Genomic DNA, 56,571 nt, shown 5'->3' with positions numbered 1-56,571 from the left:
TCTTAATTAGCGTTTGATCTTTTGGTATTCGTCCTAATGGTATTCGGTATAATAGCGTTTGATGCTCAGTTTCTAGCTTAAGTGATCAATCTTAATGTTCGTGTAAACAGTATCCGATGTAATATAAGTTCGTTGTTTTATCTTTTGATTCAGTAATGTTATGATATCTGGGTATGTATTGAGGTTGAGGGTACTGTAGTAGGATGTCTTGATCTGTGGTTGATTGTGGACATATTGAGGAGACTAAGAATGAAATCACAAGTGGGGAACCTTCCGTTGATTTGCTCATCAACGTATCATCCGGATGAGAGTTTATTGTGTATTGGGTTGATTATTAGGTACTATGGAATAAGTGTCCAACAGGAATTGTGGTACGTTGGTTTGAGGATGTCGGACTTAATTATTATATGATATTTGTATTGAAATAACTATGCATGTTTTATAAATGATGTGTTTCAGGTTAGCTCACCCTTACTTTGCTTGTTTGTGCATGTGAATGCGATGATCGTATAATGTGTGATGTTATACGGGAGCAGTTGAAGGATTGTCACGTAATCCTGTGCAAATGGAGGAAGAGATGGAAGATCGAATTAGAAGGATTCAAGGTTATCTTTGCTGTTGCGTTTGAGCTTAAGACTGATGTATAGATTTTAGTTTATGCTCGGGATGTTATGTATTATTACAACATTTAAGTTTTCAAAAATTTATTTGTTTTTAGGGTGAATTTTTTGGGATGTTACAGGTCGGCCAGACGACTGAATAGCCCTGAAGAGGGGAAAAGCAAGCTTGGACAACCTGTGGAGGTCTCTTGACAACATGGTGGAGGTTTTACTGGATAGTTTTATGGAGAACTTGGAGGAGTGTGTAGATAGCTCGACAATAAGCTCGGTGGAGAGCCCGAAAAGCCCAATAGAGCAAGTAGGAAGTTTGGTTGAGTAGGCGTTGGGAATCCAAGCGTGAGTCTAAGTCCTACATTTGATAGAAATGAGAAAATAGAGTACTATATAAAGATGAAAGACCCATTAACCCATTGTCTTAAGTTTTTGGGTAGAGAATGGTGTCAATCTCTTATACAGTTGAATAGATATATGTCAGAAAATAGATATATATTTTATGAATTTGAAATCCTATCACTACTAAAAAATTGTATATTTTCTGCCAATTTTTTTTAGTAGTGCATATCTATGAGAAATAAAGACAATTTTCAATATAAATATTATTTTACAAATTAATTTTGTAAGGTTAAGTTAGTTTTAAAGTTATTAGGTAAGAATCTAGTTTTTTCGTTGTCAAGTAGGAGTTGATTTGAGGGGTAATTGTTAAGTAATTTTCTTAACAGACAGAAAAAACTGGTTTACTTCTGTCTCAACCCAGATGATAAAATACTAAAAAGAAGAGTTGTGCCAAGACAACCACAATATTAAATAACAATACTCATACATGAAACAAACACATGTTAACTTTTGAAAAGTTGTATTCTATTTTTACTGTGTTGTAGGAAGAAAACAACTATGAGAAAGAGAGCACTATATCTAACATAGCACGTGTTAATGGATTTGGCCACACCTTTCACTGTGTTATCCATAGTATCATCATTTCACTAATTTGCTGGGCAATGAACATTGGTGATTTTCACATGCCAAACTCTCTTGATATAGTTTCAGCCACAACATAAGCATATGCATGCATGGATGCACGATGAAGTCTGTGATTTGTCCCTGTCTTGTCTGATACGAGTTTCCAATAAATCAGTCCCTTTTTGCTTTATCACCAAAAATTGGAGAGAATCTGATAAGAGTTTAATTTCTTTTCACCCTCACTATTCCACTCTTAACCAATTAAAACATAACTTTGATCATACTTACTCCAAAAGTCAACAATAAAGAGTGAATTAGACATTTTCTCATATTTTATGATAAGAAAACCATTGCTATTAAATAAGCAATAAATGGTGAAAAAGCATATAATTTCCTATAAAGAAAAACCCATTATACATGAGTCATCATAGAAAACTCATATGATATATTTTTAAATTCTAAAAGCATATAGGATGGATTGATATTTTATATTATGAAATTCAAGACTCCAATGAATGCCTAACTAGTAACCCAGATAACTTCAGGTTGGAATCTATCTCAAGCTGATGTGTATTTAAAAACCTGATTGGTTTTGGATTTGTCTCTTTCAACAAAGTGACAGATCACAGTGAATATAATAGTCCTTTTCTTGTGTATATATAAAGTACTTCATCAAACTAAAACTCATAGTTAGGCCTTTTGCTCTTTTGACATTCTCCTTCTCCCTCATGCTTGCATCATGAAGATCATTGCAGAGCTACTGTTATTTGTTGTTGTTTCTTTTCTGCTCAACAGTGGAAATGGAATTCAAGCATTCTCCACACATAGCATCAATTCTAGAGCAACTGCAAAGCAACCTTATAGAACTTCTTATCACTTTCAGCCCCAAGAAAATTGGATGAACGGTATTGTTATCCCCTCCAAGTTTTGTGGATCCAATTTTAGTATTTCAACATTAATACTTCGTAGGAATACAAGTTTATCTGTTCAATTCTGTTTCTTTTTTTGAGCCATTGATAAATCTAATCCTTTTCTTTTGTCATTCGACATGTTTCTGCGGACATAATTGGACATGGATGTCTTCATTTTGCAGATCCCAATGGTAAGCTCTTGAATTTATAGAACTATCTGTTGTTCATACATCTCCCCATATCATCATCCATATCTTTGTGAAATTGGACCAAATTGTTCTTTGACCTCTTAAGAATCTGTTTAAATAGACTTCACTATAAGAACTTACGGAACAAAATAAGTAAATTAAAATCAACTTATGCGCTTAACTTCTGTAGAAGTCTTCTTCTAGTTTCTCCCAGAACTTACTTCTTCTGTAGATATCTGGCGTTAATGTTGATTGAATCTCTCAGGGCCTATGTACTACAAAGGTGTTTACCACCTTTTCTATCAGCATAACCCTGAAGCAGCAACCTTTGGTGATAGGATTGTGTGGGGTCACTCAGTATCCTATGATCTCATCAATTGGATTCATCTGAATAATGCTATTGAACCAAGTGGACCATATGATATTAATAGCTGTTGGTCAGGCTCAGCCACTATAATCCCTGGGAAAGAAGAGCCTATGATTTTGTACACGGGAATTGATGATAAGAAACATCAAGTTCAGAACTTAGCTGTGCCGAGGAATCTATCTGACACCTTCTTAAGGGAATGGATAAAACACTCTCAGAACCCTGTGATGACTCCACCAAGAGGAGTTGAAGTTGATAATTTCAGAGACCCTTCAACTGCTTGGCAGGGAAAGGATGGGAAATGGAGGGTAGTAGTTGGTGCCCAAAATGGTGATGAAGGGAAGGCAATTCTCTACCAAAGTAAGGATTTTGTTAATTGGAAAGTGGATCCTAATCCCTTTTATGCATCACAAAATACTGGGGTTTGTGAGTGTCCAGACTTTTTTCCTGTGTACATCAATGGCAGCACAGATGGGGTGGAAACTTCTGCGCAAAATCCAAGTGTCAGACATGTCTTGAAGATAAGCTACCTACGCAAGCAGCATGATTACTATTTTCTTGGTAACTATGCATCTGATCAGGGAAACTTCATTCCTGATGTCAGGTTTACAGGGACTAGTTCAGACTTGAGGTATGACTATGGTAAATTCTATGCTTCCAAGTCATTTTTTGAAAATGCCAAAAACAGGAGAATATTATGGGGATGGGTGAACGAATCTGACTCCACACAAGATGATATTCAGAAAGGATGGGCTGGTCTACAGGTATTCTAGTCATTTCAGCTGTCATATTGTTTACCTTTGTAGATATATGATTGTATTAAATTCAATCCAAAGATATATGTTTGAAATCATTGTTGGATATAATCATAGATAGAAGAGTGTGTATGTCCATAATACAAACAATTCCTGTTATACTATAGTTTCTAATGATTTTCTTAACATGTTAACTGACTGAGTATTTTTGGCTGTGTAGACAATTCCAAGGCAAGTTTGGCTTGATAAAAGTGGGAAGCGATTGGTTCAATGGCCACTTGAAGAGGTAGAACAACTACGTGGCAAGCACATCAGAATAACGAGGGAGAACCTTGAGCATGGATCAAATCTTGAAGTCTCGGGTATCACTGCATCACAGGTAAGTAAATTGACTCTATTTTCATTGATAAATTTCAGACCAAGCACATCAATGATGAGGGCTTTCAAATTTGAACTTTTGAAGGCCGATGTAGAAGTGTTGTTTGAGCTACCTGAGCTAGAAAAGGCTGAGTTTCTTGATCCAAATGGAGTTGATCCCCAACTACTTTGTAGCCAAGAATATGCAGCAAGAAGTGGCACAATAGGGCCATTTGGGTTGTTAGCTTTGGCTTCAAAGGATCTCAAAGAGCACACCGCAGTCTTCTTCAGAATTTATAGAGCATCCAATGGATATGTATGCCTCATGTGCAGTGACCAAAGCAGGTTGCATCTGAATTCTAACATTCCACCAACATAGTTTTTTGTTCATAGATAACTCTTGTTAAACATCTCCATGTAAATTGTGATTGAGACAGAATTTTGTTTATCCAGGTCCTCATTGAGGCATGACCTTGACAAAACTACATATGGAAGTATCTTAGACATAGATCCCAATCTAAAAACGATTTCACTAAGAAGCTTGGTATGTTTATTTCTAAAAGGTGTTACTCAGTCCTCCTTGTTTTATGATATGCTTGGTGGTTTGATGAGTTCTTGTTATGCAGATTGACCACTCCATTGTTGAGAGTTTTGGAGATGGAGGGAGAGTTTGTATCACTAGCAGAGTTTATCCATCATTGGCTATAGACAAAGATGCTCATCTTTATGTATTTAACTATGGAAGCCAGAGTTTGGTGGTTTCAGAACTGAACGCTTGGAGCATGAAACAAGCAGAGATTGGGTATGAGGGAAACATAAGCTATACCTGAGAAGGGTTAGAAGATTTTTGACAGTGTCGGATGTGTCTTAACGTTGTTTTCCCTATATGATTGTCATATTTAGGATATAACTCTGTTGTCTATTGTAATATGTATAATGAATTGAACCAATAAACAAACGACAAAACATTCATAAAGGACATACGTATGGAACTTCTTTGTTCTAAAACTTGTCCCACACAAGGAAGTTATTGGTTCTAAAATGCACTTCCTTACTATAATCAATTACTTGCACTTCATTTTAACAACTAAAAGACCAAAATACTCTCACTTGCCATCGTTGCTCCTATAGCCATTGTTGCCATTGTGTCTTCTTTTTTATGCACAGACAGAAAGAGAGGGAGAGCATGAAAATGTAGGTTGTTAAGTTTAGTGGAGATTATATAATTTTGTAGTTTTTTTCTCTTTACAGATTGTCTGATCTGAAATTTACTAGATTGCTCAATTTGAAAAGGAAAGATGAATTCTCGAAAGCTTGTTTTACAAAGCTTATTCTGAAAAGCATCTCATATGTTCTGGAAATTGAAAATTTTATTCTAAGAAAATTTTCAGGTCTGAAAATCTTGTTCTACAAATCCTATTCTAGAAAACTTGTTCCGGAAAGGTTGTTTCCAAAAATTTCCAAAATAGACAATTCAAAAATCACCATCGAAATATGTTATGAATGGTAGATGGGTCATTTTAAAAATTATGGTGGTGCGGTGATGAGTATCAGGTGCATAAAGCAAAAGCCTTATATTATTAATTTACAACGGTTTCTTCTTGCACCTCCTCACTTTTCTTCTTACACCTCCACATTCCAAAAATACACTTCTTCAAAAGATTTCGAAATCCATTTAAGATTTCAAAAAATCCTTTAACGGATTTTGAAATCCATTGAAGAAAAAAAAAATTTCAATGAATTTTGAAATCCGTTGAAGAAAAAATCATTCAACAAATTTTGAAATTTGTTGAAGAATTTTTTGAAAACTTCAACATATCCAAAATTTGTTGAAGGTTTGAAAAATCCTTCAACGAATTTTAAAATCCATTGAATGATTTTTTTCTTCAACAGACTTTGAAATCCATTGAAGAAAAAAAGTTGGGTGTAGGGTTTTTTGAAATACAGGAGTAGTTTTGGAATTTTTAGAAAATGTTGGGGTGTAGGAAGAAATATGGGGTAGTGCAGGAAGTAACCCTCTTAATTTACATTTAGTTCAGCTTAAAATAATTGATCTATTACGTGTAGGGATGGCATAAAAACCCGTACCCGCGGGTATCTGTGGATAAAATCCGCTATGGGTATTTAGTACCCGCGGGTAGCGGGTAGCGGATATTTTAATACCCGCTTGTTAACGGGTCGGGTTTGAATATTACACTATCCGTACTCGCCGATACCCACAACCCGTCTGGAAAATGAAATTTCAATTTTACCCTTCGTCTTTGATAAGTACAAAAATGTAGTAAATTTTCATATAAAATTTTGGCACTTATGTATTAAATTGTGTACATTTGTATCAATTTTCCCCAATCTAAGAAAGATGAAATGTAATCACATGTTTCTGAGTTGTTGATTAAAAGGAAATCCTTTGATCCCTATTTTGTATATATTTTAGGTAAATTAAGAGAGAAGAATAAATCCTGCAACATTTCGCCCAAGCTAGAATGATCTTGCTTAAGCTAGACTCGTCCAGGAAGCCATTACTTTAAAAGTCATTTTCGCTTAAGCGAGAATGACTATCTTCTCTAAGAAGTTTCATCTCGCTTAAGCGAGAATAATTTAGCTTAAGCGAGAATTCGGGCAGTATATATACTCATGAGTTAGAAAGAAGACGGAGTGCATGGAGAAAAGAAGACACAGAGCTACCCAAAGAGTTTTTCTTCCACTTTAGCTGTAGGATCTTCTTCTTCATCCCTTAGAATGTCAACGGCCACCATGAGTGGCTGATCTTTTCTCTCGGGATTGAATGTAATCGATTCGAACTCGGATGTAATCTGGTGATATTTATATATAGCATTTTTGTTTTATTCAATATTGGTATTTTTGTTCTGCTCTTAGTGCTTGATTCTATCTGATCAATAGTTTCATGAATGTGGGTTTTAGTTTTGACTGGAAAGTATTTCTAAAATCTGATATGAACAAGAATACTTGATATCGTGTGATGCTAGGGATAGATTTCAGTTTATCAATTGCTTTTAACACTTAATTATAATGTTGGACAGTTTGTTAGATATGTGAGGAATTGATCTTATGAATTTTATACGCGAGGAATCGGTATAAATGACTTTTGTGTGTTGCATCAATATTGGTAATTTTAGTTGCTATATGTTTATATTCATTCAGATTGCAGACGAGTGAGATAGATGAATTCAATCCCAACTTCTCGTATTAAACTTTCTTTAACTTATCTGCTGTTAATATTTTACTTTTACGCAACGTATTATAAATTATCAAAATCCATTATGAATCAGTTTGAATACCCTTGTATATATGTTGTTTGAGATAAATTTATCTATTTAATTGAAGTTGTTCCTCGTGGGATCAGTACTCTTACTTAAAAATCATTATACTACAGTTGATTATTGGTACGCTTGCCAAAAGTTCAACAAGTATTTTTGGCGTCGTTGCCGAAGACGGTTTTCTTTTGAATTTTTAAAGTTATCTCATCCAGCTTTGTGAATATATTTCTTTTAATTTATTTAGTTTATTTAGTTTTCTCTTTTGTATTAACCCTTGCTTGAGCTGTTTTGATTTATGTTCTTAAGAGGTCAGGTTTCTAAAGATCAATTAGTATTTAACCCAGAGATAGAAAAAACCGCTCGAAGAAGTAGAGGCAAAAGCAAGAAGAAGCAAGGAAAAACAAAGGAAAAATCTTCCAATACTTCCATCACACATCTGGAAACAGAAAATATGGCGGAAGAAGGACCAACCCCCCCTAGAAGAACATTGGGAGACTATGTTATGCAACAAGGGCCAAGATATTTTTCTAGCATAGTAATACCGCCCACCACCAAAACATTGGAAATGAAGCCAACTTTCCTTAGCTTAATCAATTCTAATCAATTCACTGGAATGGATAATTAAGATCCATATATTCATCTTTCTACGTTCTATGAACTGATAGGAACTATGGGATTTGAAGAAAGGGATCTTGATCATGTTTATATGCGTTTGTTTCCTTTTTCTCTGACAGGAAAAGCAAAGGAATGACTTAAATCACATCCAAACCAAAGTCTGAACAAGTGGAGTGATGTAGAAGATAAATTCTTGAATAGATTCTTTCCACCTTCTCGTTACATTAAGGCAAAAGCTGAGATTTCTACTTTTAGGCAAGGACCAGATGAGCCATTCTGTGAAGCTTGAGAACGATTTAACTCTTTATTGAGGAGATGCCCAAATCATGGGTTTGAAGATATTGCTCAACTAAATATTTTCTGCAATGGTCTGAGGCCAGACACAAAAATGATATTAGATGCTGCAGCTGGAGGAACAATGATGTCTGTAGATCCAGAGCAAGCAACAAGAATCATTGAGGCACTAGCATCTACAGACCATCAAGCTCGACATAGTAGACAAACAGTTCAACAAAAAGGAATGCTTGATCTCAGTACTACAAATGCAATTTTAGCTCAGAATAAAATTTTGACTCAGCAGATGGAAGCATTAACTAAACAGATGGCTAATTTACCTGAGTAGTTAAAAGCAGTACAATCTTCTCCTAGTCAACAACAACCCATGAGGTGTAACTTTTGTGGAGGTGACCATCCCAATGGTCATTGTTCATATCAAAGTGGCCCACAAGAAGGAGAAGTTCAATATGTGAGTAATCAAGAAAGCACAAGTAATTTCTCTAACAATAATAACTTTTCGCAAGGGTGGAGAAACAATCAAAGTCAGAATTTTGGATGGAAACAAGATGTTGGTCCTTCAAATAGACAACCTCCTTATCAGCATCAACAACAAAATCCATCTGTGTATGAAAGAACTACCAAACTGAAGGATACTTTAGAAAAATTCATGCAAACTTCTATGACCAATCAGAAAAATACAGAAGCTTCAATAAGAAATCTTGAAACACAGGTGGGACAATTGGCTAAACAACTATCCGATCAACATGCAGGTCATTTTTCAACCAACACCCAAACTAATCCCAAGGAGCATTGTAAATCAATTACTACCAGGAGTGGAAAAATTCTGGGAAGAGGGATTGAAGACAATCTAGTTGTGGAGGAGGAAGTTTTGGAGAAAAAAGAAAATGAGAAAGAGAAAAATGAGTGTGAGGGAGAGAAAGAGAGAAATAAAGGTGAGTATGTGAATAAAGGAGAAGAACATAAAAATCAAGAAAAAGAGAAAAATCAGAAAGAAAGAGAGTTTGTGAAACACCTTCCTTATCCGAAAAACCAATCTAACATATACAAGGAGAGACAATTGGCTCGGTTCAAGCAAATATTCAACCAGCTGGAGATCACCATGCCCTTGACTGAAGCACTTCAACAGATTCCTGCTTATGCGAAGTACATGAAGAAAATCCTCAGCAAGAAGAAGAAGTATTTAGATGAGGAAACAATTGAAGTGTAAGGAAATTGCAGTGCCATCATGCAAAAGACTCTCCCTCCAAAATTCAAAGATCCGGGGAGTTTCACCATTCCTTGCACCATTGGAAACCATGACATAGGGAAGGCTTTTATTGATTTAGGGGCTAGCATAAATCCGATGCCCCTATCTATGCTTAAAAAGATTGGTGGTCTTGAAGCCAAACCAACAAGAATGATGCTTCAGTTGGCAGATAGGTCCATCAAATATCCTTATGGTGTGGTAGAAGACATGGTGATAAAAATTGATAAGCTCCAATTCCCAGTGGACTTTGTAGTGATGGAGATGGAGGAAGATGCAGAGATACCACTCATCTTGGGAAGACCTTTCATGAAGACAGCCAAGGTTGTCATTCATATGGAAGAGGGAATACTAAAATTAAAAGACCAAGATAGAGAGGTAACTTTTAATGTCTTCAAAGATATGCAGCAAAGTCAAGAGGAATAGACTAGTCTTGAAGCAACCGATGAAGTTCTATCAGTTACTAATCTACCAAGGCAAGTTGCCAAGTTGGCCCAAAAGAGCCTTAATTGTTTCTCTCCAAAAGTGAAAGAAGAGGATGGGGATAAGGAAGAGAAACTAGTTCACCAATACCTTGTTTTGGAAAGTGATGAACCCAAACCTAGAAAACCAGTGATTATTAAGAACAGGTTATGGGTTATCAAGGCAATAAAGGCAAATGGAGTACTTGAAATTGAGGCTCCTTATTCAGGAAGAGTCAAGTTGGTGACGGGAAAGCTACTGAGAAGATGTTGGTGCCATGAAAGGAAGAAGCACATCAACATTGTGAATCAAACTTAATTGCCCCATCAGTTAGGCTCGTGACATTAAACAAGCGCTTCCTGGGAGGCAACCCAGTGTTTAATTATGTTTTCGCATTCTAATTTTATCTTGTGTGTTAATTATGTTTATGTATATATTATGTGTTTGCATACAAAAGGGTAAGTTTTAACATTTAAATGTCTCGATAAGGCAAATCATGCATGTTTAAGTGTTTTTAACCAAAATGTATGTGTCATGCATGGTAATAAGTTTTTGTGCCAAAATTGAGTTCATTGAATGTTAAAAATTACCTTGTTTTGATCAAATTGTGAAATTTGAGTTTGATAGTTTGATTCTGCAATTGATGTTGTGAAAATTTTTGGAGAGATAGATAATTGGTTGAGGAATAGATTTATATGTATCTTTGGATTAATTAGATTGAATTCATCATGAATTGGGTGAGTAAAAGTAGAAAATTTTCAAAAGTGGCAAAAACTGCATTATTTTCGCCTAAGCTAAAACCTTCTCGCCTGGGCGAGATATGCAGAAAATTGAAAAACAGGTTTTACTGATATTTTCGCTTAAGCTAAAATTTTTTGCTTAAGCTAAAAATGTCCTGCAACTAAAGTAGAGCCCCTAGAGCTCTTTCGCGTGTGCGAAACTTGCTTCGTCTGGGCCAGATTGAGGCTAAAGCTTGGGATGCTCACTGGAACCATCTCACTTAAGCAAAAAATCAGCCGCCTAGGCAAAAAATTGAATTTCAAATTCCAGTGCCTACTGGAACATTTTCTCTTGAGCTAAAATTGAGCTGTCTAGGCGAGATTAGAGCTAAAATTTGGGATACCCACTGGAACATTTTCGCTTAAGCTAAACCTTGCTCGCTTGGGCGAAAATTTCATGCAAATAAGGTTGAACCACTGGAGCTTTTTTTGCTTGTGCCAAACCTTTTAAAATTGAATCCTGACAGTCTAGCTTAAGCGAAAATGTTTTAGCTTAAACGAAAATTTTTTAGCTTAAGCGAAAACACGTGACCCTGTGTTAAAACTCCGAAAAGGAAGCACTGGTTCATAACTACTTTCTTTTCAACATAGTGCTTTCTTACTTCAAAGTATAGGGCACGGTTTTCTTGATCCAATGACGCTCAATTAACTCACCAATCCCTCCCTCCCTATGCTAAATTTCCTTGAAGGTAAGTTCCACTTCACTATCTTCCATTTTCAAAGAACAAATTTGGGGTTTTTCTCTGTATATTTTGTGGAACCCTAAGGTAGTGCTCATGTTGGTTGTTATTATCCATGAATTATTTTGAATGTTTAGATGTGAGTTGTTGGTATAACTGAATAATGTAGGTTGTTTGTGCATGGATTAATTCATGAAAATTTGATGTATGAAGATGCACATGAACTGTTCGATGAAATGCCTAACTTAATTGATGAAATGCACCATAGAGGACAACTTCACCTTTATGAGGACCATATCCAGGCATGACTCCACCAAAATTCTTGGCATACTTACAGTGGCCTAGAGACAGTCCAATTTTTCCAAGGGGAAGTGAACCAACTGGACTTGACAATAGTTTTGCAGCCGAATTCACATCAGGCTTGGGACCTTCAAGAGGAGGAGTTTCAGATTGAATTTGATAGAGTCATGAGGGGAGATTGACACACAACACTATTCCAACCTCCAGAACTCAATGAAATACGGTTTTTTTTTTTACTGCAGAACTTTTATTTTAGTAATATTATGCTTTAGTTGTTTTGGTTAGAATGTACAGTTTCAATTACTTTTTGCTTTACTTTTTGCTTAATATTGCACAGAGCACATACACAGCTAAAATGAATTTTTTTTTGGGAATTATAAGAAAATCTTTCTTGAGGAAATTGGTTAAAGAGAAATCAAGTTTCAAAGCCCATCTCTGTAGGATAATTTGAACCCTAATAGGTTAAGATGTTAAACACAAAAATGGTCATATAATAAGAAACAATTTTTTTCCTCTTCGGATTGTAAGAGAGAAAATGACAATTTTGTAAAGAATAAATGGTTTAGTTGAGAAAGGTTCATTAAACCAATTGTTCATTATTATTATTAGATTCAAATGCAATTATTTCTTAAACACTTCTCTAGATAATTTGTGTTTTAGTTAAGGATCTTCATTGATTTGAATAGACTTAAGAATCCAAACTAATTAAGTTCAATTGGATAACTAGTTTAAATAAATTCAACATGAACCACTTTAATCAAATTTGACTACGTTGATTGGTTCTCGTACCATCTTTTGAAATTTCCAAATCCAAGAAAACTATATCAAATTAATAACATATTATTCCTATTATTAATTATTATTTACAAACTATATCATAATTATTTTGCTTTTCAAATATTATTCATGTTCAAGGATTTGAAGGTGATCCCCATTTCTTTTTATGGTTTTGTAATCTTTATTAGAATTAATTGTATGTTTTTGATGTATCTGGTCTGTACATCAAAGTGTGAGTTTTCTTGGTTTAGGGTTATGAGAGTGTTTCAGTTTAATTGTTAAAGTGTTTAAGACATTTGTGTTATGTATTATTCTAGTTTAATATGATGATTGAAGTTCTCTTATTTTTCTTTTGTTTCGTGTTGTGTATGATTGAAGAACGATTGTGAGCATTTCTATTTTTGGATATTGAATTTGGTAATCATAATTACTAAGGAGCAAGCAAGAACACATTTACTTCTAACTAAAATACATTTTTTATAACGGGTTAGAAGAATCGATCTAAAAAGTGGACATTCTATGACATGTCTAAAAGAATCAACAAAGAAAACAAAAACTTTTTATGTTGGTTATATTTATGATGGGTCCAGAACTGACATAAAAAATCTTTTTTAAACGTCATAAAAAGTTTTCTGTATTTGTATTTGTATGTTAAATATAGTGTTATTAGAAGAGAAAAAGATAATAGAGAAAAAAATTATCCTTTCTACAACATTTTCAATTCAATAGCAAAAATTGTTAGCATAATTTTGAAAATGCATTGATACAAAACCAAACTACAACATATAATTAGAGCAATTTGATATAAAACATCTATTAAAGGAAGTTTTTCCATGCAAAAAAGACATATGGATAAAATACATGCATGAAGTGATACACATAATTGAAAATGTTGCATGAAAAATATAATCAAAGCTTTAAGTACTTAAAATATTTGTGCATCTAACAGATGATCTAGAGATCGCATTTCACATTTGTCAAGATGATATCTAGTATAAGCAATGTTTGTTTTTATACGTCTCATAGAGAGTTTTTCCTTGTAAATCAACAAATTTTTGTTATACAAATCAAGAATGATTTTGTGTACTTAATCAATAGAGTAATGTTACATATTTATGTTAAGATAAGATTGTTTAAAGAATTCATCGTCTAAGTAGCTCAGATTTTGAAGTTTAACAAAAAAACATTAAATGAAATATTGTTTGTATTAGAAGTTGTTTTAAAGAAATAGCATCTAAGAGAAAAATATTTTGTAACATCTTTTGTAGACAAAATTAAGCTTATAATAATGTTTTCTAGATTGAATTGTCTAATGAAGAAAGTTTATAAATAGTGTCTAAGAAAAGAAGTTTTTCTCAATAAATCATCTAATAGACGATATGAGTAACAAGCTAGTGTTTTATGAACAAAACTTGTATAGCCCATAATAACATTGAAGCTTAAGGATTGTTTTATTCAATGTAGTGTTAATTCAAGCCAAGCGTCTTATGAAAAACATTGTCTAATGTATGATTGTTAAACGCTACAAACAGTTTTGATAAAGCATATATAATGTTTTACACCATCAGATGATCATATATGTTGTATGTTTTACCAAACGATGCATTTATTAATGATATGACAAATGATAAAATGTTTTGAACACACAATACGGCGTAACGCTTATTAATGTTCAAAATATTTAATGTACGTACGATAAGTGTTTCGATGCTTGTATACTTTGTTCTTAATATTTGTGTAGATCACTAGAGCAGAAAGAAATCACCAAAATCATTGCACCCAAGAAAAAGATGTTCAGAGAGATAAAGAACATTCTGGGAATGTTTTCCTTTAACCCTTATGCTCTGTCACATCGTATAAGCTCTGGTTCGATAAAGGCTATGATAAAACATTGTACCTTTGCAAAGTAGACTAAATTACTTCCCACCTAAAGGTTACATGCTCTCCTGAAGTCAATTTATCTATCTAAGTATCATCTCTCAATAAAAACTATAAATAGACAAAAGATTGAAGAGAAGATAAGAAGGATAATATAGTGAACTTATGAGCACTCAAACAAGTTTATTGTGCTCATACAACGTCTGAAGCTAAATATTTCTAAAAGAGAGAAACCTTAGCAATATCTCATATTACTTTGTATTGTTTCTATTCTCTCTTTAAGAGTTATCAATATATACTTTACTCATAACACTACTTGTGTCATAAAATCTTGAAGAGAATTAAAACACTTGATGTTTAGCTCGATTGAATTAAACAATCTAGACATGTTGTCTAGGGTTGAGACCAGAAATGATTAGAATACTTGTAAACCAGGAGTGGTTGACTAGATGAACCAAAAGTGGTAAGAATACTCATTGTAAACTTGGAGAGGTAAAACTCGTTAAGAGTTCTTAAGGGAGAACTGGACGTAATCAAGTCGAGTGAACCAGCATAAAATTTTTGTTTTATTGCTTTGCTTCTTCAAATGTTCTCTTAAAACTCATTTTAAACACCATCGTCTGAACTTATTTTTTGTCTGTCAATCATTTAAAAAACTATCATACATCATTTGCGAAAAATTTTAAAAACATTATTCATCCTTCGAGAAAACAAAATTAAACTTAATCTTAAGAGAAGATTATTTAGTGACAAAAGTGATTTTATAAGTTTGCTCTAAGATGAAAGTTTTCAAAGAAAACAAAACAAATTGAATAAGTCAATATATAAAAAAATATACATTAACTTGAGTACGCTACTTTTGGTGCCTACTTGAGACGTTTGAAGTTTATTTTAAAAACTAGGTTCTAAATACTTTTTAACTTTCAAACTCTTATAATTAGGACTAATATTTTCTTTCTTCAACTACAATTTCTATATGAATAATATATTTATATAATTACAATTTTACTCACAATACAAGTTTGTTTCCAATTCGTTGATGTAAAAGTGTTAAAGTTACAACCTAAACTAATTTTTTTTTCTTTGACATGAACTTAACAAATCCTATTATTGTTAATTTTGGTACTCAATAATTGTGCAATTTAATTTAATTTGGGCATTTACGAAGAAAGCATAGAAGAGTTAATGTTGAAGAAAAAGAATAATTTTGGAGATTCGAGTGATGTTAGGTTGAAAGATTCTTAAAGGGACCCAGCAGTGTTGTTAATGAATGGCATGGCATGCATGTCAGAGGTCTGGTTTTTGCATTAAAGAAAGACTTAAACTTTGGACAATGAAATTCCACTAGCTTGAGTCTACCATTCTTTTGTTTTCTCTTTTTCTTTCCTTTCTCTTTGGATTGTGGCCATTGTTGGAGATACACTGCTTCATGTCTTTGATGTCGTCACAATGCCGTCTTTTCCCAACCTAAAGGAAATAAGCTAATAAGGTCCCACTAGCTGGGAAGTGGAATTTTAACCCTTTCTTGGTCATGCCCTAATTATCACCTCCAAGACTTCCCTCACTCCCCAAAATGCCTAAAGATCCTTCCCACTCTAATTTTTTAATCCATGATCCTTCTATAACTTTAATGTCAATTCAACAATTCAATCAACCCAATATTGAATCACTTACTAAGTAAGAATAACAATTTATTACATTTACTTTGACTTTTTCTTATTGTGTTTTATTGGGATAGAAAATATTTGCTTTAAACTTATGTTACAAATATATAATGATTAATTGCTAATTATAGATTGTTTTTAGATAAAATCCCAACCTAAAATGAACATATAAAACTTCTTAATAATTCTTTGTTTAGTTTTTTTTTAAAATATTAAGTTTAGAATTTTAGATTAAAAGATGTGATTGAAAAATAAATTACATTAAAATTGATCAACAATTCTCTCATAAAAAGTTAAATACAACCAAAGTCAAATATTTCACATTAATAATATACCTACAAGATTGAGATTAAGTTTGGTTGAGTGTTTTATTTTAAATGATCATAACTTAAACTTAGTTTAAGTGATAAATAATTTGTAACACTTTGTTTGTTTCATATGAAAGAGGTGATGTGGGAAAAGGAGAGTATTGAAAGAGAAGTTAAATAATAGATTGTTTTAAAATAAATGTCTAAGATTAGACAATTTCAAGAAGAGAGAAATGATATCATTTTCCTCATAAAAAATACTAAGTATCAATACAACAATATGTTATAATGGATCATGATCCTCAATTTTGCTGCTTGTTGTGTTTTTTTTTTTCACTTTAAAAATAATATTATAATTTGCTGTAAATATTACATGATTGATAATTATGAAAGGTTTTTCTTTATTATTTTCAAAATATTTAAAATACCATATAATAAATCATTTTTTGGTTTGATTATGTGTTTTACTTCAATTGATTGTGATGGTTTAAACCAACAAAAGATAGAACATAGACACAAGAGAGTACAAAGATAAGTTATGCACTAATTTATTTCAAAAGAAAATAAGTGTAAAGTGTAGAAATCAAATAAAAGGATAAAAATTAGAATGTAATCATGTATTTACATAACAGGAAAGATCATTTTTGTACATAGAGGCTTTTTTTATTTTGAAGTTAAAATGATCAATTATGAATTCTAAGCAATCTATTATAGTCATAAATATATCAAATAAGATTACAGGATATATATTTTTTTCAAATACTTTTAAAATATAGTAAAAGAATAAAATAACAACAATAATATATAAATTATAAAATCAAATAAAATAATTATAATAAAATCCTTTTTCCCATTTTTCATACAAATAATTTGAATTTTGAATTTTTTTTTTCTTTTCTTTTCATTCCCATATTTATAATCTTACTATCGCAAAGCACTAAAATGTCTTAAATAAGAATATTCTTACTATTATTTTGGTTTGAATAACATTCTTGTACACTTTTTCAAAACAATTTTAGAGAACCAGAGAAGATTGGGTGATATATCAGCCAAACAAAATTGAAAAACAACCTACTAAATAAATGTCTGGTCTAAAAGATTATGTAATGACTTTATTAAGCCAATCATTATTTTTGAAGTGAAAAACCTAAAAGAAATAGACTGTTATTATTTGATGTGAAAAATCCAGCAAAATAACCATACAGTTAACATCATGATAATGCTATTGTTGTCATTAAATAAAATCCTGTCTTTTAAATAATAAAATTACCTTAAAGTATTAGTTTTTTTGTAGTACTTTTGGGTGCAACAAACAGACTCATAAATGATTAACAAATACAGAGAAAGCACCAAGCTTCTTGGCTGTACTCCAGCTTCTAAGATGCTTTGCATATCAATAAATCAGCACTAAATTAAAGTGCTTTTTGTTTATAGTACTGTGTACACTTGAGAAAAGCAATGACACTGCAACTTATAGTGCTAACCTTTTCTATTTTGTTTCTATTTGAGGTTTAGGGTTTCCTTCAAAGAGCAACATTGAATTGAAAGTTGATATTTTGATTCTTTATATATACCTGCTGCTGCTCATGATGCTGCTTATGATGATGATGGTGGTGGTCATGTGGGTGATATACCCTTTAGACTATTGAATTAAGACCTTGGCTGAGGTTTTATGAGGATGTAGTCATGCATGCCATCACACACCACCCATCAATGCTGTTGTCTCTTGGCATGATGACAGTAATTCAAGTTTGTCCTTGCACCCTGTTTTAGCTTTGAATCTATCTGGGCTTTTTACCTTTTATGAATTCTAGATTCAATAACAATTATTATTAAAATATCTCCAACAGTGTCCCCCACAAAAACTATTCTTTATTTTTTCACACCTTCCATTGCACAAGGAAAAACCAAGATAATTTTTTATATTAGGTTTATGGTTACACCACCTTGCTGGCTTTGGTAAAAGTAAAAAAAAAAAAAACCAATAATACATATATATACAGATCAATTCTGTGAAAGATTAAAAGGGCAAAAGCAATTGATACCAATCTAGTCAAAGAAGGAAGGAAGAATATGAAGCAGAAATTGGGGTTGCAATTCCATCTCCTTTTTTGTGCAAATGATTCTTCTAGTTTAGCATAATTAACTCATGAAACTGTGAGAGAAGGGTTTTATATTATCTCACAACATGGAATTTGATTCTATGATGTTCACAAGGGTGTGAAGGAAAAAATGAAAAAAAAAAAAAAAGAGCCGTGTTGGATTTAAACTACATATATATTTTCTTCACAATAATTGGAGGTGCTTGTGTCTACTGATAAAGAACACGATAAAAGTTTATCTTTTTCATTGCCTTCTTCTTCGTTCGTTCATTCATTCATCATCATCATCTTTTCCAAAGTACTTTGTAAACTTCTTTTCTTCCCCAACTGTTTAACCCCAAAGGGAACAACAAGTCAAGAAGAACCCTAAAAAAATCCTCTTTTGGATGGCCATGATGGTCCCTATCATTGTCAAAAATAGCCATAAAATCCGCTTAGGTTGATCTCTAAGGACCAAAAAGACTAAACTCTTGGTAAGTAGTGTGTTATTAATTAATTTCTTATTAATAAAAGATAAGTAGTGTGAAAAAAAAAAAAGGAAAGAATGATTAGGTAAGAGTTATGAATAAGATGGATGAAGCAAAAGTGACAAAACCATAGACTCTGATTGCATGATAATAATTGAGGAAAAAAGGAACCCGTGATTATGTATAATGGAACCACACTAAGTAGTTGTAGAAGAAGAAGAACAACCATTGAACCCAACCACACATCCTTGTCGCTCTCACCACACAACCAGATGCTCTCTCCCAACACGTGTCACTCAGACATCGCAAGTACCCTCCACCCCAACATCCATACTCGCAGATCTATTCCCACACCAAAATAATCAAACTTTCCTCCATCGATCAAAACTCATTCTTTTTCATCAACCATGTTCAACCTTGTCAACAATATACACATCTAAACACTCATCTCTCTTCTATTCACACAGTAAAAAATCAAGTGTTCAACAGACATTTAAGAAGGTGAGATTCTATCTATCGGTTCCAAAAACCAACCTGAATTTCTGCCAAGTCAAACTGAAAGAGCATGTGTCTGGGAAATTCCAGAAAAACATTAGTCTCGCTTTTCCATGTTGTAGTTAATATAAGGAAATGTTAACGCTCATTTAGTTAGAGAATTGAAATACAGAACAGAGAAGGAAGAGAGAAACTGGTGAATTGAGAGAGATTTCATTTAACATAGAGAGGAGGACTAAAAATTATACAATTAGTTTTTTTCTTCTTTTCTGGAGGTAAATAATTTTTATATATTTTTATATATTTATATATGGTGGCGATTATGAAAAATATATTATTGACGGTGGTGGTGGGTGGTGGTCATACCCAGAGGGCGCCGACTTGGACAAGTTTGGGGACGAGGTGGCCGCTGACGTGGAGGGCGACGAGGGACTCCAGGCCGCCGACGGAGGCACCGCCGATGAAGACGGCGGGAGTGCGGGTGGCGTCCGGGAGGGCCGCTATCTCGTGGTCATCCAATTCGATGACGGTGGGGTTGACTCCGATGGTGGCGAGGAGCTTCTTCATGACGTGGCACATGCAGCAGGAGGAGCGCGTGAAGATGATCACCGGGTGCTCCGATATGAGCCGCTGGATACGCGCCTCCGTGGATTCCTCGACGTCGATGGAGAGCGAGGAGGAGGATGAGGTGGTGGAGGAGTTGGTTGTGGCCGGCGTGGGAGTGGTGAGGTCGAGGTGTACGACGTCGTTTGAGCAGCGGCGGAGGCCTTGCATTTTAATGTGAAAGGAGAAGTGAGAGTGAATGAACTGAAATGAAAGGTTGAAGTGGTGGAGTTTTTATTTATAATAATAATGAATAAAATTAATTAATTAAAAAAAGAAAAAAAAAGAAATAAAGAAGAGTTGCTTTGTGGTTGCTTACATCACTGTCTATACTTGTGTACTACTATTGTTAGTTTTTTTTTCTTTTTCTTTTATTTTTGTTTTGTGGTTTCATCTATTTCTCTTCTCATACCCTCTTCCACTATCTGTTTCCTTCCTTCCATGCTTTCTCCATTGCCTATTTTTTCATCAAATTAAAACCATCTTTAATACATTTTTATTTCATAAAAAAAAAAAATCAAAACTGCTTCATTTTACAGGAACAAAAATTTATAAAATTGTTAAATTTTAATAAATAATAAGTTATATTACTATTGTTCTTTGTTTCCTCTGTTAATTAGGAGATTTCATGAATTTTATGGGAACATATAATAAGAGCACTTTGTCCCCTTCTCTTATTTTGACTTTTTTTTTCTTCATGTATTTTTTTGGTGAAATTCCAATTTCCAGAAAAATACCAAACTTGTTTTTTCTTCTTTGTAAACCCCACTTATTGCACTTTCTTCAGTGCTAAATGAGATATTATTAGTTCTGAAATTCAATTTTTATTTCAGTTGTGTTACTAATTTTTTTAAAAAATAAAAATAAAAGAAAAAATATGTATTTAAATTATTTGACGTGAGACTATTACAATGATTTTATCCTAGAAGAACGTTTTGAAATATTAAACCAGAATGATATATTTAAATGGTAGAAGAGAATATTCTAAAGGTGATATTCTAAGAAATTTTGTTATTAATAGAAATGTGAGTTTAAAAATTTTAAGTTGACCAAGCTGTTGGTAAATTGAAAGTCTTGGTCTATCTTGTTTACTGTGATTTAACATACATAAATTAAAAAAATAAAAAACTTTAAGCTCACTAATTCTCAATTTGACAGATTAAATTGAAGTGTCTAAATTATAAATATATATTTTTATTATGAAAATTGATGTTATAAAATTACACTAGCATCAGTATTATTGATAAAAGAAACTAAAAATAGTAATAAATACGTATTTTAAACAGCCATATTAGCTATGTAATTTTCTTTAATATTAAAGAAAATTCTTTTAGAGATTCTGAATAGTAGAAATAATAGTAATAACGTATGTTTCTAGAAATAATATATTTGGTCCTTAATAGTTTATGGAATTGAAGAGTCGAACGAAACAAACTTCAATAAGTTAATGAACTGAATCATATATTATATTTAGTTTTTTTGAGGGGATTAAGTGAGTTATTCAAGTGAATCTATTGGATTGTCACTCCTTTAATCATTGACAAAGTCTTCATATACTTTATATTAACTGATTAATTATATTGGCCATTATAAATTATTTAAAAATGTAAACAATTTAACTCAATAAATCACAACTTCTCTCAATATACTAAAAACAAGACATTTAAATTAATTTTCATTAACTTACTTAGGTATACTTGTTAAATAATCTAAGTGCTTACACTTTATTTTTCAGTTAATTATTATATTCATTTTGTGTTTTTACCCCTGTTTATTTTTCATTTCCCTTCATCAAAAACATTTTTAATCCTAACAATTTTATTATTATTTTTATTCCACCAATTTATTCTCATCCCAAATATTTTTATCTTCGTTATGAAACAAAGCACAAGTGTAAAAAACAAGCACAATTATTAACTTTCCTTTTAAATTAATGAAATTTTCGAAAGCTAACAATGAAATACCAAGATGTTGAAAAGAAATCCAAATAGGAAAAATGCTACATCTACAAGTAACTACATAAAGGGAAAACAAAACATTGAAATCATAACCTTTCTCCTATTTTATGTGCTCACATATATATATATATATATATATATATATATATAAAAATGAAGGATAACTTTTTTTAAGAAAAAAGAGAACCACACGCGCTGTGAGGTGCGTGGGGCGTGGAAGAAGGAAAGGGTTGGGGAATAGGAGAAATTTGGCGGTGAAATAGCTATGAACGGTCACATGGGTGAAAAGGAGGATGACGTCACTTTGACTTGGACGTGGAACCGTAAGATTGAACTGTGACGTAATCAAAAGTTATGTGTAGTAAAAAGTAGTACTGGTAAAAAAAGGGAGTTAGATAAGTGCTTTTATATTTACTCTTTTTAACTCAAAATCACTTTTAAAACTCTGAATTTTAACTATCTAACAAAGTTTATTACTTTTGTATTACTTATTAATGTTATTATATGAATGTCTTGAATAACACTGATATTAATTTTTCAGTATGTTAATTAATTTGTAAAGAAGCTTTGATGACGTGGATGAGAGAGAGGAAGGGAAGGGCCCACAGGGTGACATAATCATTGAGAGAGTTAGGACTTTGGTCGTCATGGTGACGTTCCGGGAGTGACACGTGGCGTACCTTTTAGTTTTGAGACAGAGAGTGTTGCAGTGGGGCAGCATGTAGGGGAATGGAGCGAATGAGAGCATGGCACGTGGCATGGGGTTTTGATTTGGGTGGTAGTGAGGGTGAGGTTATGGGGTGTGGTCCCCAGTGAGCATGATGTGATGAATGTTAGGGAGAGAGTGATGGGAGAAGGTGGACCGTTGATGGTGCTAAATAAGTAAATGTGGTGTCTGCCATATGCTTTCTCATGACCATGTCTTGCGTCACTCTTCTCATGGGACCCTTTTACTCTTTTTCCCCCACACTTTTTCAATATTAAAAAAATACCTTTATTATCTTCACTTTTTCTTTAAAAATAAATTATTTTTGCAAATGTTTTGTTTCTATTATACGTAAATTAGAGTTCAGCTCATTTATTTTACGTATTATATTCTTATATATTTTTTAATTCATTATACCTTATAACAAATGTCTAATGTTTTTGCTATAGTGTCAATTGTTTGATTCAAGAAACAGCAAAACGAAGATGTTTGAAGAATGAGAAATTCAAGTTTTAACTTGGAAGGAAAAGTGGAATGATCGATAATAATTCAATCTTTAGGTTATATGAAATAAGTGCTTTCTTTCAGAACGTGGGTTTACATGTTGAGTCGAAGGGAATCACGTAATATACTCTCTCATGTGTGGTGTAGTGCTATTATATCAACATGCATTTCTTAAACTATGCTTCAATAATTGACTTTTGCATGCGTGGAAACTGTTGTCCTGAGTTGGAAACTTTAGGGTTAAAATCTACTGCTGCTGAATTCAACCATAATAATGGTAGTGGAGATGTGGTCAATATATACAAAACAGAATATGCTGCCAATTACCTTAGATAACAACCAACACGGACGTGCTTTTCTTATGTTTAACACTAACTTTTTAATTATATCTATATAAATCACTTACTTTTAATTTCCCATTGAATTAAGACAAATTTATTTTTTAAGTATAATTCCTTTCTCAATACAAATATCCATGTTTCAATCCATTGGATTATAACACTCAATTTCTTTAATTATAAATAATAGTTATAAAGTGAACTTTAAGTTTAATTTATCTCCATCAAACCAGTTTTTAAAATTTATATCTATGTATATACTTTAAATTGACTTTATTTGTAGTCGATGTGAGATTTAACACCCCCTCACACTGAAGTATACACCCATATATACTCTAAATTACCTTATCTCTTGTCGAAATATATATATATATATATATATATATATATATATATATATATATATATATATATATATATATATATATATATATATATATATCGTATGTGAGACTAAATATTAATGAATAATTTGATAACGAGTTGAACAATATGCTAACTCAATCTCACAAAATCGGTTTGTAAGATGAGGTTTGCAACCACATATATTTTAAATCGGTCTTATCTCTAGTCGATGTAGGACTTCCAACACATCTCCATCAATCGAGGTATATACATTTTGTGTGTGGGACAAGACATTAATGGATGGTTCGATAGAGGATAAATAGCGGATGGAATGAAGTGCCTAATAAACACAAATCAAAGACAGACTCTAATACATGACTCTAGTACCATGTTAAGATGTTAACTTTAAGTCTAACTCAACCACACAAAATTGACTTCTAAGTTGAGGTTTGCACTCACATATATATATTTTAAATTAATTTTATTTCTAGTCGACGTGAAACTTATAACAACATCTTACTTATTAAATAGTGGACATAATAAACAAGTATATAACTACTACATTCAATGGTTATATGAAGTTTATCTTTATAAGAATTGAAAAAAAAACATGTGAATATCTACGAAAAAAAATCGTAATGTACAACTATTAAACAAATATTTTTAATAGATACTTGTGAGTGATAGATATGAGTATTTAATTACACATTTATTGATGAGACGAATACAAGTATTTTGGTATCTAATTTGCAGATACTTGCTAATAATTATTAATAAATTTATTTAAGTATTTTTTTAAAAATTTAAGTGATCAAAATAAAATTATTATTAAAAAAGATATTAATCATAGAATAATTGTTTAAATTTTGATTTAATATATTTCAATTTTTTTTATTTAGACCTATATGTCATCTTGTAAAAGATTAATTTTTTAAAATTTATATCTTCATACTACTAATTTAACTTTATCTTTTAGAAAAATCAAATTTATTTGCATTAGTACTAAGTGTATTCAATTTAATTTGTTGTCATTCCTGTTTCTTTGTCAATTTTTTTATCAATGTATCTGTTTATGGAATTCAATTACAACAACATAAATTAGTACAACCATATTAACTATAATCACAAGTTTATATGATCCATACATATAGTAGTATATATATAATTTTAATAATATATATCTAAAGATCTAACACTCTAATCCATTTATTGTATCTACTCTAGGTTTGTTATAGAATATCTCAAACACTTAATCAATATCTTAATAAGAAAGAATTATGAGTTTAGGTTAGCTTATCTTATCTTACCACAACTTTTCAAAAACATTTACTCCAACAACAGAAAATTTAGGAAAGTCCGAAGTTTGGTTTAAAACCCAAACACCCCACCACAAACCTATAATATTAGGGACATTGAACATTTGTTAAAAAAGAAAATTAATTTAAAAAATGAGTTTAAAATGAGAATTAAAGAGAGAAAAAAGAAATCTTGAATGTGATGATTACATGTAAATTATGAAAGTTGTGAGGAAAATTTGGTTGTTTATAGGAATTGGTTAACGTTGATTGGATGAGAGGATTCTGAAATGAGTGGGAATAAGTGACGTTGTGTGAGAGAGGATTCAATAATGCATAAATGATATTAATAGAATAAGAGTGGTGAGTAAAATTTCCATGACCTTGGTGTGTGGAAGCGGCACTCACCATGCACGCACTATTATTACGTATTATTTTATTCACATCTTTATTCTAGTTCACACATATCACCCACTCAGTTTCTACCCTTCTGCTTTTCTAAACAACTTTAAACTCACGTGAACCTTAATTTAAGATTCCTCACGGTCTACACTCTTTATTAAATCTTGGCTTCGGAAATTCATGCTCCTTTTCTTTATTACCTCATCATGTACCTCTCAACTCTTAACTACCGTGATTTAGGTAACCTAATTCATTCATGCATCTTAGTGGTGGTAGGGAAGGAGAAAACGAATTCTTCAGTGAAACAATGTGATCAAGAAATGACCAAAGGGAAGAGTTGCATTAGAGGTTAATAGTATGTTATCCATACTTTCAACATTTTATCCACACACGAGTCAATTTATGTATGGATTGTTAAGAAGTTTATTTAGTATGATTCAATCTCATAAATATTTATTTATAATGTTTTTATAGTTCAATAGTAGCTCATAATAAACCTAATCAACAAAAAACTAATTTTTTTAATTTCTTTTAATGTTCAAATGATTAAATGTCTAAAGAAAACTAAGAAAACATAAGAATATTATCAAAATTTACAATACAAGATTGTAACTCAAAATCTTAAACACAATAAATTTATAATCTTTATATGTGTATGTGTTAAGAAATAATTTTTTAAGTCTAATTTAATCTTATAAAACTGACTTATAAAATAAAATTTAGACTTGTTTCAAATGTTGGATCAATGTCAATGGTCTAATCTTTGATGTGTCGTCTAAAGTTTACGTTATATTCAATTAAGGTTTCTCATATGTTCAAATTGTTCGGATGGTATCTGCAAAATATATTTTGATACTAAAGTCATATCAATTTAGACAAATAATAATGAATGTTGCTATGAATGTCTAACTTATTTTTTTAGCTCCAACTCTTATTTTTAAATTTTTGTGGTGAATTTTTTATTATGATATGACCTAATTACGATCTAAATATAAATAATTATTTTATCTTTTTCATCTTTATGAACTCTGTCTATCAAAAAGACTTATACAAAATTAAATAATGTTAATTTGTTTATCATAACAAAATATGTATACGTGAACTTAGAAGACTTTTTTATCTCATATAATATACTAACTTTCTTTAATTATTTCTTTCTTTAAAAATATTTAATTTCACTTCGATAACAAATAAAATCATATCACTTCGATAACAAATAATTCATGATAAATAATATTATAAAAATAGTACAATTAAAAATAATTTCATTTTACTAAACTAAATTTTTTGTACAATATTAAAATTAATTTTAATAATTAATGTTAATTTTTGACTCTTTATAAACTTTTTTACAATTAAATATAATATTAACAATTTTCATTTTATATTACATTAATAACTACGGACATTTTGATAATCTTTCATTTCTACCAATCAAACAATTTTTTTTTATGTATCACATCAATCAAATCCTACACTAATTCTCATAAATTTTACTTTCAAATTCACTCTAATTTACCTCTAAATCTACTCAAATAAACAACAATTAATTCACACTTAAATCTCCTCAAACCCATCCAGTCACTCCCTCTAACAAAATGCGCCCTTAGACTGATTAATTGACCATCCAAACTCATGATTCATCGTTCGTCGGGTTTACAACTGACCGTTTGAATGGGAACTAACCAAAGGAATTAATGATTTAGCATCCGAATTGTGATTCACGGAATATATTATTGTAAAGTTCTTTATCTTTATCTTGAATGGAGATAAAATAAGGTTGAAGTTGAAGTTTATATTAAATTGATAATAATAATTTATGAGGAGTGAAGTGAGGTGTACTGGGTGAGTTATAATGTAGGGGTGTCGGCGCCGCGGAAAGGTTGGAGTATGCGTAGTGAGATGGTAGAAGATTGATTTGTGTGTTGTGTGTTGTGTGTTGTGTGTTGTGTTTGAGGTGGTTGACTAAGGTTGATAGGGAGTGAGACACATGGGTGACGTAAGCTGAAGTGACCCTGTCATGTCATTGGTGGGGACAATCTGACTTCATCTTCTATATCTCTGTCGCTTCATCTCACAAGGAAAACTTATACCTTCTCTTTTTTTTCTACTTCTTTTCTATTTTTTACTCACAATCTCTCTCATTGCCTCTTTCTATTATTAACACAACCAAATAAATTCTTTTTAATTATAACCCAATTATTTTTCATAATTCGCTCCTCTTAATTATAAGTGTTTAGGAAGAAACAAACAGTGGGATGTGCCTCCAGATTTTGGTAATTAAACTTTATGATTAGAAGGCTAATTTGCTTATCTAAAAAAACTTCCCTTTACTCTAAGATTCTCTTTTTATAAATTATTCTAAGTGTATGCAATACAAGAAAACAAATATGGTAAATAAAATTACCTATTTTATTATACAACAACACACAGAAAACAATAATTGTACTTTGGTTGTCTCATGATAATTGATATACACATATACTACAGAAAATAATGAACATGTGTGGTGTTTCCCTTTAAGTTTCTGAAACCTCTCCATAATCATATTAGCATTGAATTCAAGAGAATTATTTAATTTTTTGAATTGAATAAATTTAGTGAAAATTTGTGTGTTTTTGGGTGGACAGAAAAGGTAAAGGTGAGAAGCACCAAAGGAATTGGTTAGCATGAAAAGGGACATGCCATGCCTTAATTAGTTGAGCTTACTATGAGAGTCACACAATGGGTGGAAGTGGAGGATTTTCATCCACCATTCTTCACCACTCATCTCTTTCTCTGTTCTTCAAAGGGCTCTAACACTAGCATCAGATTCTTAATTTGACCAAACTTTAACTTATTCCACAACCTCACTCTTCTGCATTTTTTTCTTCATATTAATATTATTTATTAAGATAATTACTTTCACTTATTATTAAATTGATTCATGCTCAGAATTCAAATGTAATAAATTTAAGTTATTATTAACTTAATTTATGAGAATAATTTAATTAAGTGTGAGTTTCGTATTAGAAACAAATAAGAACGTTCAACGGTTTATAAAAAAAATCAATATATTAATTTTAAGAGTAAGGATAAATTCATTTTTTAGAGTAACCACGTTTTCACACATATTACATTGATTTGACAACATATTAAGTGAACTTTTGTATTTGCAAGAGTGAATGATAGAAAAAAATAGAAAAGTTTTATATGTCAAAATATCGATACACTTATTTTATGATTTTGGATTAATTTTATCTATTTATTTTTTTTAGTGTGTATAAATTTCAAAAGAATGAAAAATGATAAAAGATAAATATTTTAAAAGTTTGATATTTATAAGTCAATATAACATTCATTAAAATAACAAAGAACAAAGTTACAACTTCAAAATAAAATAATGTAAACAATAAAGTTTGAAAGGTGAAATTAATGAAACATTACATTATCTTGAGATTTATTCAAGTAAAAGACATTCATGGACAGTATGAATTCACTATAGACAACAAAAATTCAATTAAAAATAGAAGCTCATTAACCCAAACATTGATGGAAGAACCAAATTTGGACACAACAATTTTGCATAGTTTACGTAACCCTTGGACTCGATCACCATAGAAAAATATAGCATTGGCTAACAAAATCAGAAAAATGTTACCTAAAAGATAAATCAAGAATCAAATCCAATAACAACAAATTCAAAATAGCTAGTAAATATTTCCCCTTATCAATTCATAAATAATGTGAGAGAGCAATATTTAATCTATTTTTCGCCATTGTGTTAGTTATTTTTTAAGTATACCCTCCACATGGCTTGCTTTATTATATTAGATGAAGAAGGAATAATTACAAAAGAAGGTATACTTTTCTTGTTGTGAAAGGTTCATACATGCATGGAAGGTACTAAAATTATTATATGGTGGGAGATTTTCTTTGAACTTTTGAATGTTCCTATATTTGTGTTTATATACGATCATTGTTTAATCTCTAAGGAATATAATTATAATAAGTTTAATTTAAAAATAATTAATAAATTTAGTTGTATCACCAGATTGAATGAAACAACAGCTAAGTGTGAACACATTTTTACTTACTTCACAGGCTACCTCATTTTAAAAAGCATTATATTTGTGCTGAATATAAAATTGAGTTATGCACATGAAAAATTAATGGCACCACAAAATAAAAAATCGTTTTCTCGATCTACTCCACCATAGTTTACTGTTCTTCAGCTTAGTTCTTTGTGTCAACTTGTCACATACCATTAGAAAATTTCTGTGTCAAATAATAAAACAATGTTTTCGTGTCAACATGATGGATCCAATGTTGGACATGTGGATGTATTTCGAGGTTATTGTTACATCCTGCACCCCACTTTTTTCTTCCTGCACCCCCATATAATTGGGTTTTAATTTGAAAACATGGGTTCGGACTAAGCCCACTTAATTTAAAAAAAAAAGAAATAGCTTTATTGATGGAGTGTTGGACACCACTATTGGAACCTCCCGTCTTGATTATTCAAACTCTCCACTAAGACAAAAGACGTATCTACCCTCACCACCTCTATCCCTCACAAAGCTCATTATAGATATATTCTGAAAAAAATACATCATAGACAAGTGAGGAATATTTTTACTTTATTATAAGTTTCTTTTCTAGAATAAAATTAGATTCATACACAAATTATAAATTACTCTCTCCATCACACAAATTATAAATTACTCTCTCCATCACAAAAATTATTACAGTTTGATCTGTAAGAGATTTCAAATAAAATGTGTTTACAGTTGTAATGAATATCATTTTTTTTAATTTTAAAATAATTTGTATAAAGCTTTTGTCCTCTCCTTTAAGGCCTTTATACTATCATCGTACGTTATTGGGGTATCTCCTTATTTTTTTCTTCTCATTTCCAATTGATAAAAAAATGAAAAGTATTTGAGAAAGTAACATTATTTTTGTAATGCTTTTTTTAATAAACTATATATTTTCATGTACAGTATCATCAGAAAATGAAAGTGTAAAGAAAATTCTGAAACGCAAACATTTATATTTTCCTCTTTCCCATTGCTGAAAAGTGGCATTGAGAATTTCCTCAAGTGCCAAAAACCACCTTAAATTTGTGCAGAAAGTCTATGAAAAGGCATAAAATTTATCAAATACAAATAAACAGAAAGAAATTATTTATAATAAAATTTTCAAATTTTACAATAATTATATTTATCCTAAACTTTGATTTACTTATAATATAAAAACTTATATACTTATATATATATATATATATATATATATATATATATATATATATATAACATTAATGAACCCTCTCTAGAATTTTCCAGCACAATCTGAACATGTTCTGTCTCTAGCATCTTCGTCACACAACAAACCCACCAACCAGTCTAAGCTCATAACTCAACTTTCCTGCAATATCTTATGATTCCATGGCACCCTTTTGCAGCATGCATCTTATCCAAATGCAGGCACAAAGTTAAACACATTCTTCACTTCAACAAAATCATAAAAAACAACCATTGACCATACTAGCCTATTGTTTAGTACTTGTGCTTGTGTAACTCAAAACTTTCATCATTTTCCTTTATCTTCTTGTGTATGAAACATGGAGGGAGTTGTGGTGAAGGAGGAAGAAACAGTGACAGGTGGTGGTGGTGGTTCATCATCATCATCATCTTCTTCTTTGAGCTTTACTCCACAACCAATGGAAGGGTTGAACGAAGTGGGTACCCCACCCTTTTTGACAAAGATCTATGACATGGTCGAAGATCATTCCACAGATTCTGTTGTGTCATGGAGCACTTCTTGCAATAGCTTTGTTGTGTGGGATTCTCACAAGTTTTCTACTAACATTCTTCCTCGTTACTTCAAGCACAACAATTTCTCCAGCTTCATTCGCCAGCTCAACACCTATGTAAGTAGTAAGTACTATGATGTTTGTGATTGCTTTTGGTTTCTGATTGTGTTTGAGTTGTCTCAGATCATTATTTTGTTCATGAACAGGTTTTCCTTCATTTTGACTGGTTTAATATGTTCAGCTCTTTGTGTGGTAGAGAATTTTGTTGATTGTTTTTTATATTTTTGATGAAGACAAGTTTTTTTTTTGGAAGATTTAAGGGAAATGTTTATATTATGTCCTGAATTCAATTTTCCGATAAAACTTGTGGGATGTTAAACAATTATACACTCCCATGTTTCTGGTGATTTCCATAACAGTATCATGTAATTGGATAAAGTGTTTGATAAGGATCTAGGTAGAATGCTCTGGAACACCATTCCTAAACAATCTGAAAACATTTTTAGGTTGATCTGATTCAGTGAGACTGGTGAGATAAATAGATAATTAGATGACATATTATTTATATTATTACAGGAATAAATTCTCTATTATGAAATGACTGGACTCTAATAAAAGTTTAAATGGATTGATGTTCTTATATTTTACTGCAGCAGTAACTTCTTATCTGTAATTTGTTATCAGATTAATTACTTGAAACAAATGCATATATTAAGAAAGTTACTTCACAAAAATTGTTCCAAAGAGTGGTATATTCATTATTATTTGTGTAAAAATCTTAAAGTATAGTTATGGGACGAAAGTAACAATAAATTTACTTAAGCAATCTCTAAAGTTTTGGCTATCTTTCACCACAGTTCAGAGAGTAATCTAAATGGTTTTTCATTATTTAACAGACTATTTGAATAAGATTTGCATGCAATAATATCTCATTCAAAGTTTTTAAGGCTATTTGAATAGATTTTGATGTTTTGAAATTGGTTAGCAAAAGAAAACAATGCTTCAAGATCAAATTACCAGCCATCCTAGAATTAAGTAATCAGATCATTTGAAAACAAACATCTTGTTGACTTGTGATTTGGCCAAACATATTCTGGCACCTCAATCTCTTGTCATCGAATAAGATGTGCATGCAAAGTTTGAATGAGATATTATTGATCATTGATCAACTTCCTTGGACTTATTTGATTCATCTTTGAATTCTTCCCTTTTTTGTGTGTGGAAATGAACACAGGGCTTTAGGAAAGTTGATCCTGATAGATGGGAGTTTGCAAATGAAGGATTTTTGGCAGGACAGAGGCACTTATTGAAGGGCATAAAGAGAAGAAGAAGAGTGTCACAGAGCATGCAAGAAAGAGGAGTAGGAGGAGCATGTGTTGAAGTGGGAGAGTTTGGACTAGAAGGTGAGTTGGAGAGGTTGAAAAGAGATAGGAACATTCTGATGGCAGAAATTGTGAGGTTGAGGCACCAACAGCTGAACTCAAGAGACCAATTGAGTGCCATGGAAACCAGATTGCAAGCCACAGAGAAGAAACAGCAAAAGATGACCATATTCCTTGCCAAAGCACTAAAAAATCCATCTTTCATGCAACAATTAGTCCACAAGACCCCCCAAAGTAGAGAAATCTTGGATGCTGAAATCAATGGGAAAAGGAGACTAATTGCTGGCCAGAGTTTGGAGAACCTGCAACAAGATGATCCTGTAACATTGATGGACTATTCAAAACAACAAGATTTGGCAACTATGGAGCCTGAGATGAACACTTTTTTCTCACCAGCTTTTGATAGTGAACTTGGTCATGAAATCATAGAGTCTGCACTAGATTCTGATATAACAGCTAGTCAGACTTATTTTGGAGACACAATATTGGAGGACTTGCTCATTGAAGACTTGGTCACTGGGGATCCAAAGGAAGAAGTTATCATTGGTGATTGTTCCCAGATTGATGTTCCAGTGGAGGATTTGGTAGCAGACCCTGATGATTGGAATCATATGGACCATTCAGGATCAAAACCATAGGAATGAAAAGAGTACTGTCAGCATCAACTAGTCATATCTCTGTAATTTCATTCACACTGCATCATGGTGGTACAGTTTGGTAATGTTGTGAACTATTTCTGGTTTTGGTTTCAGTTTTGTGTGTTGTTTGATGATTGATATGAACTGGTTTTATGCAGCAGGGAAGGTGGTAGTTGCAAAAGAAGCCAACAGATACTAGATGCAGCTCTTATTCAGATCATTTACTAAGTTTTTTATGAACATTCAATGTGATAATGCTACAAATCATTTCATTCTTATTTGGATGACCTATTCTTCGTTTGCATTTTATGTTATGCAGGAGAGATCAAATGGAGGTGCTTGATCGTTGTGGTGCAAATAGTTTACTGAGAATTGAAATTATCATTCTGCTACAGAAGATTAATGGAACGAGTTTCATTGTTGAAGAAGGAGAAAATTATCTAGTTCTTGTAAAATAATATATTTTGTCCCATAAGACATGAAATACACGTGCCAATTATACTTTGAACAAAAGTTGAATAATTGATTTTATTTGTCAGATTCAGATGATAGTGTTCTTAATTCTTTCTAGAGTGAATATCTTTTGTAGTAGTAACATCTAACAAGTGATGCAACTTTTTTATTTTACTGTGACTTCTTTTTAACTTTTTTATTTTTAATTTCTGGTCAACGCTTGTTTTTGCTTGCAATAAGGCCATCTTAAGCACTGACATCTTAATATCAAACTTTTCTTTTTCAATTTCTTTTGAACTTTGAGCAACCTAAATCTTTTCAAGAGTTTTTCTTCTTTATATCAATTTTTTTTTTTCTTAAAATGATTATACATCTTACTAAAAAGGCACAACAATAACCAAATAATGTTTAATTCTTATTATCAATTTGAGCCTTAATATTCTCTAGATCAAGAATCACTTTATTAAATTCATCCAGCTGATTTTTTGTTAATAATTTGTTATATATGATTATATTCCTTGTTTTATATACAAACAGTTAACTAGAGAATATTTTATTATATAAGCTCTTAAACTTTGTTTATAGTTAGTGCAGTTTTCTCTTATAAGAGTTGTCTTTCTAATTTAAAATAATTAATTAATGTCATAGATCTTCGGTCTCAATTGTAAGAGAACTGATGCTATATAGAATTTTCTAGTTCAATTTTATTAATTTTAATTATGGTCCGAAAGCCCAATACTCATTTTCACTTTGGTTTTTGTCACAACCAAAATCCAATGTATTTGTTTTCCTTATACACATTTTTTATAGTTGCAATATGAAATTATTTAACATAGTAAGTTTCTTAATACCAAAATCGTAATTATATAAAAGCTTTTTAAAGTGGCAAATATGTAGAATATATTAAATTTTAAAAAGAATATTTTAAATTATATATTAGTTTATACAAATATAAAAAAAAAAAATTGGAGGATCCTTTGATCACCATTAAAGACCGACACTGTTTCTTAATCTCGTACTTTGTGAGTGACGGTTAAATTTTACACTTATTACACCAATTTGTTGTTGAATGACTCAGCAATTTTACTATAAAATTGTGTACTAAATAATAAAAGGATAAGAAAAAATATGTAAAAGAAAGTGTTAAAAGGTAAACGAGAGAAGAAAAGAATCACTCGTAAAAAATAATTGCAGTTATGATTTCGTTCAAGGTGATTAATGGAATGAATTTGGTTGTTTAAGAGGGTGAAAGCTATCATTTAGTTCTTCTTGTAAAATCATCATTCTGCTCAACAAGACATGATACTTTCTTACACATATTAAAAAATATAGTTTTCTCTTAGCATTCTTCTATCTAAATGAATAAGTTAAGAGAAAGTTTAACACTTAATTATCCTTTTCTTTATTTCTTTTACATTTGTTTAGTTGATGAGTTGAAGAATTGGAGAGAAATATGAATATTTTTGGATTTTTTTTTTGAAACTAATAAGAAAAAAATAGTCTGAATAAATACCTTTTTGATACTTTTTTACACATGTTTTATTATTGGTTAAAATTTAATAAAAGAATATAAAATGAAAGTAGAGATTCTTTAAACAAGAAAAAACAGTGATGAAGAGAATTATCCTTTGGGAAAGAAAAAAGAACATTATCTTTTATTATTTTGAATGTAAGATAATGTTCATAAACCTCACATTGAAAATATTTCAAAGTTTGATGTAAGAATGAAAAAGAGAGACAGGATCTTGGTGTGATGTGAGTAATAAGATCTTGATTTGAAACAGTGGTTGACATTCTCTTCTTGTTATTTTTAATAAAAAATATCTGTCGCTTATTTTGTGGTTTCTTTTCCTTAACAATGTTCTAGACTTTCATATTTTAAAAAATATATTATTTTATAATTTATTATTGCATGTTTAATTAGAGATTATCTGAATAGGATCCGTTTAAGTTTGATTATTTCATCTTTATATTTTAAGTAAAAAGCTCTTCCTATATCTCCATTTTTATACTTGATAAATAATTTTTTTTATCATCTCTTTCGTGGAGAAATAGACATGCTTATATCATGTTAGTATCCGCTTTTCTATTATTCAAAATATTAATTAAATATTTTTTTCATAAGTTAAAAAAATAATAAGATATTATTAAACATTTAATGTCAAAATAATATATTTCTTTTTTTAATTGAAAAAAAATATAATTATATAAATATAATATAAAAGTATCAAATAATAATTGCATAAAAAGATAATTATAAAAAAAGAATAAAATTGATAAAATATATACCGTATAAAAGTTATGAAACTAAAGATAAAAAGTTAATATAATTCTTTATATTAACAAATTAAATATATTTTAATAATTTAAAACGAAAATAAATATATAAATAACATAAATGTTTTTGTTGTGAATACGCATAGATACGAATATTTTTGTTATTATCAGTGGTTTGAAAAAAAAAACTTGTAATTTAATATATGTATCTCAAATATTATTAGTTTATATTTTCATATAGCATCAAAATTATTAAGGAAAGAAGGTATATAATTTAGCATTTGTTATTGAAAAATTCATTATTTTCAATCATATTTGAAATATTTATTTGTAGTACTGGTTTTTGTTTAAGAAGAGTAAAATGATGTTTTAACATACTTAAATTTTTTATATTTATTTAATACTATACTTTCTTACTTTTTTTTTTCTTCTTTCTTAAAAAATATAAAAGTTTATTTTTTTTATAACTATTTTATCTTTGTATTATGTATTAAATAAATATAAAAATATATCATAGTATGATTATTTTTTATTAAATACGTCTACAACCATTGAATTTAATTTTTTAATATTACTTTTGGTGCTTACCCTTAAAGTAAAGCAATTTGCACACACGTAGCATTGAAAATGCTGAAGTATTTGGCTCTTGATTCAATGGCCTGTGATTATTGTTTTTCTTTTATTATCATTTACTTTAAGTGCATTTAGTTCCATTCCGTCTGCGATTGGTTCAATTTTTAGTTGTCTTCCAACTAACTTCATCAATTACAAGAGATATATGATAAAACTAAATATTCAAAAGCTAACTCTAATACATAAGTACAATGACTTTTAGTTAAAATTCTCAAATAAATGACTTTTTGAAAATTTTATATATATAATTCATTTCACTTCAAAATATTATTGGAAATTCTACGTCGACTAAAAATAATATCAATTTATAATATATAAGTGAGTACAAACTTCACTTTACAAATAGATTTTATGAGATTGAATTAATTATAGACTCTACTTTTTAAAATAATACTATCATAATTAATTGAAATTTAAAACACCTGCTAATTTAAATAATATTAAGAAAATAATGAACGATAGGAAAAATTAAGTTGTATTAAGAAGAATTAATAATTAGTGTCGACCACGAAAGTAAAGCAGAAAAGGTTATGCAAATGATTATGTGTGCAATTTGAGTGAGGAGAAACATTGCGCCGTTGATCCGTTGATGTCATTTTCCAAGTCATTGACTCGTATGAAGGAAAAATAATTGTTAAACATTAGAAAATGCATAAAATTGTGTTGTCGTGAGTCATTATAGAAAATTGAACTCATCATTAGGATCCAAGCAATGATCAAATTAGGTTTCATTTTTGTCAAAAACACTTTTGTAGAATAAAGAAAGAATTAAAGTTCAGTGAATAAAACAATATATAACCAATAAGTCCTTCTTTAAGGATCAAGAATTTTTCACATAAATAGTATACTGTTCCATTTTTTCCTTCAAATAATATATTGGAGCTTCTATTTATACAAATACCAAGTTTTATTGTGTCACTTCAAGATTTTATTTTCTGGAAATCGAATTTTGAATCTGTTTATAGTGTATTCTAGTTCAATAATAAGTTAGAATATACATATATAAAAGTATTAGGATGAGAGAAAAAAATACCTGATATCAGACAAAATTTATGACGAATATTAAATACATATATTTAATAAATATCATAAGTAATATATTTAATAAATATCATAAGTGATAAAAGAAATATTTAATTATTTATTTGTTAATAAACAGGAATGAGTACTATGGTATCTAATTCACATATACCATTTATTTAATAGTTATTATTAGTAAACTCTATTTTAGTATTTTTCTAAATTAAGTGAACAAGATGAAAATTATTGGTGAATGAGATATTAGTTATAAAAGAATTGCTTAAAAAACATTTTTTAAAACATAAATTCAGATGAAAAAATAATTTTAAATAAAAATTAAATAAAATTACATAAAAAATATTAATGTAAATAATTTTAGTTTTCCTATAAATAAATTTAAATAAGTTGCACTGTATAGTATAAATTTTTAAAACACATTTTTTAAATATAATTTCAAATTCATAAGTACAAATAAAAAATATTAATATATAAAATTCAAAATTCTAAATAATTATTTAATAATTAATATTTCTTCTTATTAATCATTTTTATTTTTTAAAACTTTCATATAAAACTTATTAATAGTTATTAATAGAAAATGTATAACATCCCATTTTAATAGCTAAAAACTATTAAATAGAGGATACATAAGTGATAATCAACAAACACATGAGACAAATATACCACTCATATATTATCTTTATCCACAAAACATGCATTGAGTATAAAAAGTGATATGCTAGAAATTTTTATTAAAAGATAAAAGATAAAAGATTTACATGACAAAATAAAATCCTAACTATGTTGTTGTTTCTCCTTATCCTACACCGGATCAACTGTAATATCTTTATCTGCTCAAACTATTAAGATGATCATTTTAAAGAATAAAACAACAAACAAACAGAGAAGAAAGGTTAAACTAATATGCAAAAGGATTTAATCTAAATATTTATAATATATCATTTATCAATCACACAATCCAAACATACCACATATTCATACATTCATACAACATTTGACACTAACTCGATTATCCGAATACATGCCTTTGACATAGGGTTTCAATATAGGCGTATACCTATAGTGGTATTTATAATTTGCAGAGTCATAAACAAAAAGGTTTTCACCCTACTCTAGCTACAAGGTTAGTCCCCTTCGCACCTAAGACCAAATCAGTGCCCATATATTAGGACCTCCACATAACTCATTCTACTTTATTTGAGTGTAAATAGTTATTAGAGTTTAAGATATCTTCTTTCTAACCCTATATATCAATGCATACACTAAATTTACCACATCACATACTTGAAATTCGCTTAACAACATCTCGAATTATATTCTCCATCAATAGAAATAGCATCATACATATTAAGCATGCATAAACACCACAATCAAATCTCAAATCTCAAATCTAAAATAAAAATGCATAGAATCCAAAATAAACCACTTCAAATAGATAAAGAATCAGAAAACCACACTATTGCTCAGACTGACGATCAGCGCAAAACCTCTCGCAACAAGGAGCGTTGAGTGCCAATTATGGTGCTCAAGGTTAGAGTTCTCGCAAATTGTCTCGCTTAGTGAAACCAACTTATCGCTTAGTGAAACAAGATGAAAATGGTTCCAAACCTGTAGAGCAAAGTGGTGTTTAACGATACTTTGCCACCGCTTAGTGTCAGACCATTTGCACATTCTCACCGGCACAAACCTGGTGCTCAATGGTTTGGAGCTAAAATATTCTCATACCTTAACAACCAAGCTTGCACTCAATGCCGCACCAGTGTCACTCAACGCCATATTAGAAATTAGCAACTTCAAACTCCATGATTTTTAGAGGATCCAATTGATATTCCTAACTTAGTGCTTGGTTCAAAAATAGGTTTATATGTCAAAATGAATATCAATTTTCTCATATGATCCTTAATTTCTCAATTCAACAAAAAATTTAACAAAAAACAAGCAATATACAACAACAAACACAACATAAACTCTACATGCCAAACTACTAATCAAACGACCAATTTCAGACCAAATCAAACATGCAACACAATCCATCAAAGCATCAACAACTTTAAAAAGTGGTAGTAAGTTTTCCTTACCCAACATATGACCAAAATGCTCTAGAAAGTCTAGAAAAAGCTCTAAAAGCATAAGAACTTTTATCTGCTCCTACAAACAACATAAACAAGATAAGGACATACAATTGATACACTGATCAACAAAGACTCAAACTGATGACTCAAAAGACACATGCAAGCTGAGTGGGGCCCATATACAACTTATACAAGGAAAGACAAAGGAAAAATGGTTGAAACTCAACTTACTCAAACGAAGAAACTGACCGGTCTAAATTGAAAAGCTAAAGATCAATCCTACAATTTTATTCTTCAATCATACGAATAGAAGATGAGAAGCCAAAGAACTCTAGAAAAATTATTACAAAAAGATAATATGTTTTAAAACGATGAAACTCGGTCATAACAAAATTATTTATATTAAAACTTTTTAATATTAAAATAGTAAAATTTCACTAATTTTAAATTATTATAACTTCTAAAATTTCATTTTTTAGTCTTTATAAAATACTAAAATATTATTTTTTAAATCTTTATAAGACGAGTGTTTATGAATTAGATATCAAAACCTTTATATTTGTGTCAATAACAAATGAATAATTGAAATATTCACACCAATTGTTCATGAATTCCGTTAAATATATTTATTTAATATCTGTTACAAATTTTAATATAGATGACTAAATTTCTTTTTCATCTTTAATAAAAATAAATGTAAATATAACTATATCTAACATAAATTTAAAATATATATATATATATATATAAATTTGTTTTATGTATTATTTTTATCAAAGTTCCACTAATTAATAAATTTGCTAACTAGTCATCAAAAGAGAAATTTCATTTAAAAAAAATGATTAAGTTTTTAATCATCAATAAAGTTGGTAAATATTTCATAACAACATGATGAATATTTTGCAAGATCTATTTACACAAATAAATTGAATTTCGGTAAAACATTATATATATATATATATATATATATATATATATATATATATATATATATATATATATATATGTGTGTGTGTGTGTGTGTGTATGTGATCATAGTTCTAAATTATTAAAATTGTGATAAGTCTTATAAGTGCATTATGTTTGTTTTTAATGAATAGGCAATTTTTACAACCACAGCTCTCAACCTTTGCAATTTAGCTGCCAAGTGTAGGGTGGTTGGACCACGATATTGTTTTCTTGCCTAACCTTTCGATTTCAAGATCTTCAGTGCATCTTTCACTTTCCACCTGAATTTCCCACTCTTATGTCTTATTATATATAAAAGTATTTCGACCACTATTAAAACTACATTTCACTAAACATATTCCCAAATAATATTTCTTTCGATCATGAAAACTGTTCTTCAAATAATAAATTTCATGTAACAAAGAGATAAGCTTTTATGAGAAAAAAAAAGTGTACGAAACAAAAAAAGAAAAAAAAAATCATTAAGAATTACTCAAATTACATTTTTTTTAAATTTAATTAAGTTTCAAATTTTTATACATATTTTTATATTTTTCAATTGAATATTTGTTTTATGATATTTTTTTGTTAATTAAGTAACATAATTCTGACCTCATGTGGTCATCTTACTTATTTATGCACATTAAAAAATATTAATAATATCACGATTACTGTATAATAATATGTAATTTTTATTTTTTTTATTGAAAATGTATTAAAAAACCAATATAGTTTAAGCAATGATAGTGATGAGAATAATCTCTTGGTTAGAGCATGATAATTTTGATATTTAACATGTTTTCTATGAAAATAATAAAAGTTATTCATTATTTTACATTAATTACAATATTTTAACACGTAAAAATAAGTAAATAAAATTAAATTTTAATATTCAAGTAAATGAAATTAAGGTTTAAGTTTTAGAACAAGAAAAATATATCAATTACGTTACCTAGTTAAAGGAAAAATTAATAAAGATTTGATTAGAAAATATAAAACTTTTAAATACTCCATAAATAACAAAAATTTAATTAAAAATATTTAAATTATTTTAAATACATAAGGTATTTCAAAGTTATTTCATAAAAGACATGAAATCTAAAGATTTTAACTTTGAAAAACATATTAAAAATACGATGGTTGAGTTATATAAATCTTAATCAATTAAAAAGTCTTATTATTTAAAAATTTTGAAATAAATTTCTGATTAATATTAATTTAATTACAATTCAAATCGATAATGATCAAGATTAGAGTTAATATTACAGTGTTACCGTTAATATAACTTATGGTTCGACTGTTCAATTGACCGAACGTTTCACATTTGATCAAAGGGATCGATCGCTTATCAATGGTTCACTAAACCTCTTATTATACAACTTATTTCAAAGTTATTCAATAAAAAAAAACGAAATTTTAAAATTTGAACTTTGGAAAACATATTAAAAGTATGATGGTTGACTTACATAAACCTTGAACCAATTAACAAATCTTAGGACAAGAATCACACAAATATTCCACCATGTTATGCTTTTTGTTTCCATTGGTTACATTGCTGTGGAATGTTCACTATGGATTCCACTACAAATTCTCCATGTGGATACAATGGATCTTCCTTTCATCTACAATATCATCCCAACAGCATCCTCAGACAATATAAAACTAAATCATTAAATAATTATTATATTAAATATTAAAAATAAAAAATAATTAATAATTAATTTAGATACTATAAACTAAACATTAAACATTGTTGGTATAATTTTTTTTTATAAATAAAAAATTATAATTGATTTATAAATTAGAATGTAAATTGATTTTTAAGATTAGTTATCAATATTTTAGTTACTAAATTAGTTTCTAAATTATATTAGAAATTAATTTAAATATTAATTTCTTTTAATAATTAAGGTTAGAGATCAATATAGATTTTGATTCATAAATTTATTATAGTAAATGTTATTTTAAATAATAATAATTTTTAATTTATAAATTAATATTTAAATTATTTATTTTCGTTTCTAAAATAGATTGTTATCTAATGATATTCTTGTATTAATAACAACAACAAAATTATAAATTATAAGTTTGAAATAAGATTATTTTAATTAACTGCTACTTGAATTTGAATGGTTTGAGTTTTATTTAAAATTTTGTATTTAAAATATACTTTAAAATCTATATTATATATTTACTTGCTTTATATTCGGTTATCATTGCATTCTATATTTAACATATATACTTTAAAAATGTAAACATTAGTATATTTGTGACAGGGAAGTTACAATATAGACCTCATAATGAATATTATAAATTGTACTAATGATCTTTGGCCACTCCTATTGTGAAAATCCTAAAAAAGAAAAAACTTGTGGTTTTGCTTGATTCAGTGTGACCAGTTTGACTATCTTCACAAAATATGTTATCTCCACTGAAGTGTTGAAGAAGTGCAATGTTTTATTATTTATAAACTTTAATGCTAGGTTAAGATTCTTATTCATACCATTTCATTCACTTTTTATACCTCACAAATGCAACAATCTTATCTAATAGATTTATTTTTTTAAAAATATTTCATATTAGTATTAGGAATTGAATTTGAGTTGAAAGTTTTACATTAAATATTTAATAAAATGAATTAAGTTTTGAGTTAAATAATATAGTGTTATGATATTACAACTCATTAGTGCAAAATATTTTGTATTTCTCCTAAAAGAGACTAACCATTGGATAAAAACCTAACAACTAGATATAGGAGAGAAAGCATAGGGTTTTATCATTTTCTTGCCAAAGAAATATAACATTTCTTGTGAGAGATTTGTATTTTAGTTTAATGATAGATAAATTTCCTTTATATACCTAAATTATAAATAAGTTTTTTTTTTCAATAACCTTTCACGAGAAAACTTCAATCAAATATTTAAGGTAATTTTTAATTTTTAAGAACGTTATCGTATTTTACTTTTTGTTTTTTCTTTCAAGGTTTTTATATTATTATTATAAGCCTATCTTTTATTTGATTATATCATTATGATAATTTTGTATTGTTTTAGTGAAGATACAATTTAAATTTAAATTTAAGTTTTCGACTATTAAATAATTACTGTAAAGTACGACTTTGTCCATATATATGTATATATAACTTAGAAACAGATAAATTATCATTACGAAAGAGCAAGATAATAGAGATCTATTTCATTGTTAAAAGACATCATATTTCAGACAAAACAACGCCTTCTTTTTAGGATTCTTACGCGTCAAATTCTGATTGGGGGACATAGTTTGGACAATAGATTTTAATCCTATCCGAAAAGATACATCTAGATTCTCACTAAAAAATCTTCATGTTATTTCTAAATTAAGTCAAAACTAATATATATTATAATAAAAGTTATTTATAATCAGAAATTAAATTAAAACAAAATCTAAATTTAATGTTTGATAATTAAATAAAACTGTATTTAATGAATAAAATAGTATGATATCATCACTTTCTTTCTCACATGAATTCACTTTGTGATTATTCTGGTCAATTAATTCAGCCTTAATATCCATTTTTCAATTCTCAGATTTTCTAAATCATTGCCGCAACCATTAACTTTAGTCGGAAACTTAATCATGCATATCACGTGACATTTCATCGACCAAATTCAATTTTCTTACTTAATCATTAGATTGCTAGTTCATCTCTATCATATAAGAAAAAAAAATTATATATAGAATGATAAAAAAAAACTTTAAACCTAATTTAATTTTATAAAATTAATTTGTAAAATAAAATTTATATATAGTTTAAATGGATCTTTCATCTAATTCTGATATATGAATCATACTTTATATAAGTTAATCAAAATCAAGTTTAATTAATGTTTACTAATGATAATTTAGTTTGGAAAATAAAATCATAATATAATTTTAAGTCTATTTTAAAAGCTATAAATACAAATTTAAAATAATGAAGTAAAGATTGAATTTATTACGCGTTAACTAATTTTTAGTATCTAATCTTTCAATCCGATCAAATGATAAAAAAAAACAAATATTAAAACACTCAACAAATATTAAAAGATTTTGATCATATTTTATTATATATAAAATAAAGAAAAAGTAATGTATTGGCACAGTGTATGTAATTGGGAATGATGATTCACTAAGGGACAAAATGGCATCCCCACTCTTGACGTGGTGTTGATAATCGTTTGTGAGGAGCAGCAGCAGAATATAAAGCAGAAGCCCACCATCACCATTCCTTCAAATTCAACAACCATAACCTCACTCTCTATCCCTCTCACTTCGTATGTGCCAAAATGAAAATGGTGTTCATGCAATTGGAATGGCCATGTGTAGCCATAATCACCCTCATGGCTTTGCTGGGAGCCTTATTGGGTTATCTTTATGGGCCCTATTGGGGGCTCAGGAAAGTTCCAGGCCCACCTTCTCTCCCTCTTCTAGGACACCTTCACTTGCTCGCCAAATATGGCCCTGATGTCTTCTCCCACCTTGCCAACCAATATGGCCCAATTTACAGGTTTCTTTCTACTTTCTACTCATTTCCATCATAATAAGAGATTATTCATTCTCATTTTCTTCTCCTTCTCTCAATAAAGCTGTTATTCTTGCCATTATATCCAACTTTTATATTTCAAATTCAAAAGCTCAAAATTGTGTTGGGTGTGGATGATATTTGGTCATGTAATGATGGGGTTATATATAGTTGACTTCTGAAGGTATGTGTTATGGTGGTGGGACAGTGCATATTACCTCGGAAGAAGTACATATAATGAGGCTTAATGTTTTTAAATTAAAAATAAAAATTAAAGTGAGTTAAAATAAATTTATATACTTTACTTTTGGTTATATAAATAAAAAATAATGATAATTTGACAACATTCTTTTATAACATTTTAATATTATCTAAGTGTTATTATGTGATTGGTCCAGGTTGATATTTATGATTATTATAACACTATCTATGTGTCATTATGTGATTGGTTCAGTTGGTATTTATGATTATTATTATTGATTGTGGAATAATTTTGAACCAATCACATAATGACACGTAGATAATGTTAAAATGTTGTTAAAAAAATGTTGTCAAAGTATCATTATCCCTAAATAAATAAATAACATGTTTACTTTTCTCATTTTACATAGTTTTCCACATCCATCATGAATAAGTAAAAATGTTTAATTAAATTAATCAAATTTAAACTTTAGACTTGTTTGAAGCTATAAAGCTCAAAACAGAACTTAATTAGCTGATGATTTAGTTGTTGTCTTGTCCCTTTTATCCGTTTTTTTAAAATATTTTGAAAAAATCTATTGGATTTTTATCTAGTAAATGCACTTTTTGTGCTAAAATATAAAGTAAAAGTAAAAGAGTATTTAGACACAAAAGCTACATCATTGTTCCTTAAATATATCTTTCTCCCAATTGAAATTCTTGCAACAGTATATATGAACATTTTTATCAAAGAATCAGAATCCTAATGCTTGATAAAATAGTTTCTGCTTCAATTCTGAACAAGATCATGTTAAATATTATTATGAATTTTGATATTTGAGTTATGCTGATATCTCAAAATCTATCACTATTTCATTATATGTTTATCAATCCATAATTGTTTTTTTTTTCTCACCGACTTTGTGAATTCTTTAATCCAAGATTTTCACTTCACTGTGGATGATGTTGTTCATTCCCTGTTTCACTGTGGATGATGTTGTTCATTCCCTGTTTAATGTAGCAGATTTCACATGGGAAGACAACCATTAATCTTGGTAGCAGATCCAGAGCTTTGTAAAGAGGTGGGAATTAAGAAATTTAAAGACATTCCAAACAGAAGCATTCCCTCTCCTATTTCGGCCTCACCTCTTCATCAAAAAGGACTCTTCTTCACCAGGTATGCATAAAGAATAATAATTAATTTATGACACAAGTTATTATATATTCAATAAGGTTTTCAAATATATTATCCTATCAAAAAATTGTTGATGTCGCACTTGAGGGACAAGAAAATATGTATCAGTAGATATTTCAGATAACTCCATTTCTTTCTTAAGCAATTTTCTTGATTTATTTCTTTAGAATTTTTAGTAGGATAGAGTAGGCACTATGTTAAATATTCCTATTTTCTGTGAATATGGTGTCTTTAATTTGAGAACAACTGAAGATTCCTTGCAATCCAATGGTTTTCCAATATCTTTGTCCTCTAGTGAGAACAGTGTTTGATGTGCAATGATGATGTGTAGGGACTCACGATGGTCAACCATGAGAAACACCATATTGTCAGTGTATCAACCCTCACACTTGGCTAGTTTAGTGCCAATGATGCAATCATTCATAGAATCTGCAACAGAAAATCTTGACACCCCAAATGAGGACATGATCTTTTCTGATCTTTCCCTAAGGCTAGCGACTGATGTGATAGGAGAGGCAGCATTTGGTGTCAACTTTGGCCTCTCTAAGCCCCATTCAGTTTGTGAATCAATCAAGAGTGTTAGCAGTGTGAAAAATGGTGATGATGATGATGATGAAGTATCAGATTTCATCAACCAACACATCTACTCCACAACACAACTTAAGATGGACTTGTCTGGTTCCTTCTCCATTATACTTGGTCTACTTGCTCCAATACTTCAGGAGCCATTTAGGCAGATTCTAAAGAGAATACCAGGCACAATGGACAGGAAAATAGAGAGTATTAATGAGAAACTGAGTGGTCGTCTTGATGAGATTGTCAATAGGAGAATGAAGGACAAGAACCGAACTTCAAAAAACTTCTTATCACTAATTTTGAATGCAAGAGAATCAAAGCTTGTATCAGAAAATGTGTTTTCACCTGAATACATTAGTGCTGTTACTTATGAGCACTTACTTGCTGGTTCAGCTACCACAGCCTTTACCTTGTCATCCATTGTCTACTTGGTTGCTGGTCACCTAGAAGTTGAGAAAAAGTTACTTCAAGAGATTGATGAATTTGGTCCATCAGATAAGATTCCCACTGCCCAAGATCTGCATGATAGTTTTCCTTATCTTGATCAGGTCAGCTCATAGTGAAATTTTGGTGAAATGTAAGATTCATATTTTGAGTTTACAAGGAGTGAGCAATCATGATGTCATATTCTAATGCAGGTGATTAAAGAGGCCATGAGGTTTTACACTGTCTCCCCATTGGTTGCAAGAGAAACATCAAATGAGGTAGAGATAGGAGGTTACCTTCTTCCAAAGGTAGTAATACATCTTTGCCACAAATATAACTTTTCTATAAAATTGGGAGGATAATATGTAATGAGAAAACAATATATGCAGAAACAATATAAAGAGTGTTTACACTGTCAATCAAACAAAAAAAAAAAACATATATGGTAAGTTAGTTTTGATGGAGGGTTTTAAAGTTATGTAATCACTGATGTAGTTTTATAAATGAGCAGGGGACGTGGGTATGGTTAGCTATTGGAGTTCTAGCAAAAGATCCAAGAAATTTTCCTGATCCAGAGAAGTTTAAACCAGAGAGGTTTGACCCCAAATGTGAAGAAATGAAACTAAGGCATCCTTATGCATTCATACCATTTGGAATTGGTCCTAGGGCATGTATTGGACAGAAATTTTCCCTACAAGAGCTCAAGCTTACTCTGATTCATTTGTACCGAAAGTATGTGTTTCGTCATTCCCTTAACATGGAAAAGCCTGTAGAAATGGAATATGGAATGGTTCTCAACTTCAAGCATGGTGTCAAGCTTAGAGTCATAAGAAGAACACAATAAAGTGAATTTGATTTGATACCAACTAGATTGTACTTGTGATTGTAAACAAAGCAGAATATACGCTAATTCAAAAAAGTATAATATGCTCAGATCTAAGCAAAAACAATGTTTATAGGATATCGAGCTTTTATGCAGATTCTATAAAAGAAAAATTATGTTCTAACAAAAAACAGATTCTCCCACTGGATTGTGGGTTTGTACAATTCAAAAAACCAATTCATTAGACACAATCTTCAAAGCTTTAAGTACACCAAATTGGAACTTGTATCACACCACCTTAAAAGACCGAGATCCAGGACAATTTCTCTCTTTGAAACATCTTCACTTATACAATATCCAATTTACACCTTAATCCAACCTATCAGTAGACCTTTTCGCAGTCCAACTCCAAATAAAAACACCAATTATTAAGACTTGAACATAATAGAAGAGTATAATTTATAAAACTAGTTATTAAATGGAAGAACCTCAAGGCATCAGTATAACAAATCTCACTCTTCAATTATTTTTCTTCAATCTTGCAGTCTCTTGACAAATTTGTATAATCATGATACTACCCATAAAAATTGATCACACAAATGCAGATTTCTAAAGTAGAGTATTGTGGAGGGAAAGCACAAAAGCTACTGCTACAGTCGAAATTAAATTCAGAGATCGTTGAACAACAAGATGTTGAAGTGTTGAACTTCATGGAAATAAATACATATGAACAATCAATTGAATCGTCCATTTCACCGTGGCTTCTTATCCATGTAGGTGGGTAGGTAAAGTGGCCTAGAAAAGTTGGTTGAAGGGTCAGAAGCACCAGTGCTTTTGGCATCTCCATTTGAGAAAACCGCTGTCCTTTTGAGAAACTGGAACTCATCCATGGACTGTTGCCTCTGAGATCTGTTGTATTGATGACTGCTGGTTTTCTGCTTTGCCTTGGTTGACTCGGTCAGGTTCATGTAACTAGGCCTAGTAGTACTGTTGTTACTATCCTCTGTCCTCTCACAAGGCAAAGAAACACTCCCAGATATTGGTGTCATGGATGTGCATATTGAAGATGAATTAGAGCTCTCATCGTAGTGAAACTCAGAACTAGGACTAGAGGAGAAACGAGTGGCTTGGCCAATATGAGGAGGTCTAGCTGAAATCCTTGTGGTAACATTGTTCTTTCTGACTTTGACACTGCATGGTTCTGAAATATTTTTCGAATTTGTGGGGTCCACGCATTTCTTTGGAGGAGGAGGAGGAGTTTTCTCTGTGGCATCAGCTTGATGACGAGTTTGTTCCATCAATCTACTCTCCCATGGCTTTGCTGCCATCCAACGTTCCAACCAACTCCATCCCCAGTTAGCCTTGTCTATCTCTTGCTTGTTCAAAGAGGTGTTTGCTCTTGAATTTGAAATGGGGGTTGATCTCCATTGCTGCAAAAGTCAACTCTTAAACATGTTTCCTAATAAGCAGGAATGATAAAAGTTACATATTTTCTAAATCTGTTGGTACATACCTTTTGGGCAAGAGAGTATGCAATTGCTCTCTCCCTCTTGAAAGCTCCCTCTTGCCTCATTTGTAGTTTTGTCCTGACATGTTCCAGAGATCCTTTGCTATCACACCAACCATCCTGCACACAAGTTGACAAAACAATGTTTCTAACAAAATCTTCTGTAGAGGTAAGGTGTGCAAAACAATTTTGTATTGCATGGATGATGATTTAGGAATTTGAAAAAACTTATATGCAATTTCTGAAGTGCATGTTTAGATGAAGTTTGCAGACAATTATGAGTGATGATGATCCTCCCTTCACTCCACTTGAATATTTCAAGGCAAACTTGCAGTTAAACTCAATATAATCAGATCCAATTAAAAACCAAACAAGAGGTCTTTCCAATTTTACTTTTTCATTGACCCCGTCCGTAAACAAAGCACATGTTAAGTGTTTTTAGTGTAGTTCTCTAATTAAAATTGCATTTTTAGTCAGCAAAGGTTATATAAAACAACAATTCCGATTGAAACAGTACCAGAAACATTAAAGAAGGTTAGTCTAGGTAATTCCTTACATGCTTTTGGAAATCATCAGTAATTATAATTAGTGTTTTACCTTGGTGATGATTCATGTAATAAAAGTTTCTTTTTTGAGATGAATCTCCAATTCTGACCGGTGAAAAACAGTGACAACATCTCAGAAATTGTAAGTAAGTTTTGTGTGAAGAAATTATGGGATGGTACCTCTGCTTCCTTGTTGAGTTCAGCCTTGGTGCGGCGTTCATTTAGCATGTTTTGAACTGCTTGCCCCTCCATGGACATGCGCACGCGCCGCGCCCTCACACGTGCCTGGACACGAACCAAGGCCTGCATGCACCTCAGTGTGACTGCAGCCTGCTTCCTCACAAGTCTACCCCTTACAAGAGCTTGAAGCCTCACCACTCCCTTCAACGCCCTCAATGCCCTTCTTGCCTACAACCATAACAACCCAATCATAAAAATCCAACACAACAAGCATGTTCCAAGAACAGTCAAGTGTTCTGAATTGCAGAACACAACAACACCTGTTCCAGCAATCACATAATAATGCATATAAAGTAAGTGAAAATTGTCTCATGCAAGATGAATTAGCTATTGGAGTTGAGTTATATCAGAATTCAAACCAAGAAGGCACGGAAAGCAGTTTGAACTCGGGTGGCAGCCCATTCTTGCTTGAGGAGTTTGAAATCCTTAGGTGGAGCTCTGACAACTGTGGCCACTGCAGCGGTGAAAGAATCGGAAGCCACACTGCAATACTCGAAGTCTTGAGATCTGTTCTCCCCTGCAGAAGAACTCTTCCACAGTCTCCACTTCTTCTTCTTCCCTCCCTGAAACCACCCAACAGTTTTTCCTCACTCAATTGTCCCCAAAACAGAAACAGTAACAATAAAAATGGTGGCTTGGTAGCAAGAAACAACAATCAACTTACAAGTTCATTCTTGCTGTTGAGTCCGATCAACGCCTTCACCCATTTTCCAGATGCACCCATTTGGCTGGTGAAATTGTTTGATGCTAAAGACGCAAGCTTTGGCTTGCTTTAAGGGAGGGGGAAATGGAATTTAATGAAGAGAGTTTGGTTTTGGGTTTGTGATTAATGAGTTGTGATTGAAACTGAGATGGGTAATAATGAAAAAGAATCATGTTGGAGAGAGAAGAATGTGGTTTTAATGTTTTTGATTGGTCGTGGGTTTGTGTCGTGCGTGCCGTTTTCCGAGATTTGAAATTCAAACATGAAACCGACAATAGACATGTTCTGTTATCTCCCGCTCCACTGGGACTACGTCGTTTCAGAGTTGTGAATATGTGGTGATTTTGTTGTGTGGGACCCTCTTCATATGGGAAAAGAAAGAGAAAGTGAAAAGGTTTTGGAATGCAGAAGAAGAAGAAAGTGAAAGAATAGTTACACCTCAAAGTTTGTAGTTATCAGCTCATATACTTTAATTCAATATTAAAGAGTCATAATGAATGAGATTAATAATAAGATCTGACGTTTGCCATTTGAATTCAAACTATGTGATTCTAATAAATTCTACTAGTAATTGGTCGTTTAGTATTTTTTTATATTTATTTTGTTGTTATATGTGTATATAAGTTATTATTTTCTTTTAGTAATTTTTTTTATTTTTAAACTGATGTATCGTGAAAATAGAAATATATTTTTGTATATATTTTTTTTATTTATTCTTTTCTAAATTTGAATTATTTGGTCTTTTAATAAATTATTAAATAATAATTTATATTTAAAATATTATTTTTTTATACTTATAACATCTCATTTTAATAATGTAAATCTATTAAATGAATGTTAAAAAGATGATAATTAAACAAGTATATGAGATATAGTTACAACGGCTATATTAGAGCATCCTTCTCGCAAATATATAAAAAGTTATATATATAAATTAACATAAATTAAAACTAAAAAAAAAAGGGAATTATACAAAACTTAATCATTCCTATCTAAACTTCAGTATTTTTCTTACTCTGTAGTGACCAACTCGAACATCTTCATCATTAAGGTGATCATTACAAACAAGAAAAATACACAAACAAATAGATAAGAAAATGGTGAACTAATGTACCAAAAGAGTTTTCATAATATTTATATAGATATTAACACACATAAACATCCATATCAACAAATCCTAACACATGCAATCATATATACTAGACTTGACCATTCAGATACATGTATTGATGTAGAATTCTGATAGGTTATGCACTTGTAGTGACCTTTACTACTTTGCTAGTGTTGTCTAAATAGGTTAGAACCTGCCGGCCAACTTGACCCTCCACGGGACCAAGTTGGATTTGAAAAAAAATGTTATTTTTTGACACAAGCTAATTTTCAACTTGGCTCACTTAGAACTTGGCTCGCTTAGAACCCGGCTCACCCAAGTTGAACTCGTAGTGAGCCGGGTTGACTCATCAACCCACCTAATTTAATTTAATTATTTATTACTTTGTGTTTTAATATTATTAGTTAACACTTTTTTTATTATATTGTAGATGGGGACAAAGAAAAATATGTTTTAAGAGAGAAAAATATTATGGATTTATCTATTCAAGACTCTAATATTATAAATGATAAGTGACATAAAAATGTTCCATTTTAGAAACTTAGTTGTTCACTTTTTGTGCTTGTTTTTGGATTATATGGTACTTATTTTTTATTTCGAATTGTCTTTGGAGTTTAACATCATTTTAGAGTGAAATTTATTTAGATTTAAATTACAAAAAAAATTATAATTTTTTTTATTTGAAAAAAAATGTAATTAAGTGAGCCAGTGAGCCAACCGGTTTAACCCACCAACCCGTGGTGAGTCGGGTCAGGTTCGAATTTTTTTTGGCTCGCAATAAATGAGTCGGGTTGGGTTGACTTACTAAGTGATAACCCGTGGTAGGTCGGGCCGGATCGAGCCGGGTTACCCATTTTGACAGCACTATACTCTGCAGAGCCTTTGCTAATGGGTTTCACTCTACCACACACAAAGTTACCCTCTTTCAAGGCCATAAGAACCATGTGGTCGTTCTTATGAAAGGATCTCTTGTCCCTCTCACCATATATCCCACCCTTCTCTACTTGAAATTTGATGGCTATTAGAGCGATAAGGAAACCCCATTTCTAAATTTTTACACCAATATGTACACTACTGAAACGTCACCATAAAATCTCTCCACTAGATTCATAGAATTACACCAAACACATATACCATATTCACCATCATAATATTATACATGAAAAAGCACCATACATGATTACGATCATACATTAACCATACTTACATTCATATTTAAAATCCATAAAGCATCAAGTGGTTAGCCCTAAGTACAAGACATACTGCTCAACACAAGTACATAATTCACAATAAGGAGCGCTTAATAGTACAAGACTACTGCTCAACGTCCTAAGTACAAAGGCCAAATAAGAGTAAGTGGTTAGCTCGCGCTCAACACCATACCAGTGGCCCTCAACGCCACATCAGAAGACAAATCTTTAGGTAGTCTAGAGACCTATTCAATTGACCAGTTTGGTATTCCTGACTCAGTGAAGGGTTCTAAAACAGGCTTAGGTGTCAGATTGAATACCAATTTGATTAAATGACTAGATTCTTGATTATCAAATTCAACATCACTTTCAATCAAAACAAACATAAATAATACAGCAAACAAAACATCAACTCAACATACCAAAAATGACCAATTCAAACCAAATCAAACATACAATACAAAAAACCAATATAGAAACATTTTTAACCAATTCCAATAAGTAATTTCCCGAATTCCAGACATGCAACAACTAATACATTCAGCAAACCATCAAAACAGAATTTCTCATACTCAAACGACAATTTCATATCAATTCAGACATACAAGTTCAAATTATTAAAGTAGCAAAACTTAAAACAAGATAACTAATTTCCCTTACTTGAAAGATGACCAAAATGCTATAGGAAGCTTTAAAAACTCCAAACACACAAGAAGCTATATTTACTCCTACAAACAATAATAGAAACACGATCAAGATACACCTTTAAAACCACTGATTAGCAAAGACTCAAATTGATGACTTAAAAAACACATGTAAGCTAAGTGAGACCCACATTTATTATATATAAGAAAAGACTAAAGAGAAAGAGTGGAAACTCAACTTATGGAGAAACTAATCAATCCAAATTAAAGAGTTCATCGCAAGGATCAATCTTACGGTCTCGGTTCTTCAATCAGACAAAGAGAGAATCAGAATTCCTAGAGAGAAGTTAGAGAACTCTAGAAAAGTAGTTTCTAGAAAAATAGTATGTTTTAAAATAATAAAACTCGTTCATAACAAATTTGTTTATATTAAAACCTTATAATATTAATATGGTCGAGTATCACTAATTTTAAAACACTATCGCTTCTAAAATATCATTTTCTAGGTCTTTACAATACTACTTTTAAATTTTTAATTTTATCCTTTTTATGATTTTTAATTACTTGAGAATCTTTTAATAAAATTAAATTTTTTTAAATAATATTATTTAAAAAAAGCAATACATATATGTTAACAAATTGTTTTCACTTTCAACTTTATCTTTCTATGATTTCAAATTACTTCTTCATTTAATAAAATATAATTTGAAAAAAATATTTTTATTTTTTTTTAAATAATATTATTTTAAAAATAATAAATTTATTTAAAAAATAAATTATTTATATTGTCTTATAAAAAATAATCTTTCTAGAGAGTTTTATTTAGTTAATCAATTTTATTCATGAAATGTATCTGAAAAAATAATTTAAAAAATTATTTGATTTGTAAAAAAAATAAATATTTACTTTTTTAATGTATGTTATTAGACATATTTTAATCATTATTTAAAAAAATTCTAACGTATTTTAAATATATTTATTATTAAAGAATAACATATATTTAAAGTATTAATTTTTTCTATATTACTTTTTCATTATTAATTTTATCCAATTTTATAATTTCAACTCTATAATTTAATATTTAATAAATTATAACTATAGCTCTTAAATAACATTATTACTTTCTCAAATGTAAAATCTCCATGTCAATATTAAAGCGTCAAGTTCAAAGTTATAATTATTTTATTAATCAATATAATTCATGATAGACATTCTTAAAATATATTTTAAAAATTAGTTAAATTTTAAATTAAATAAACAATTATTTCTTTTAATGTGTATCTTTAAATACATTTTAATTATTATTAAAGGTTTTATTTCAAATGTATTTTCAATATTGTCCGGTAAAACTCTGAGTTCTTTCTGCATGGTTGTTGTCCATTCATAATTTTCCTTGGCCTCAATATATGACTTAGGCTCTATTGAAAGATATGGCCAACGTGTATTTTATATGCTTCTCCGACAAAGAATCATATGACAAAATATTTGCAATAGGATAAGGCGTCTTGTAACTATTTTTTACATGCAGATATCTGGATACGGACTGATTAACCTGATATATGTAATCATTTAGATATCCAGGGGCCCTTCTGATTCTAATAGATCGTCTAGAGTTGTGATCCTCTCTATCCTCAGTAGGATGTGTATCATTGTTAATGGTGACGTCTTCACTGTGATCATGTCTCTGTTCAATATCTCCATTTTCAAATGAGTTTTGAACTCCATCACAGTCTTAACCATACCAAAATTCATTAGGCAAAACACTCTCAATTTCTTTCTCAATATAGTTTGTCTCATTATTATGTTGTTCTTTATAAGAGAAAATATTTTCATAGAAGATGACCTTCCTACTTAAAAATATTTCCCTAGTATTAATATCAAGTACAATATATCCTTTAACACTATTTTTATAACCTAAGAATACACCTTTTCTAGCTCTAGAATCAAGTTTATTTCTATTGTGCTCCAAAGTGGAAGCAAAACATAGGCATCCAAAGGT

At 30.3% G+C, this 56,571-nt stretch overlaps 5 protein-coding genes and 1 non-coding gene across 9 annotated transcripts; 3 read left to right on the top strand and 3 right to left on the bottom strand.

Moving 5' to 3' along the window:
• The first annotated feature begins 2,733 nt into the window (after nt 1-2,733).
• Nucleotides 2,734-5,341, top strand: LOC108337328 (beta-fructofuranosidase, insoluble isoenzyme CWINV1). The gene is made up of 5 exons (XM_017573829.2): nt 2,734-3,807; nt 4,019-4,177; nt 4,262-4,500; nt 4,609-4,699; nt 4,782-5,341. The coding sequence occupies exons 1-5, from the start codon at nt 2,947-2,949 to the stop codon at nt 4,983-4,985; spliced, it is 1,554 nt and encodes a 517-aa protein (XP_017429318.2). The 5' UTR covers nt 2,734-2,946; the 3' UTR covers nt 4,986-5,341.
• A 2,934-nt stretch (nt 5,342-8,275) lies between these two features.
• Nucleotides 8,276-8,381, bottom strand: LOC128193405 (small nucleolar RNA R71). Its single transcript, XR_008244626.1, has one exon. It is a non-coding gene; the product is annotated as a small nucleolar RNA R71 (small nucleolar RNA).
• An 11,313-nt stretch (nt 8,382-19,694) lies between these two features.
• On the bottom strand, nt 19,695-20,323 carry LOC108336263 (glutaredoxin-C6). Its single transcript, XM_017572647.2, has one exon. The coding sequence runs from the start codon at nt 20,272-20,274 to the stop codon at nt 19,861-19,863; it is 414 nt and encodes a 137-aa protein (XP_017428136.1). The 5' UTR covers nt 20,275-20,323; the 3' UTR covers nt 19,695-19,860.
• A 10,639-nt stretch (nt 20,324-30,962) lies between these two features.
• Nucleotides 30,963-34,006, top strand: LOC108337323 (heat stress transcription factor A-2). Of its 4 annotated transcripts, none has more exons than XR_008250617.1 (3): nt 30,963-31,562; nt 32,680-33,544; nt 33,785-34,006. XR_008250617.1 is itself a non-coding variant. In XM_017573822.2 (2 exons), exons 1-2 carry the CDS (start codon nt 31,254-31,256, stop codon nt 33,463-33,465), a joined length of 1,095 nt encoding a protein of 364 aa, XP_017429311.1. In that variant the 5' UTR covers nt 30,963-31,253; the 3' UTR covers nt 33,466-34,006. The 4 variants fall into 4 exon arrangements, 1 of the variants encoding a protein (XP_017429311.1); XR_001832900.2 differs by having other exon boundaries at nt 33,627-34,006; XR_001832901.2 differs by having other exon boundaries at nt 33,624-34,006.
• An 11,040-nt stretch (nt 34,007-45,046) lies between these two features.
• Nucleotides 45,047-49,027, top strand: LOC108337820 (cytochrome P450 711A1). The gene is made up of 5 exons (XM_017574418.2): nt 45,047-45,417; nt 46,637-46,789; nt 47,139-47,931; nt 48,022-48,117; nt 48,321-49,027. Exons 1-5 carry the CDS (start codon nt 45,197-45,199, stop codon nt 48,651-48,653), a joined length of 1,596 nt encoding a protein of 531 aa, XP_017429907.2. The 5' UTR covers nt 45,047-45,196; the 3' UTR covers nt 48,654-49,027.
• Nucleotides 49,028-49,135: 108 nt separating this feature from the next.
• On the bottom strand, nt 49,136-52,029 carry LOC108337253 (protein IQ-DOMAIN 6). Its single transcript, XM_017573736.2, has 5 exons — nt 51,589-52,029; nt 51,284-51,487; nt 50,865-51,092; nt 50,146-50,259; nt 49,136-50,062 (listed from the first exon to the last, which is right to left on the bottom strand). Exons 1-5 carry the CDS (start codon nt 51,646-51,648, stop codon nt 49,385-49,387), a joined length of 1,284 nt encoding a protein of 427 aa, XP_017429225.1. The 5' UTR covers nt 51,649-52,029; the 3' UTR covers nt 49,136-49,384.
• Nucleotides 52,030-56,571: the final 4,542 nt, after the last annotated feature.

The sequence above is a fragment of the Vigna angularis genome, chromosome 7, assembly GCF_016808095.1.
Source record: "Vigna angularis cultivar LongXiaoDou No.4 chromosome 7, ASM1680809v1, whole genome shotgun sequence".
Lineage (NCBI taxonomy): Eukaryota > Viridiplantae > Streptophyta > Magnoliopsida > Fabales > Fabaceae > Vigna > Vigna angularis.
This window is presented reverse-complemented; position numbering and strand designations above follow the sequence as displayed.

What these genes read in the sequence shown, in the direction of transcription:
- LOC108337328 (XM_017573829.2), top strand. Translation starts at nt 2,947, where the DNA reads ATGTACTACAAAGGTGTTTACCACCTTTTCTATCAGCATAACCCTGAA. An exon ending in AAGGATGGGCTGGTCTACAG is followed by an intron (nt 3,808 to 4,018) that starts GTATTCTAGTCA and finishes TTGGCTGTGTAG; the next exon opens with ACAATTCCAAGGCAAGTTTG. An exon ending in CGATTTCACTAAGAAGCTTG is followed by an intron (nt 4,700 to 4,781) that starts GTATGTTTATTT and finishes CTTGTTATGCAG; the next exon opens with ATTGACCACTCCATTGTTGA.
- LOC108336263 (XM_017572647.2), bottom strand. Translation starts at nt 20,274, where the DNA reads ATGCAAGGCCTCCGCCGCTGCTCAAACGACGTCGTACACCTCGACCTC.
- LOC108337323 (XM_017573822.2), top strand. Translation starts at nt 31,254, where the DNA reads ATGGAGGGAGTTGTGGTGAAGGAGGAAGAAACAGTGACAGGTGGTGGT. An exon ending in TTCGCCAGCTCAACACCTAT is followed by an intron (nt 31,563 to 32,679) that starts GTAAGTAGTAAG and finishes AAATGAACACAG; the next exon opens with GGCTTTAGGAAAGTTGATCC.
- LOC108337820 (XM_017574418.2), top strand. Translation starts at nt 45,197, where the DNA reads ATGAAAATGGTGTTCATGCAATTGGAATGGCCATGTGTAGCCATAATC. An exon ending in GTTTTCCTTATCTTGATCAG is followed by an intron (nt 47,932 to 48,021) that starts GTCAGCTCATAG and finishes ATTCTAATGCAG; the next exon opens with GTGATTAAAGAGGCCATGAG. An exon ending in GAGGTTACCTTCTTCCAAAG is followed by an intron (nt 48,118 to 48,320) that starts GTAGTAATACAT and finishes ATAAATGAGCAG; the next exon opens with GGGACGTGGGTATGGTTAGC.
- LOC108337253 (XM_017573736.2), bottom strand. Translation starts at nt 51,648, where the DNA reads ATGGGTGCATCTGGAAAATGGGTGAAGGCGTTGATCGGACTCAACAGC. An exon ending in TCAACAGCAAGAATGAACTT is followed by an intron (nt 51,488 to 51,588) that starts GTAAGTTGATTG and finishes GGGTGGTTTCAG; the next exon opens with GGAGGGAAGAAGAAGAAGTG. An exon ending in AACTCAACAAGGAAGCAGAG is followed by an intron (nt 50,260 to 50,864) that starts GTACCATCCCAT and finishes ACTTGTGTGCAG; the next exon opens with GATGGTTGGTGTGATAGCAA.